Source organism: Ochlerotatus camptorhynchus, unplaced genomic scaffold (assembly GCF_037179485.1).
Source record: "Ochlerotatus camptorhynchus isolate MF236.1 unplaced genomic scaffold, CSIRO-AGI_Acam_v1.1 ptg000270l, whole genome shotgun sequence".
Taxonomy (NCBI): Eukaryota; Metazoa; Arthropoda; class Insecta; order Diptera; family Culicidae; genus Ochlerotatus; species Ochlerotatus camptorhynchus.
This window is the reverse complement of record NW_027040759.1, coordinates 1,092,269-1,153,216: the sequence shown is the minus strand read 5'-3', so window position 1 is coordinate 1,153,216 and position 60,948 is coordinate 1,092,269. Positions and strand designations below refer to the sequence as shown.

At 41.9% G+C, this 60,948-nt stretch overlaps 4 protein-coding genes across 5 annotated transcripts; 3 read left to right on the top strand and 1 right to left on the bottom strand.

Moving 5' to 3' along the window:
- Nucleotides 1–343: 343 nt before the first annotated feature.
- On the bottom strand, nucleotides 344–8,418 carry Dsor1 (mitogen-activated protein kinase kinase 1). Its single transcript, XM_065227368.1, has 4 exons — nucleotides 8,157–8,418; nucleotides 7,311–8,093; nucleotides 1,321–1,653; nucleotides 344–1,251 (listed from the first exon to the last, which is right to left on the bottom strand). The coding sequence occupies exons 2-4, from the start codon at nucleotides 8,076–8,078 to the stop codon at nucleotides 1,138–1,140; spliced, it is 1,215 nt and encodes a 404-aa protein (XP_065083440.1). The 5' UTR covers nucleotides 8,079–8,093; nucleotides 8,157–8,418; the 3' UTR covers nucleotides 344–1,137.
- Nucleotides 1,823–3,158, top strand: LOC135705602 (uncharacterized). Its single transcript, XM_065227373.1, has 2 exons — nucleotides 1,823–1,905; nucleotides 1,964–3,158. The coding sequence occupies exons 1-2, from the start codon at nucleotides 1,880–1,882 to the stop codon at nucleotides 2,937–2,939; spliced, it is 1,002 nt and encodes a 333-aa protein (XP_065083445.1). The 5' UTR covers nucleotides 1,823–1,879; the 3' UTR covers nucleotides 2,940–3,158.
- A 7,757-nt stretch (nucleotides 8,419–16,175) lies between the features above and the next one.
- Caf1-180 (Chromatin assembly factor 1, p180 subunit) lies at nucleotides 16,176–22,222 on the top strand. Of its 2 annotated transcripts, XM_065227367.1 has the most exons (6): nucleotides 16,193–16,210; nucleotides 16,289–16,607; nucleotides 16,684–18,799; nucleotides 20,161–20,327; nucleotides 20,389–21,293; nucleotides 21,354–22,222. In XM_065227367.1, exons 2-6 carry the CDS (start codon nucleotides 16,524–16,526, stop codon nucleotides 21,820–21,822), a joined length of 3,741 nt encoding a protein of 1,246 aa, XP_065083439.1. In that variant the 5' UTR covers nucleotides 16,193–16,210; nucleotides 16,289–16,523; the 3' UTR covers nucleotides 21,823–22,222. The 2 variants fall into 2 exon arrangements, with proteins under 2 accessions (XP_065083438.1, XP_065083439.1); XM_065227366.1 differs by having other exon boundaries at nucleotides 16,176–16,607.
- A 24,765-nt stretch (nucleotides 22,223–46,987) lies between these two features.
- LOC135705599 (uncharacterized) lies at nucleotides 46,988–56,543 on the top strand. The gene is made up of 2 exons (XM_065227372.1): nucleotides 46,988–47,061; nucleotides 55,035–56,543. The coding sequence occupies exon 2, from the start codon at nucleotides 55,049–55,051 to the stop codon at nucleotides 56,405–56,407; it is 1,359 nt and encodes a 452-aa protein (XP_065083444.1). The 5' UTR covers nucleotides 46,988–47,061; nucleotides 55,035–55,048; the 3' UTR covers nucleotides 56,408–56,543.
- Nucleotides 56,544–60,948: the final 4,405 nt, after the last annotated feature.

Here is a 60,948-nt window from a genome sequence, read left to right as displayed (position 1 = left end):
CGCAATAAAAGTTGAGTAAAGATTAAATTTGTATTTCGGTCCGTTTTTAAGTTTTCTTTTGATTCGAATTGCCTGTGTTTCTTGTCGGTCCATTCCAAGGTTAGAGTGATGTTAGTATAGACCCGTTGAGAGGCAGGCAGTTGTTGTTAGTTCATGCGACACTGTTGCTGCAACCTGGTCAGAGGTGTTACCCACCAAGAATCTTAAAAGGACTTCACAATATTTGTACATGAATAACATATTATTCTTCCTGAACCACCGTCAAACCCACTATCCATAGGCAGCGGACATCTTGACAGGACTTTCTTTCATGCAGTAAAACAAAAACGTGTTCTGCTTTCAGTTCGAATTTAAAAGACTTTAATACATTTGCGTTGCACGAACATTTGAATCATGCCTATTTTGTTAGCAGTGTTGCCAGCGACGCCTGCAATCACTTGTATTCAATACAGTGCAGAATAGTAGAAGGATGCATTTGCTTTTCTTTTTTTTCCTTTCTCAATAGGTGTAGGTAATTGTATAATAATCTCCTGTCATGCAATGCATTCATTTAATCTTTCGTACTAAAGGTTCATACCTAGCATAAGAGTAGGGGGAATGCATTTCTTTCCGTGCTGACTTTATCTATCTCTTGCTCTCGATTGCACGTACACGAATATAGGTTTAGTATTTAGAGATGCTTAATAATATACTCTAATGACATTTATCGGTAAGTGTATCGTATGTTTTCGTGTTTTGAATGACACTCTATATTATTTTTTTTCATTTGCATTTCGAAGAAAAAATACATCGCCAGTAAGACACATAAGAGAAAAAAAAACCACACAGGCATTCGATATAGATTTTGAAGCAACATAAAACGGCTACTACACTGTACAAAAGTAATAAAACTTAAAACTATTCGTAAACAAAACTAAACGGGAAACCATTCTCGAACCGATTTGCGTTGCAAACCCACTTTAAAAACGTTTGCTACTGCTGGCGGAAATGGGGCGATGCTGGGTTGTTCCTATGGAACTATTCTCAAACCTAGCCTACGCTATGCGCTCAAATTTACGTCGAGAATAAAGACCTTTACAAAGCATTTATGTTTTTGCTGAGTGCTGAGTTATGTTCAGTTAATCAAATATTTGCACCTTAGTTCGGCGATGCGTTCCGCTTCGGCGTGGAAGGAAGCAGATCCATCGTTTTGCACACCCAGCCGGCAATGTCCACGTCCTCCTGTTCGATATTCTTAATCCAGTCGTGATTCTGTTTGAATTGAAAAGATAATATGAATCAATGTCAACTCTCGTTCGTAAGGATGGGGAGATAGCTTACGATCAACGTTTTCAGATCGGCCCGCTCCTCGGGATTCTTCTTCAAGCACTTGTCGACAAAGTCCTTGAAGCGATCGGTGAAGGAGTTGTGTTCCAGCTTCGGAGGCGGTTCGTTGACGATGTAGTCGAGCAGCTCGAAGATGGCCATCGGTTTCGGTTCGATGATGTTCTGGCCGGGCGAGCTGTCGTCTCCCTTTTCCTGGAAGATGTAGTCCAACATTTTGGCATCCGGTGGCGGGATCGGGTACATTCCGATGGCCATTTCGACCAACGACAGTCCGAGGGACCAGATGTCCGACTGAACCGAGTAGTGAGTTCCTTGCAGGCGTTCCGGCTGGAATGGGAAATAAGGTTATCACGTTATCACTTTCTATGAACTTGATGCTTTCGCAGTAAAGAGATTATACATATTCGTATGATCACAACGTCACCATTGGCATCTGTTTCGCTCCTGACAAACTATACTCTACAGCAGCGTAATCTCACTTGTTCTTATCACCCGAGCGAGCGAACATCATTTTACTCATTCGAACGCAAGCAGCGAGACGGGAAACACCAAAATGCTGATGGTACAGACGCTGATTTGGTAAGTCCTAATTCTCAATTCAATTTTAACCAACGAATCATCCCAATTCTCCAACTAGGTTATCGGTTCTACTAGCGGCCACATCCGCCACGCAGTACGAATGCCTCCCATATCCCGAAAAGAGCACGTGCATAATCGATTTTATATTCTACCTCGGTGGTGAACCGATCGCTTTCCCCACTGGATACGATCACTATCGGATCACGTCCCGTTCCGAGAAACAGATCACTTCCAACGTTACCATCTTCGACGAAGCCCTTTACGAAGCGATGCATCGACCGTCGCGCATCGAAATGGCCAACACCAACATGCAAAGTCTAACTCTGCCGATGGAATTACAGCTGGGAAATTTTGCCGCAAACAAATTATCCTCAGTGACAACTGAAGCCGGACGAAACTATCAAATCAGTTATCTAGATTTGGAAAGTAACAACTTGAAGGACATCGCGTTCATCAACAGGCTGGTGAACTTGGAAGTACTGCATCTGGACCTCAATCAAATTTCGACCATCCCAGGCTCTGCGGTCGCCCCGTTGACTAAACTTAAGTATCTCTATCTTCAATTTAATCCTTTCACATCGATCCCCTGGACTGACCTCCCGCGAACCCTAATCCATCTGGATTGTTACTACTGCCATGTGGAATTCGCCGAGTTCACCAATGTCAGTTTACCGTCGTTGGAATATTTAGGCCTGCAACACAACGCTTTTACTACGATCAACGTAACGGCCTTGCTCCGAGTCGCTCCGCGCCTGAAGGAAGCGCACTTGCAGAACAACGTAATGACTGAGCATGAAAGAGACCGAATAAACGCCAAACTAACGTCGAACAACATTAGCTTCGTCTATTCTTCGCCTTTGTTTACAAACTATTGCTACTACGATGATTATGAATTCAAAGACGGAACGTGCGTCCGACGACAATTGGCTTCGATGGGGACTGGTATGACCATACTGTTGTCGGGGGTGGTCATCGGAATGGCAGCGACGTTTGTTTACATTGTGGTGTTAACATTTAGGCACATGAACCGATAACCGATGCGGGATAATCAGAATAGCCGATTTGTGTCAGTCATAGTGCTTATCAATGGAAGTGGAGTTTTGTTTTTCTATGCGAGGTTTCAATTGTTGGCCGCTCGGTGTTGATTGGTTTTATAGGAAAACATTTACCATGCGATTATCAATAGAATAGTGATTGTTTGTTGAATTAGATGTGATTTTGATTGCATTTCGAACGAAATGTGTGATTGTTTGGGCAATAACACGAATATAGTTCGCATTAAATCGTTTAAAGTTTAACCAATTCGTAACAATTCATTGTGTATCTTCGTTCCCGCATTTAACGGTTGATTTGAATATTATCAGTTCCGCAAACTACTCGCCGCATCGCTGGCATCGGATCAATCTGACGTTTCTGTACATTCTATAGAACTTTTATGCAATATTGTTTGCGAGTTAGCGAGCAAGTTTGTTTCCACGAGAAGCCCAAGAGATGTCGTTACTTAGGTCCTATGTGTTGAGATACTAAGTTTCCAAGAAAAACTTTTTTAAAGAGTTACGTCTGCTTGTCTGTTGTTTAACCACAGAAAACATATTTCGAACTCTCTTTCCTCGAATCAGGTCAACGTCCAGGAGGTAAGTCACTCTGCCACATGGTGCTAACCAAGGTGACTACATATAGGTGTTCTAATGTGTCAAATTCATGATTCAGCCATGTTGGATTTTTGTATGGGACAGCGACCGAGTTTGTTTACAATTTGATCTAAAACCGCACTGCTATCCTAACTGCTGCACTCTTTGGTGTATTCCAAATGATTGTTGTCCTTCGCATGAAGTTGCTCCAAAACGTCGATGTGTTTGTCGGCTATGAAACTGATGAAGGTTCCATTCGACTCCTCTTTGCTTGTTGTGTTTCTGATGAACGTCGCTATCGAGTTTTGATAGTATACGCTTCTAATTACTTCCCTTTTTTGCTAGTCACTCGATTCTGGTTTGCACTGGTATGCTCCCTGTTTCTGACAGCATTACATGGACTGGCGTTGACTTTAGGTAATTCATTGCTACTCGTATATAAGAATTCTGCATTGTTAGTTTCTGCTGCACTACCGTACACTGTGGCTCCGTATTCAAGTCTGCTTCTAATTAGGGCGTTTCCAACCTTGATGATAGTTTCTGGATGAGAATGACTATTTTTCCATCTTGATCAATGGAAGTTTTTTAGCAGCCTGTTCCCGTACGTGTTCTATGTGTTTCCGGTGTCTTAGTTCTCGGTCGAGAAAATAACCAAGATACTTATGCACATTGGTTTGTTCTATGCTGGTGTTTTTAATTTTGATGCGGATATGCTCTGTATCCTTTCGGGTGAAGGGCATAACGGCACATTTACTTGGGTTTATGGTCAGATTCAGGTCCTCCAGTTTATCGGTGAGTCTTCCAAGGGTCCTATTCATTTTTTCCGCAGTCAGTTCCAGAGATTGGCCGAACACTACCACCGCAAAGTCATCCGCGAACTGAACCAGAACACATCCTTCTTCGGCTGAGTCGTGCAGGTTGACGGTGTGTAAGTTAAAGAGGACCGGTGATAAAGGACACTCTTGCGGTAGTCCCTCTCTGACCGTCTTCACTTTCCTCGGTATGGGGTAATAATCTTCTTTCGCTGAGATAGCAATGTAGCCACGATACAATTTTCGCTGGAATCTTCTGTTTCATGGTAATTTGTAGTAGTTTGTTGGTATTGACGCAATCAAATGCTCGCGATACATCCAGAAAAGTTACTTGACCTTGATTTTTGGCATCCGTTATAGAGTTGACCAGGAAATTTATGCACGTACTGTTTTTTTCGGAAACCAAAGGAGTTAGCTGGGATTGTGTTGTTGATTTCCGTTATTGCCATTATCCTATCCTTAATAACCGAGTTTATAAGCTTAATGATAACATCCATCAGAGCGATTGACCTTTTTGAATTCGGTAGTGATGGGTCATATCCTGGTTTTGGAATCGGTTTTATTATTGCAGTTCTCCATCTCTCTGGGATGTTTTCGGTAACGAAAACCCTATTTAGCATTTCGAATATTCTGATTTGTATTCCTATGTCCAATTTGTTTAGGATAGAATATGAAATCTTGTCTTAACCTGGCGCGGAATATGTTCTTTGGGTCTTCAGTGCTTTTGCTAACTCTTGAGGGCCTTTTCGTATCCTTCCAGTTTTTTCGTGGTTTGGCCTAGCGTGGAAGCTACCACATTCAACCTGTTTCCGAAGAACATTTCCATGAAGTCCTCCCCTTCTTGTTGCGTCATAGTCATCTTTTTCCTGCTGGTTCCTGAGAGTGTTGTATAGATCCCTTTAACGATGTTCCAAAGGTGTTTGGTCGGTGTATTCTAGTCTATTTTTTTTAAATTGCCCTTCTTCTTTGTAGTTCGATGAAATTTGTTTTAGTTTTATTTTTGGTGTAGTGCCTTAAAGCTGCTCGTTTTTCGTCGTATAGTTGGGCAATTTGTGGGTTCCACCATTTCTTAAGATAGTTGCTTTTTTATCATTTACTACGTAGCTGGAGCTTTCAACCGCCTCCTCGAAGCTTGCGGGTCGTAGATGAATTGTGGTCTAATGGAGTTTATTAGATCGATGACTTTTTGCTGATTAACCTTCACGAATGTTCCTGTAGCGACTGGAATCTCACTTCCAATATGGATTCGTATTTTTAGGTGGATACTCCCAAATTCCTCTTGGACTATTTCCCACGAATTTTTTTTTCTGCGATTCCTGTCGACGCAGGTGTCAGATCAACCGCCGATTCTTTTTGTTCCGGGATGGGATGATTGTAGGCTGGCCATCATATAGCAGTACTGTCTTTGAATCTTCAATCGTCATCTAGTAGCCTTCCTCTCGTACACTCGGAAAAATTGGGACTCCACTTGCGAGCATGTGCGTTGAAATCTCCAGCTATTAGAACTTCATCGGTTGAAGTGTCTATCCACGAGAACAAAATTTTTAGTTCCTCTAAGACCTCATTGTTGTTTAGGGGTGCGTATATACCCTAATAAACAAATACCATATATGAATGATAACACAAATTGTTGAAATATTCCACGAATGGTTTGGATGATATCCCAAACACGTCGTTAAGCAAAATAACCATACAAATGTTATTAGGGTGTAATCGGGTCGAAGCCTCTTACTATTGTTATGGCTACTGCCTCCAATGCTTTGAATTCCGGAATGTCTACTTCCAGACAGTTCAAGTCTTCACTTATGAGTATGACAACCCCTCCGTACCCCTTTGTTCTCCTCCTAGAAATCATTTTTTAGCCCTTAATTTTGATCTCTTCTTTTTCCTTCAGCCATATTTCCTGCAGTAATGCTATGTGTATGTTGTTTGAAACCAGATAGGTGTATAATTCCTCTCTTGTGTCGCTTGGTCTAATGCTTTGAATATTGTGTTGTATAACATTTTGAACTTTATGATCCATTGTTGTGTGGTGTTTCTATTCTTCCTTCAGTGTTATTGTTAGGTATATCCTCTTTTATGATCTGGTTTATCCTGGAATACGTGTAAAGCAACCAGTGGCGTCGCCCTAACCTCAATCAACCTGTTCAACAACTCTCAAAACGTAAACAAACAAAAGAATATTGGTTTCAATGGATACAAATCAGTGAAACTAGAAGATGCCTATGCCTTTTGAAACTGATTTGAATGTAAACATGACCCTAAATAACGTTTTCAAAGTTGTTGAACAGGTAAAAAGTGAGGTTACGCGACGCCACATTATTTTGAGATTTTTTCTTTTAGAACCACGAGAAAAGTAGCCAACATTTGTGCGTTTCATAACAAAATAGAAATTAGTTGGTCAAGTTTTGTGAAATAGCTGGTAGAAAGTCACGCCAAAACTGCTGGACAAAGTGGTCAATAATAATAATAAATATTTCAAAAGGTCCTATCTGCATTGAACGGTTCCCTTCATCGACTTTCTCTTCCATTAATAACTCAACTTCAAAAGCATTCCCTGCTGTGTTCAACGTTCCAAGCACAATATAGGAACTGCTGCTATCAAACTGTGTGGCAAAATTAGCACCAAATGCATTTGCGTAGGCGTGGTTATCAAAAGAGAAAGTCGATTAAGAGAATCGATCAAAGCAGATAGGACCATTTGAAATGTTCATCGAGAACTGTCTCAAGCGTTGCTGAATTCACTTGACCATTAAATGTTTGCTAGCAACACAAATTTAACCATATTGCGAACTTAATAAAATATGATCGGTCGAGCTGGCTCACGGTAGTCGACATATTTTCCAACCGGCAAAATTCTATGACCCAACCGAGCCTCAAACCCGCCACCTTTTACAAACTAGCCTATCAATGCACCCAACAACCTCAAAACCCCCAACAACATATAACATCCCAAACTCACCGACATATAGCTCCGGGTGCCCACGAACGAGTTCGCCATCGAATCGATCAGCTGTCCCGATACGCCGAAATCACAGATCTTTATCTCCCCGCTGCTGTTCACCAGAATGTTGCTCGGCTTCACGTCCCGGTGCATGATGGCGTGCTTATCCCGCAGGTAGCTCAGTCCCTTCAGCACGGCACACGTGATCTTGGCCAGGATCGGTTCCGGAATGCGACCCGCCCGTTTCAGGATCAAATCCAACGAGCCCCCATCCATGTACTCCATGCAAATGCTAATTTCTCCGTCGCTGTAGAACGCCCCGTAGAAACCGACGATATGTGGAAAGTTGCAATCATGCAGCACCTTCAGCTCCCGGATGATTTGCTTCTTGATGGCCGGCTTCACCTCCAGGTGGATCAACTTTCGGGCCATGATCAACTGCGTCGGAATGTGTCGCACCTTCATCACCACTCCCCCGTTGCCGGAACCCAGCTCGCCCAGCTTTTCCAGGTCCTCATCGCTCAGCTCGCCGATCTTCTCCTTCTGGCTGAGGAATACCTTTATCCGCTTCCGGGCGTTCTCGTCGATTTCCAGCTCCTCCAGCGTTTCCGTCAGCGCATCGATACTGTTCTTGGCCTTTCCCAACAGGTTGTGCTTGCCGATGACATACTCCGTACCGGAGGGGGTCTTGAATGAAGGCGTTGGAGTCGTCTGCTGGCTGGCCGTGACATCCACCGAGCCCGGAGGCAACGTTAGATTAAGTTTGTTTTTCGTCATTTTACTCATTGGAACGCGGTGCAGCTGAAAACACACAAATTATTACTTGTTTTCTATGTCAAATTTGGCTAATAATTAGGTACCTACCTTCGCTTTTATCGGGGCAGGAGAGGGATGGTAAAAATCGATTGAAAACAAACAAACCTAATTTATGATTTCCTTTCGCTTGGCACTATTCGCTGAACTTGTTGATACACCTTTTTAACAAGGATTTCGCGCTCTCGGTAGATTTTCTGCCTAGAATTGCAAACTATTTGCTAGCTGATTCCGGTGTTCCGTCTGGGAATCGTAATCCTTTTTTTTTCGCTAGCTGATGATGCGCTGCTCTGTGTCTCTCCCGTCCCGATTAAATTTTGACTTGTTTTGACGTTTCTCCTTCGGAAAAGTGAACTTGGAAGAGGCAGTGCTGCCAGGTTAATGTATTTTTTTTTAATGTTTGCGAAACGTTTGTAACGCACACGGAGAAATTATTGCACATGTTCATGCTAAAGGAAAATCGTTGCTAAAATTAATAAAACCATTGGTAGCATTAAAAGTTTGCATTGGTTCTTTTTGATAGAAAGCGGTTGGTTTTCAAAACTTTCAAAATAATTGTACCTAAAAGCACGGCAGTCCGGTGTCTTTTCAATTAAAAACAAAGTTTTGGTTTGAAAATGTGATATAGTTAATACGATAAGTAACATTTTGAATAGGAAAAACAAAATTTTGAAATTAAAAACACGCATCTTTGCTGTAATAGGGGAAATGGCTCGAATGTTGGCCTATGGATCCAGGTATGGATCTAAGATTGGTCCCATCGCTAAAAATCTGCTATTTATCCATTTTATCTAGATGAACGCGTCATTGGGATGGTACTAATGGATATTTTTGGTCGCTATTGAAAATTTAGTCGATTGCTGAATTTATGTATGGGCCCAAATTAGGGGCATTTAGCCCAACATTACATCAATTTCCCCTATCATCTTTTTTCATTTTACATTCTAAATGATATATAATTTGAAGTTTACTATTTATCATTATTCATTTACTTTACAACTAATTAAGCGTTATGTTACGAAATTCGCGGAGAGACACAGATAGACATCCCGGTAAATGATTGTTGATACGAGGAACACACAATCCAGACACCGGCAAGGCAAGCTTGGTATTGTTTTCCATTTGTAGAAAGTAGCAACTGGTGACGGATTCTACGGGCAGCTGGTATTTGTCCTTCTCCCGATCAAAGCTGAATTTTCCATTTTCCGAGGCTTTTCGTTATTATGTAGTAGGGTTGATCCTTCTCCGACAGGAATTTTATAAGGTCGATACCGAAAACTGGCGTGATGTCGTCCTGGCAGATTTTATAATCTGATTTAAAAAAGAATCTGAAAATCCAATAACAATAACAATGAAAATAGTGTACTTACCATTTGGAATGCCAATTTCACATGGGTCTCTACGAGGGTCTCTAGCCGAGTCTCTAGCAGTGAATAATTTCGGAATATCTAACGAACAATAGCTCAGTTTCTGGTATCCCACAGAAGAACTATGACTCTTGTTGTAACTTCTGACCTGGATTTGATGTTCACAGCGGCCAGACTAGTGAAAAAGGTGGCATATAACATTCCAGTGCAGCCAGTAAAAACATCACTGAAGGGTATTTTTGACAGCTGAACAACAGCCGAAAGGAATTAAAAAAGACTAAACTTTAAAATACAATGCAACATCCTTTAAACAGCGCATTACTGCTGCCAGTGTGGAGGGATCATCACCCAGCATGTCACGTATGCTATTTGGAAGCTCGTGGAATTTCCGCAGGTTCTGATACTGAGGGCATACGCATAGAATGTGCTCGATTGAGGCTGGAGTTCAACAACCGACGCAAGTCCTGTGGAACGGCGTTCCACCGAAATTGGGTTCTTTAAGGGTATTGAGCTTGGTATTGAGGTAAATGCATATTCGTAATCTGCATTAAAAATTGAACCCAAACCCAAAATTTCATCAATTTTGGCACACTGGAACTATTTTAAATAAGTACGATTACATTGCAAAAATCACCTAATTAGCGCCCCTCGGTGTCACTTTGTATGGGAGCGAGCTGTCAGTTTGTCAGTTTAGTGTCAAACAGTGAAGTTATTATTTTGCTTTAAATCATGATTTAAAAATCGAGATGAAAGTGCGTGGGGTTGAAAAAAATATCGCTGTGCTCAGAAAACGAAGCTCTTTCAGATGATATATAAAAACCGATATATTTTTCAAAATTAAAGAACCCAATCCAGCTTTCCATGCTCGGTAATGGCGGCTTATTTGTATGAATAAATTTATCCTTCACTGTGATTTTCGACACTACCTGGAGGGCGTATGTTATTTCATTTTCTTCTGTTCCTGGGAGAGGGAAAGGGAGGGGTCAAAATCCGAACCTCCAGATAGCACAGTTAAGGATACATTTATTCATACAAGCAAGCCACCATTACCGAGCATGGAAAGCTGGATTTTGCGAGATTTTGGTGTGACCGGTCCTGTCCATTTACTTGTTGTCCCTTTAATCCGTCGGATGAAAAGGGAGCGGTTTTGGGCCCACTTCGCGTCCCAAGCTTCCAGTACTTTGCTCACAATCCAGCGCTTGACATCGTGTAATTGTACTTCGTTGGTATAGCGAGGGGCAGATGGTCCTGTCTCAGCCAGAAAGTCAGCTTCAGTTGCCTGGTATTCCGCAGTGCACCGGAACCCAGCAGAATACCGTGTTTGGTGGCGCGGACTTTATCGTCGCCTGTATCCAGGGATGAGTCAGGGCCTCGGATGTCAGGGCTTGTATGACGCTGTGCGAATCTGTGAGGACCAGGATCGGTCGGTCGGAGAGCGTTGAAGCAGCGATGAAGATGGCACCAGCTTCAGCAGAGAAGACAGAACATTGTGGAGGTAAGCTGCAGCTGGTTGGTCTCCGGCTTTGAATCTGTCCTTAATCAAGCTTTCGATTTTCGGCAATGGTGTTTGCCAGCATTTGTCTCCATGCCAGTAGACCCTAGCCCTCACCCTAGCCACGGGGGGGGGGGGAATCTTCGTTGGCAGCCGTGCAAAGGAGTCTGTTCCCCTCGCCGAGGAGGAAGATCCCTTGATTTCCGGATGTCTTCGAGATGAAAGCAGCGGCTTTGGTTGCGATAGCTGCGGTTATACGGAAGTGGAAACGCAGGATGCCTGCGTCGATGCATGCAGCGTCAGCGGGCGTGAATGGCAGCAGGCCAGAGACAATCAGGCGTAGGTGTTGTAGACTGGTGCTAACGTAGCTAAAAGCTTATCCGTTGCGATGCAGGTCATCTCCAACTCGTATAGAAGGCGACTGTCGATAATTGCACTCGCCACGTGAAAACGGATGTTCGATCTATTCTGTCGGGAAATGGTCCGGATGATGAGTCTCGGCTGCGGCAATTTTTTTTTTACTGCACTGAAATGCTGTTCCAAGTTGAGGAATCGGTTAACGAGAACTCCCAGTACTCGGACGGTCTTCTTCAACGGTATGGACTGGTCGTCGAGAAGGGCAGACATGGCACCTGATGCTTTTAGAGGTTGATAATTTAAAGCCTGGCACCGGTGGAGACTGCCGCTTGGGCTCTTATCCTTATACGTACTGGCGTGGGTCCGGTGGTGATGATGAGGACCCTAATAAAAAATAACCATAAACGAACGATAACCCAAATCATTGAACTATTCCACAAATGGTTTGGATGATACCCAGAACACGTCGTTAAGGAAATTAACCATACAATTTTTATTAGGGGATGTCGTCGGCGTAAACGAACACATATATGTTTTTCGGTAGTTGACGGAAGACTCCGTTTATCGCCACGAGGAATAGGGTATCGGCGATAACCGATCCTTGTGGGACATCTGTTTCCTCGGGGAAAAGGCGGGATTTGGTGTTGCCGACTGCGACTTGGAATGAGCGGTTGGACAAGAAGTTCTGGATGAAGTGAACGATGGGTCCATTTGTACATTTTCACGGCAGTAGAAACAAACAATAGCACAAGATTCCTGCATATAAAATCATACAAATAGTTTCAAATACTTACAGAAGATTTCAATCAAACGTGCATCGAGCTGATCCAAATTTTTTTTCCATTTTCATTGAATTTTTGTACACGTCTGATGAGCACACGCGAGAAAAAATGGCTGACTAGTTTTATACTCAGCTTAGAGAATCGAGTTTTCGGTTATCATTTCCGTCGCGAAGTTGAGCGCAAGTGGAACATTTGACGTTTAAGCGTATGACGTTTAACACGTTTTAGCGAATATTCGATTCAGTTTTCCGAGTTTCTTGGTTTTCACGTACCGAATTCGTAACTGTTGATACTTTACCGTACTTTTCGGCAAGCTCGCAAATGCTCATTACAGCTAGAATGCTATTTTTTGGATTTATGAAGCTATGAGATGTTTTAATGATAATTCTTTTTAACAACATGCAAGAAGAGGTGGCAAGGGGTAAGTCACTCTGCCACATTGTGTTAACACTCACAAAAACACACTTCAACACACGTCACATGATAAGCAAATTTTTAATCAATTCTGGAACCACTGCAAATACTGTTTACATTCGATTGTTCTTTTGTTGCTGAGAAAAAAACGAGCAAAAAACCGCCGTACCATCCTGCCGGGAAAGAAAAACATTCTGGATCTGGATTGAAATCCAAAGAAAGGGAAATCCGAAACCGGTTGGGATCCACGAAAACAGCAGCATCAGGAGGAACAGATGCTAAAAAGGTAAATGTTTCGCATGAAAATCAAGACAAACGCAACAGAACAGTGTCTCATTGTGTATCATAGGTTCTCACTAGCAGCACAGACAAACAGACATAACACATTGAATATTTCTCACTGTAAAACATCGTTGCTAAAACATTACCGCCATCTGTTGAGTACACTGTGGTGGGCACTATGCTGAACAGATGGCGGTAGTGTGTAAAGTCAAACGCAAGGGAATTGACTATGCGCGCCACAGGTGGCGGTACTACCAACTACGATACTTTCAAATTGTCCGTTAAATGCTTGTTCGATGAACAACTTTCGAGTGTTATGTCTGTTTGTCTGTGCTAGCAGCATCTCAATTACGACCCCACCAATTAATTGCAAATTGTACCCATTGCTTGGTCCTTGTTCCCGGGTGGCACGTGCCTATTCGTCTTCCTCCTGCAGCGGCAGGGCCTGTCTTACTCTGAAAGCCGGTGCACCGAGCTGCGGTCGTATTAGCTCCAAATAACCTCAGCCTTCCCGTCGGTTTTGCATTTTCATTAAACAAATAACAGCAAAGGAGTCGCAGAAGGCTGTCATTTTCAGCGTTATGTTATGGTTGAGGATATGGTTGCCAGAAAGTATATTTTTTTGGTTAAAGTTTTGACTGCTCGGTCATCACGATGAAACACCCAGAAACACCTTCCGATAGTCAAAAACACACATGAAACACAGTAAGCACAGACACAAGGTGGCAGAGTGATTTACCCCCTGCGTATCCCATTCTTGTCGAAATTCTAATACTACACAATGTTTGTTTTGATTCGCTATGAAAGTTTGACAGATTAAATTAGGGGTTCGTGGATTTTCCTATGTTCCGAGTTTGGGACCGAAGAGAGTACCAGAGCTGAGCCAAAAAGTTGAGCACGTTTCTTCGGGACCTTCTGGTCTTAGAGTTACCTCTATGATACAACTACTTAAAAGGGACAGCGGACTGGCGTTTACGACTTGGAGGAGAGACGGCTTGCAAGTTGGAAGTGATTTCCGACTCCGACTGGGCCGGTGATCCCAGGACCAGGAAGTCCATGAGCCGACAACAAGACTGTGTTATCCTCAGATATCCTCACGAAGCCACTTGGGGCGGTGAAACACAACCGCTTTGTTGAGATGATCGGACTGGTGACTGACCGAGGGCATTACGTTGAGGAGGAGTGTTAGGCGATACAACAGTGCACCCCTCTATCATACACCGTTTCTAGTGCGAGATCGCGCACTACTAAATGCTACCTTGTTTTCGATACTTTTGTACTTTATTAATGTCAACGATTCGCAACGACGCCGCGTGCTTTTTAATCGTCTCCAATTGTTTCGTGTTTTTATTGTTAATTTAGTCCTCCGAACGACGTGATTCCGCTTCGTTACCTGCCTCTGGTCTCACAAATTTAGCTTTCAGAGGGTCATAATAGCAATTAGCTGTAATGATGAGCAACGCGATGAGCGAGCAATCAGCGATCATAAAATCGCTAGTTGTGACCTTCTGAAAGCAAAATTGACTAATTTTATATGACATATACAAACTTTACCACCTCTTCTTGCTTCTTACAAATAAAAATTATCATTATAGTATCCCATAGTTTCATAATTACGAAAACTACCATTTTAGCTGTAATGAGCAGTTGCAAGCCTGCTTTTTGGTTCAATCTTTATTTCTATCGGTCAAATTTGTACTATTTTACCGAAATTCGGGTGTGATTCGGTAAATACGCTTGAAAATATGTTTTTGAACCATTTATTCGGTTTTTTATTGGTAACCGAGGTTCGGTGTTCGGTAGAAAATTTAACTAAGTTCGGTATTATTTTCTGTGTGTGGAACACTCGCTGATATCCTGGTTCATATAAATAAACCAATCGCTCTAAATATTTTCAAATTTGATGGGTTAGATTGGATTGGTTACTCATTAGAGAGTTTAAGAACAATAAACATCAAATCATACCAGGGGGTAAGTCACTCTGCCACCTTGTGTCTGTGCTTACTGTGTTTCATGTGTGTTTTTGAGTGTCGGAAGGTGTTTCTGGGTGTTTCATCGTGATGACCGAGCAGTCAAAACTTCAACCGAAAAAATATACTTTCTGGCAATCATATCCTCAACCATAACATAACGCTGAAAATGACAGCCTTCTGCGACTCCTTTGCTGTTATTTGTTTAATGAAAAAGCAAAACCGACGGGAAGGTTAAGGTTATTTGGAGCTAATACAACCGCAGCTCGGTGCACCGGCTTTCAAAGTGAGACAGGCCCTGCCGTTGCAGGAGGAAGACGAATAGGCACGTGCCACCCGGGAACAAGGACCAAGCAATGGGTACAATTTGCAATTAATTGGTGGGGTCGTAATTGAGATGCTGCTAGTGAGAACCTATGATACACAATGAGACACTGTTCTGTTGCGTTTGTCTTGATTTTCATGCGAAACATTTACCTTTTTAGCATCTGTTCCTCCTGATGCTGCTGTTTTCGTGGATCCCAACCGGTTTCGGATTTCCCTTTCTTTGGATTTCAATCCAGATCCAGAATGTTTTTCTTTCCCGGCGTTTTTTTGCTCGTTTTTTTTTCTCAACAACAACAAGAACAATCGAATGTAAACAGTATTTGCAGTGGTTCCAGAATTGATTAAAAATTTGCTTATCATGTGACGTGTGTTGAAGTGTGTTTTTGTGAGTGTTAACACAATGTGGCAGAGTGACTTACCCCTTGAATCATACTGTCAATTGACGAGTGCACGGATGGATTTGAGTTCACTCAGGCTCTGAACCATTTGGCGAATTATTTTAACTTTTGGTTAAAATTTGACAGATGGAAAGTTATCGATTAACCCTGCTACCCGAGCGTGGTTACTTCTGACAGACAAGAAGTTAAATTTTGACAATTGTGGCTCGAAAACCGGTCGATCGACAGCACGGGGATTTTCGAACATAGAAAATAACTTTCGAAATGTCACTTTTAACCACGAGTTAAATTTAACTCGGCAAATGGTTCACAGCCTCACTCGACAAAAAGTGACACAACAGCGGGGCCCTGTTTACTAAAAATGAACACATATGTGTTCATTTTTAGTAAACAGGGCCCCGCTGTTGTGTCACTTTTTGTCGAGTGAGTGAACTCAAATCCATCCGTGCACTCGTCAATAATCCCACACGCGCGTTCAAATTTCGTATTTCCTTCCGGATTCAGCGCACAACACCTCACATTCTTTAAATCACCGTGCTCGCAGATACCCGTAACGCACAGTAACGCTTCGCCGTGTTCATTTTGGTATCGCTGGAAAACGTGAGGTTCATCCGAGCGCCCCAGCGGGGTGTTTATTTTGAAATCCGCGCTCTTTTTCAAACGTCAAACGCGGTTTTCTTCAGCCAGTCCAGTGTCCGTGCGGAGAAAAATACACAGTTCGGCTAAATTTACTGGAAATTACCAGAAAATAAGGTGACTCATTGAACTAATTAGTGTTCTCGGTTGTTCGTCAGGGTTTCGTCGGACAATCGGTGGTCGGAACGGACGTTTGTAGTCGAAATCAGCGCGGTGGGTTGGTGGGCGATTGTGATTGACGGGTTGTCCCCATCGGTAGCGCTACATCTTCCGTGTCCAGAGAGTGATTGATGCGAGCCACTTGAAAAGAAGTGCAAAGAGGAAGGAAGGAAAATTCATAACAAGTACGGAAAGCAAGAGTAAGAAGCGGATTTTTCGCTTGCAAAGGTTAGAATGGATACGGTAGTCAAAGGCGATGGTAAGGTTTCGCCTTCCGCCGCCGGGAAGAAGCTGAAACAGACGAGGCTTCCGTTTCAGGTAAGTTTTTTTTTTGTTAATTGATTAATGGTTGGTTTAATATCGTTTATGTTTTGATTGTTTTTTTCACGGGTAGATTTTAACCGGATCACCAGCGACGTCGCCAGTAGCAGCGAAGACGACTCCAACCCGCAAGCGAAAACCCTCGATCGAAGCGGACAGCAACAGGGCTACGAAAATTGGACGCACTTCGGAAGCGAAGGAAAATGTCAAGTATTCTGCTGCTCCCATTGTGGTGTTGGACGAAGAGGCTAGTTCTGATACGACTACAGCAACGGATTCATCGGTGGCTTTAGTTGTTGAGGACGATTTGCCGCAAACTTCAACGAACGAAGACGGGGAAAGTAGTGGCGAATCGGCTAGCAAGGAAAAGGATGATACAATCAAGATAAGGTTTCCGATTGGGAAGAAGAAGGGCAGGAAGAGCAGTGCTGGAGAGGCAGGATCAGCAAAGAAAAATGTTTCGAAAGAGAAAAAGAAGCATAAGAGAGAGGGCAAAAAGAGCAAAGTTGAGCAAACGGCGGCAGCGGAAGAATCAATAGTACTCGACGACAGTGATTTGTCCGATGCGGAAAAGCAAGACGAAAAGGAGGAGGTGAAAGTTGTAGAACTGCCCGTTAATAAGGAGAAAGAAGCGGAAGCCACAGCTGATAAGGACGAAGACGTGCCTTCCGATCAAGCTGCTAAAAAGGACCCAACAGTCGAGAATGTTAACAAAGCGGAAACGACTGACGAAACTTCTTCGAAACCAGTCACTGCCACTGCCGAAGAGACAAATGAACCTGAGTTGGCCATTGAGCTCGATTCAGCTGTGGACCAAGCGAATGACGTCAAGAAGAAAGGAAAGGATGAAACCGTTACTCCTCGTCGAACTCGTCTTCCTAGAGCAGCTTCGCAAAAAACCAGCGAACCTGAGCCGAAAACAGATCAGGTAACTCCTAAACGAGGCCAATCGGCGAAGAAATCGGTTGATGAAAAGAAATTGGATTCTACCACCCCCAAGGCACAGAAGAAAGCTAAAGGGGAATCGGAAGTTGGAGAGAAGAAAGACTCGGCAGAGCTAAAGCAGAAGCCTGCCGGTGGCGCATTGGATAAGCTGTTCGCCAAGATTCAAACAGAAAGTAAGACGAAATCTATCAACGAAACGGAGACGACCGAACTTCAGAAGACTCCGGAGAAAAAGTCGCCCAAAGCGAAAGCAAATTCCACGGAGGCAATGGAGGTCGATCAGCAGGAAGAAGCGGCCACCAGCAAACCCAACATTAGCGCTATCAGTGTCAGCATCTGTCTGGACGATTCTACAGACCGTGCAGGTGATGCGGACGACGAGGAAAATGCCTACATGCTGTGCACTCCGAACTCGAAGGAACGCTCCCTGTTGGTAGATGATAAGCAGGAGAAGAAACTGACACCGAAGCAGATTGCTCGGCGAAAGGAAGCCGAGCAGAGGCAAGCCGCTAAGCAGCAAGAGTTTGAGGAAAGGAAAAAGAAGAAGGAAGAGGAAAAAGAAGCCAAGCAGCGTGAGAAGGAAGAACAGGAGCGCCTGAGGAAGAAGGAGAGGGATGAAAAGGAAGAACAGAGGCGCAAGGAACGGGAGGAGAAGGAAGAGCAAAAACGCAAGGAACGGGATGAAAAGGAAGACCAAAAGCGCAAGGAGAAGGAAGAGAAAGAGGAACAGAAGCGTAAGGAACGAGAGGAAAAGGAACGCAAACGGTTAGCGGAGGTAGAGGCGAGGAACGAAGAAAAGCGCAAGAAGGACGAGCAGAAGGAGGAGGAACGGAAGAAGAAAGAGGAGGAGAAGGAGGCGGAAGAGAAGCGCAAACAGAAGACGGCTCAGGCGTTTCAGAGTTTCTTCGTGAAGAAACCGGCGTCCAAGGACATGAAACAGTCGGACGATGAGAACTCGATGGATCGTCAGTCGGTGGGTGAGGGAGAAGTACCGCCGCGGTTGGCCTTTATGCCGTTCTGTGTGAAGGGCGATATGCGGCTGGCACCGATCTGCCGCGTTCTGCTGGAAGGGGACCGGAAGAAACGGTTGGAGGATGTGCTGGCGGGGAAGGAGGATTCGGGCAGCAAGCGAGGGCGGGATGGCTTGTACTTGCAACAGCTGAAGCACAAAAACTACCTGGTCGGGCGGAGCGACAGGACGGCACAGGATGATGAGGCGGACGAGGACGATGTGATGATTGTCGGTAGGTGTTCAAAGCTTTTGTTTTCTTAGATAATGACTTGGTGATTTCCCTGGAGGTCATTCGATCTTCTTGAATTTCGTACAGCTGATCGTCGAAATTCCCTTTATGTTTCCGATGACTGATTGCACTTGCATCTGAATGCCTCCCTACCATTTTCGCGAAATGTTCCGCCGAGCTTTCCCTTCGATTCACTGCTCTTCGATTGGTGCCACATACATCTTCTTTTGATGTGAATTTCCAACGAACTCTAAAGCTTCTTCTTAGATTTAACGTTTTATAAAGCTCCTCTAATAGATCCGCTGAACGGTGGGTCAAATTCAATTCATCGGCTCCGGAAGGCTAACGCGATTGAGCATTACAAATAATCGAACCAGATAAAAACAATCCTTTCATTTTCATGATCTTTCTGAAGTTTTCGAGTTCTTGAGATGTTGCGAATTTCCTGAGGAATAGCTGCACGGCCAATGAGATTAACTCAAATTTGAGTTTAGTTTAGTCGTAAATCGCAAATAGTGTCAGCGATGAGTAAATTTGCCTCATGTATTCCAGGTTTGTCCAGGAAAAACTTCCCGAATATGAGAAAAGTAAAGATTGGATTCACTTGTTCTATTGGTACTACTTCTAGACTGTGTAAAATTTTCGTCAAATTTCCTCATTTTCCGGCAGATTTTTTTAGGTTCTCCACAGGAAACATGAGGCAAATTTACTAATCGCTAAGTTCCTGCACTTTTTGCAGTTATGAGTAAACAGAACTCAAATTTAGGTTGATCTCATTGACCGTGTGGAGTGTTACCTTCAACATCATCTTCAAAGATCTTGGAGCTCGCGGTTTTCCCGTTCTTCCAATGTTTCCATAAAAATTCCCCAATCTTTTGTAATTTCTGATGCCCTCAACATTCTCTTGAAGTTGCCTCAACTTCTTCTAAGTTCCAGAATTCTCCATTGAAGTTCTGTCAATCGAGTTCTCCGAAGTACTTCACGGATTTCCCTTGATTGCCCAAAAACTTTTCTTCGAAATGCTACCAACTTGTTACCATTAGGATTATTCCAACATCGCCAAGAAATCTTGCGAACCTCTTTGAGTAATCAAGAGGATCTTCTAGATCAAGACCAACAATTGAAATGGCCTTAACTCCATTTTGTAAACAAACCTTGTAAGGCCATTTTCTCGCGAACCGAAACCTTCACCACAATCGGCTAGAGGAGAATTTCCCCTACCTGTTCATTCTGTTGGCGGACTTCGGTTCGCGAGAGGGTTGTTTACAAAATGGAGTTGAGGCCATTTCAATTGTTGGTCTTGAGATGATAAACCCAGTCTTATTAGAGTATCTAATTCGACCCCTCCTCGCCTCCATTTTCAGACGACAACGTTTGCCACCAGATCGAAGTGGATCCATCGGCGGCGCCTTCCCGCCGGTACCGGGCCAAGTTCTTCCTGTTCGAGGAAAATCGCCGTCCACCGTACCGCGGAACGTGGCGGAAGCGCAGCAACCAGATCAAACCTCGCCGGCCATTCGTCCAAGATACGGTAAGTCGAACAATTTCACCCATCAATTCCAGCGTCAACTTTACCGAATCCTGCTTTCCAGAAATTCTTCGACTACGAAGTGGACTCGGACGACGAATGGGAAGAGGAGGAACCGGGAGAATCGCTCCACGGCAGCGACGACGAGAAGGACGTCGATCCGGAAGAGGACTACGAAGTGGACAACGACTTTTTCGTGCCCCATGGACATCTGAGCGACGAAGAAATGCAAGCCGAGGACGACGTCATGGACGACAACAGCCCGGAAACCCAGAAAGCCAAGCTGAAAATTATGCAGCAGGAATTTGCCGCCGAAATGAAGAAGAAGACGGAAAAGATCAAACCCCGCCTGATCGGGTGTCTGTGGGAGAATGGACCCGGAGAGGGACCGGAATGTTCGGCGGTCATTTGGGAGATTCTGAAGGCTCGGGCCATGTTGTTCGATCCGGAGGAACCGATTTCGTTTACGGTGCAGAAGAGCGAACCCGAGTCGAACCATACGTCGCCGTTGAAGGAGAAGGAACCGATCGAGCGGAAGCCCAAGCAGATCAAGCTGGTGGACGAAGGAGTCAAGGAACTGATCACGCTCATCCACGGTTGCGCTCTGAATCGCAAGTTCCTGATCAAAGAGTTTCTGGCGTACTGGGGCAAGCGGAGGGACGAAGGCGAAATCAACGTGCCGCAGTACGCTCCGGACAGCATCAGAACGAAAATACTGGAAGTGGCCAGCTGGAGGCCCTGTCCGGATGAGGGCCCGATGCAGAACAAGATGTGCTGGTACGTCAACAAGGAAGCACTGGTCAAGTACGCGTTGATGGATTTGAAAGTTCCAACCGGGTGGGAGTTTATCCTGAAGCCGATCACCAAGAGCAAAAAGGAGAAGAAGCAAAAGAAGGACGGCGAAGAGGATGGCGACAAGAAAGCAGAACAGAAGAAGGAATCCCCCAAGGAGAAGGAGAAGAATGAAAGGTGAGCATTTAATTCGTTCAAAATAACCATAAATAATAACAAACCGACCCCCATTTCCAGACTGCAATCGACGCCCAGTTCCGCCACAAAGCCAAAACCACCGGGCACCGCTACCTCCCGCATCACCAAGTTTACGAAAAAACTCTCCGAGGACGACAAACGGAAACAGTTTGCGAAAGAGAAGAAAGCCAATGCCAGCCCTGCTCCCTCACCCAGCAGCAGCAGCAAAAGCAGGAAATCGCAAAAGGCTGCCCCTGCTGCCGCTGCATCTCCCAGCAGTGCGGATGCTAAACCGGTGGCGGCAAAGAAGCGCGTACAGCTGCTAATGTCCGTTCCGCGAGGGCAGAACATCAACCAGACTACCAAGAATAATCTTATCAGTCAGTTTTTGGCCAAGACAGGTGGCAGCACCAGTAGTCAAAGTAGCAGCGATAAGTCCAATGACCCAGAAGCGATGGAGGTTGATCCTCCGGCCGTCGTAAATGGGGGGGATGAGGACGATAAGACCGTCATTGTGTTGGACGATTAGGGCTTAGATTTACCGTCATTATGTCGGTGTTTAAAGTGTATCTGTCGTTGCAAATATATTGTTCTTTGTAATTTATTACACGCTATTTTTGATCAATAATATATAGCAGATAATTTTTAAGATTTTTATCATTAACCCTGTCCCCCTCATACGCACATAGTTGATAGGCACAGTTATTTCCCCTAACCGCATCTACTGTTACTCAGTTACTTTAGATTAGTTTTTTTTTACCTACCAAGTTGAAACCCCAACTGTTGCACAGAACAATAACAATAAGTACATTTGGAGTAATCATCTACCGTACAAAATCGGTTTGCTGTTGCTGGGTTGTCACCGTGCGCGTATCAGGTAGAAAGGCAAAATATCAAACCAACGAGAGTTGAATAAACTGAGTGTGCGAGGAAAAAAACACATATTTTTAAACGCATTTGAAACGCTTCTTTTATTTATCGTTCTGAACCGAACTGACACAATTATTGTGATTCGGTGCGGTTGATGCTCCCGCGTTCTCTGTGAATGTAGATCGTGTTGCTTGAGAATCTATTGGCTGATCGATGTTGATGATTTATTTCACTTCCCTATGTCGGCGTCTCTAGTAGGCTTGGTTGTAGACAGGGATGTGGAGTCGGATCTAAATCGACACCGACTGCTTTGATTTGATAAAAAAAATCGACTCCAGCTCCTTTTCAAACAAAATCCAATTAACCACTTTATTCGAGCACTTAAAATGACGTTTACTACAACTCGAACTTTGAAATAAAACATTATTTTGAGATTTATTCTTCTAGAACCTCGAGCAAAGTAGCCAACATTTGTGTGTTTCATAAAAAAATAGAAATTAATTGGTCCAGTTTTGTGAAATCGCTGGTGGTCAAATTATAATTTACATACCTAGGGGAAATGGATGTAACGTCGGCCTAATTAGGGCCCATACATAAATTCAGCAATCGACTAAATTTTCAATAGTGACCAAAAATATCCATTAGCACCGTCCCAATGCCGCGTTCATGTAGATAACATTGAAAAATAGCAGATTTTTAGCGGTGGGCCCAATCTTAGATCCATAGGCCATCCATTTTCCCTAAATGATTTCAGTTTGGTGAGTGAAAAGGCATTGTTCCAATAATTTATAATAATTTATCCAGAGTTTTATGTGCTGCATTTAAGCATGAGTATTGCCCTGGAAGCTTTGCGATATATTGAATGATTTTTAGTATGCCTAGTAAGGTTTAGGAATGCTTCAAAAGCCAGGCCTGTAGTGAAGTTGTCACGGTGTGGTATCTACTAGTTGCCGAGTGCAGCTCCACTAAAACCCTTTCCTTACTCTCTCCTCTGCCTGAATCCCCCCGGGATCACGGTGAAGCGACAACTTCGGGGAGTTGTACTCATGTACTTGTCATACCCTCAGCACTAGCTGCCGTTGCTAGATCGCTACTCCTCTTCTTCTTCTTCTTCTTCTTCTTCTGTGTGAGCTGTGTGAGTTTGACAACTCAAAAAGGAGGGCTGAGTGACGAAGACTATATTGCCCTATGCATCTTTTTATGTCGCATGGACAGCTTTTGGGCAGTCGACTGCTTTACGTTTTGTGCATTTCACATTTATGAATATCAAATTTATAAATCTAATTTACATTCTTTTAAGAACATCACTACCTCTTTGAATGTATCAATGTCCTTTGATTGGAATAGTTCAAGCAAAGTTTTAAATTTACACTCGAATGGATATTTTGATCTGATGTGTCCAAATCTACAACATAACAAAATAACATGCTCTGCCGTTTCGGGTTCTTGGCAAATTTCGCAATCCGGGTCATCCACGAGTTTCATTTTGGCGAGCCAATACTTTGAATAGTCATGGCCTGACAGCAACCTATTCAACAGTCTCACTTCAGTATTACTCAAACTTCTATCATAAAACCAAGGAATTTTCTCAAATTGATTCTGAAATCCGAAAAATTTGAGACCCTTGCCTTGAATTTCTGCATAATCACGATACCACAGGTTTACATTTTCCAATAGTTTGTTCTTTAAAATCAGAAAAGCATCTTTGATAAATAGTACGTTGGACATGACCACCGGTCCGTTAATAGCGTGTTTTGCTAGTGCATCTGCAATTTCATTGCCATTAATATTTACATGGCTAGGAATCCACTGAATGGTAACCGACCAACGTGAAGCCTTACGGATCATCTCATTTAAAAATTTATTGTTTTGAGAACTATTAGATGCCGCATTTAAAATTTGGCATGATGATCTAGAGTCAGTGTAAATAACTGCATTTTCTATTTGATTGTCACAAATATTATTTAAGGCTATATCAATTGCAATGACTTCCGCTGTCGTTATGCACGTTTCATTTTCTAAACGAATTGATTGTCTTGATCTGAGATAATCGTTAAAAATACCTATTCCACATACATTACCACATTTTGATGCGTCCGTAAAAATTCGAGGTCTAAATTTATATTTACCATTCATTAGACACAATACTGCTTGTTTTAGCTGAATTGGATTTGTATTAGATTTTTTGCTTACTAAACATTTTATATCACTTTCAATTTTTAAATTAATTGGTTTCTCAAGCAACTTTTCTAGCGGCGATATATTGTCAATTACAAGCTTATATTTAAAATATATACTTTCTAAGTATGACCACTTGTCCTGAGAAATTGTATTCAAGTCTGTAGATTTAAGTTGTTCAGAAACAATATTATTTGTGAAAAAGTAACGACCAATTTCTTTTGCTGTACAATACTGATGTCTTAATTCAACTGGTTCTTGTCCCGCTATTGCCATAAGTGTATTTAAAGGAGTTGAACGTGTGCAGCCTGTAACTTTCCTCAACGCAATATTATTAACTGTTTGTAAAATTTGTTTGTTCGTTTTTTTAGAATTATTATAAATTGAAGAACCATACTCAACTGCACTTCTAATAAGAGATTGATAAACATTTATTAAAGTTTGAGGATGACTACCAGTTTTTATACCACTAATTACCTTAATCATATTCAATCTATCAGAAATTTTACTTTTTATTTGTTTTATATGAGCTCCAAAACTAAGAAATTTATCTAAAGTTATTCCTAAATACATATGATGATTAACTGTTTCTATTAATTGGTTGTTAAGTTTCACGTTAAGAATATTGTTGCTATTTTGGAAAATGATTGCTTTTGTTTTCTCATGATTTATTGTAAATTTTAACTTTCCCATTTCTATACTCAAATTATTCATAAATGACTGTGCTTTGTGATTCAAATGCTCCAAATTTTTAGCTTTGATAATTACACCAAAGTCGTCAGCAAATTGGACTAAAACTACATCTCCATTTGACAGTTCATGCAATTGTGCAGTATAAATGTTAAACAGAGTTGGCGACATTACATCACCCTGGGGAAGACCGTTCGAAACAAATCTTTCAATCACGCGATTTTCAGTTTTAAATATTATTTTCCTATTTTTAAGAAAATTTGTTATCCAATTAACTATCTCAAAAGGAGTTGAATATTTTAAAAGAATTTGTTCCAGAATATCTGTATTAATTTTGTTGAAAGCGTTCGATAGATCTAAAAAAATTATTGCTGTCAAAAATCCATCTCTTTTATTATGTAATACTGAATTGATTACAAAATTTAAACAAGCTATTGTAGAATTATGTTTACGAAAGCCAAAAGAAGTTGCTGGAATAATGTTGTTATTATCCAAAAATAAATGTAGTTTATCTAAAACTGCACAATTTGTTACTTTTGTTAAAGTGGGAACAAGAGAAATTGGTCTCTTGCCATCGATGTTAGATTGATCTTTCCCATGTTTCGGTATAGCGACAATTTTAATAGTTTTTAGCGATAACGGTAAGAAACAATTCCTCCAATTGTTGTTTATTTCTTTAACAATTGCGATTTTGGAATCATCTGATAACACACTCAACATATCATATGAAATTTTGTCTTCCCCAGGAGATGAAGTTTTATTTTTACTTTCAACTATTTTATTGAACTTTTGAAGATTCAATAAGTTATAATTAACGCTGCCATAATGGCCTTCCAAAGCTGTGAAATCATTTATTCCAAAATGCTTATCTAAAAATTGGTTCGCTAGATTTTCATCTTCCATTAAAATATTGTTACTTATCTGTTTTCTGTGTTTACCTGTCAGCTTATTAATTTTGTTCCAAAGTTGTGATGAATTTGATGATGGATCTATACTATCAACAAACTCACGAAAATTATTGATTTTTTCCTCTCTTTTAATTTTATCAAAAATTGCTTGTGCTCTTTTAAACTTAATTAAATTTTCTAAAGATGATTGTTTATTGAATTCTGCTCTATTTTTCTTTTTATTTTTCCAGGCTTCTTCTACTTTACATGACCACCAAAATTTTGGGGTATATTTATTTTTAATCCTACATTGTTTGAAATTTTTTTCAATTTTCATTTGAAACTCATTAATGTCTGTTAAATTTGATAAATCTAACTTACTAATTTCATCTTTAATTTTCTTATAATTAAAAACATATTTTTCTCTCTTATACTGGTTCTGAATAGTGTAAGATATTTCAATAGCTACATGATTACTTCCAATGTTATAATCTAACGTTTTCCATACAACATCGTTGTAGAGAACAGGTGAGCAAAGTGAAACATCTATAGCAGTAGATTTTTTATTGAGCTCTACCGGAAAATATGTTTTAGAGCCATCATTTAGAATAATCACATTATATTCATCTACCTTTTCCATTAAAATGTTCCCCCTAAAATCATTAAAATCATTTCCCTATGTAAAATGATGCCCATTAAAATCCCCGCCAATAATAACTTTTTTATATTTTTTGACAGATTCGAATATTTTTGTTAAATCTTCCTCCAATTCCTGACGTATTATCGAAGGGGCCACGTAAACGGAAATGATGGCCAAGTCCAAGCGTACTACTTCAACTCCAACAACCTGTGTAGCTCTATTTAACTGAGGAAAAGCAATTTCTAAGTATGCCCAATCTTGTTTTAAGTATATTCCAACTCCTCCATAGTTATCTTCTCTTGAATTAAAAAACCTGTGATACCGTGATATGTTATACTTATTTGTAGATTCTAATTCTGAATTTGTCCACGTCTCAGATAGCAAAGCTGCTGAATAGCCACCGCCGAGCAATGACCTTTGAAGCTCTTCTTTATTTTTAGCTAAACTTTGAATGTTTACTTGTATCAATTTGAACGCATCCATTTTAGAAAAACAATAAATAAAATTAGAAAATAGTATTACTTAGCTTGAAATGTTGTTTTGTTAACTCTTTTATGACTTTTTGCCACTCCTGAGGTAGATCTTTCTTCTGCACTAAGTCCGAATAGAAATTCATTAATGCTCCGTGCATGTTTCGCTCCGCAATCTCGATGGCATTCTTGTTGGCTTGTGCTGTGAAGCTGTCCCATCGCTCTTTGTCGGTTGCTGCTTGTCTATTATTAAGCCCTGTTCCAGTTACTGGCGACATATCAATCCTGTGCTCATTAACGATCCTGTTCCTCTCAGCATCGACCTTCTTTCGTTTTTCTTGTCGATCCGTTTTGTGCTCTGTTGCTATTACCGTTTGACTTATGGTATTCTGTTGGATTCCATCCACCCGACGCTTCGGGATTGCACCTGTGGGTGATGTTGTTTTTTTTTAGTATTTCCCTGCTGTCATCTTCGCGAAACTTTCAGCTGGTGTAGGGTACTCCTTGCCATCAGCCAATGTTTCATAGATGTTGCTAGTTAACCGAGGAACCAGCAATTCACGAGCTTCAATGTAGGTAAGACTTCGTTTTGCCATCATCGTTTTAATCCGTTGTTGCTTCTCCCTTTCCGGGCAATCCTGGTCAGTTGTACGATGTGCAGACTTGCAGTAGAAACACTTCACTTGATTTGTGCAGTTGATGTAGTTTTCATCGTCTTCGTCGTGAATTCCTGAACATTTTGGACACCGCCGTCTACCTTTACAATTGTCGGTCTTATGATTGAACCGATGGCATTTGTCACAGAATAGTAATTTCTGTACAAATGGTTGAACTCGATTCGTGCAGCAGAACAATTTCACTTTCTCAGGTAGCTGGTTAGCTCTGAATGTTACACTAACGCGGTTTGTTGGCTTTGGCCTTCCATCGATGAATCTGTTCAGACGATAAACATCAAGCACTGGATAATCACACTCGATTTCCATTTTGATTTCTTCTTCCGTAATGTCAACCGGTATTCCGGAAAGTACACCTCGTACACTGATTAGATGACGGGGTACATATGTTTTGTATCCCTTTTCCTTGACACGTTCATCTCCTGCGAACAGGTTTGCCTTGATGTAACTGGTGAAAAATGCGATGATCTTGTTACGTCCTAGATACTTCAGCTCCGTAATGAAGTTCCGGTAATTTTCCAACTTCTTGATCATCGAACCCACTGCGAACTTGTTGATCTTATCCTGGCCAATACATTCAACGAACACACGGTATGGTGCTTCATCACGAACCGTGTAGAGGTACGTATCTCTCTTCTGATTTGTTTGTATGCTGCCATTTTGTCTTCCATTTTCTGTCTCCATTTTGGATACTCCTCGTGCTCCTGGATCAGGCGGATCCGTGCCGCCGCCTTCCGCCATCTTATCTGCTCCTTCTCGTTACAACTTCGAAAACGATTTTTTTTTCTTTTTTACACTCCCGGTGAAATTCGAAGAAAATATTATAGTTCGTAAAAAAAAATAAAAACTAAGTTCAATCACAAACTTTTCACCTTTCAACACAATTGGAAAAGAACTTCAGAGAACTGCTTGAAATCAACCGTTCATCAAGGCGTAAATTTTCCGAATCGGTCGGTTCGTTTCCCAACAACCGTTTTAGTTTTAGTTTTTTTTTTTTTTTTTTTTTTTTGATCGCTACTCCTCTCTCTATTTACGCTACAGCTCCGACATAATTTGTGTGACTGCTCTGTTGACGGCATTCCAATTCCAAGTGTCATTCTCCACGTTAAGGATGGGCATTAGACTGATGCAAAATTTGACTTTTTCGCTCCACAGTGCTTAAATGTTTTCAAATTGGGTACTGGTCAGCCTCCCAAAGTTACAACTCATTTGGATAGAAACAGACTTCGCACAAGCCATTTGAAGTTTACATGTAAATTACTATGGGAAATCTCAACTTTTTGTCCATTGCCTTCTAGTCTTTTTCCATATTGAACTGCGAAACAGTTTGATGGCCAATCTTATAGAATATTTTCTCAGCTACAACTTTGCTGAAGATCGTTTCCATGTAAAACGAGACAGGAAAAAGTTATTAATTATTTAAGAGATTGGTAAACTTATGACATGATCAAGCAGCTGCTCTGTAGGCAACACTGTATTTTGCAGTGTGACAGTATATAGCCATAACTTTTGTGTCCTATTCAACGCCACAGAAACACCAATGTTGCCTGCTGAGCAGTTGATTGAGCATGATCATAAGACATCAGTACATTGAACCATTAATAATTTTCGATCCTTGCATTTAATCAAAAAGTGGTCTTCAGCAAAGTTGTAGCTGGGAAAATTTTCTACAAGTAAAATTGAAAGCTTTTGAAGCAGACCGATATGGTGAATTATTAGATAGACATGAACAAAAATCTTGGTTTTACCATAGTAATTCCCATACAAACTTCAAATGGTTTGTGCCATCTCAAATTCTCACCAAATGGGTTCAAATTTTGAGAGGTTAGTCAGGATCCGATTTGGAATCGTTTAAGTATTGTGGAGCGAAAATTTCAAATTTTGCATCACTATAATGGGCATCTCCCTTCGCACTGCCTCGAACCTTAAACAGTCGAAGACCTTCTGATCCTCCCTTAGCTCAGTCGGTAAAGGCACAGCTACAAAGCAAGACCATGCTGTAGGTGGCTGGGTTCGATTCCCGGTCCGGTCTAGGAATTTTTCGGGTTGGAAAATTTCTCGACTTCCCTGGGCATAGAGTATGATTGTACTTGCCTTGCCACATAATTATACTAATGCAAAAATTGTACAGGCATCGAAAGCTCTCAATTAATAACTGTGTAAGTGCATCTAGAACACTAAGTTGAGAGCACGCAATAAGCTTGAAATGCGAGGAAGAAAAAGAAGACCTCATGATCCGGCGTTTCATCCACGTTGCCACACTCCGGACAGAGGGGTGACGCTGCGTTTCCGAACCGATACAGGTATTTCCTGAAGCAGCCAAGGCCAGACAGGAACTGCGTTAGGTGAAAGTTGATTTCTCCGTGTTTTCTGTTCTCAAAGGTCGAAAGAGTCGGTATTAGTTTACGTGTCCATCTACCGTTCTCTGCCGTGTTCCACTCCTGTTGCCACTTAGCCAACGACTCAGCTCTCACAACGTTCCATACTCACGACTCGCATGGCCATGAACCGGAACGTACTGCTCCGTTTCCTTTGGTTCTGTTTCGTTTCCAGCGCTGTTACCCAGGCTGGACCTCCATACCTCAGTATCGACGACGACACACTAGCCAGAAGACGCCTCTTGCTACTGCTGTGACCAGCGTTGTTCGGCATGATTCTAGCCATGGACCCGAAAGGTAAGGACCTCCTTCACGCGATTTATGGTTCACCTAGCTGTTTTTTTAGTGTACCTGGTGCACCCGGTACTAGAGCAAAAGACAGCAATTTGTACCAGAACAGGTGTCAAAAGTGACACAGACAGCACAACTGCCAGCAAAAGCGCCGTGGCAGTCAGATTGAGGTGTGTCATATCCTTTAGCAGGTTTCTTTTTGTTTCGCCATTTTGAGATTTGAACTCGTGACTTTGGCGTGAGAGGCATGAATGCTAACAAAAAAAAAAAAAAAGCGGAACTAGTTAAAATAGTTAATTATCTAATCTAATAGTTCATTAGCTCCAGGGCCCTTGAACATCATATATTTGGATTGTCCCCAGGAGGATTGTTCGAAGAACGATTGTACCCAGGAAGATTGTTCGAATAAGGATTGTCCGCAGGAAGATTGTTCAAAGGAGGATTGTCCACAGGAAGTTTGCTCGGGAGAAGATTGTACGAAGGAGAATTGTCCGCAGGAAGATTATTCGGAGGATTGTTCGAAGGAGGATTATCAGCAGGATTGTCCGCAAGAATATTGTCCGCTACCAACGAGTCGAGGAGAAAGATTATCCGGAGGAAGAGGATTGTCCGCAGGAGAATTGTCCGCAGGAAGATTGTCGACAGGAAGATTGTTTGGAGGAGGATTGTCCGCAGGAGGATTGTTCGAAGGAGGATTGTCCGCAGGAAGATTGTTCAGAAGAAGATTGTCCGCAGAAGGATTGTTCGAAAGAGGATTGTCCGCACGAAGATTATTTGGAGGAAGAGAATTCCCAACAAACAATTCAAAGTCATACACATTGAATAAATGCTGTAGAACAGTGTACAATGCTGAATAAAACAGGATGTCGAATTATGTGCTGAAAAAAGCTCATTGAGATCGATAGATGCGCCTTTATTCCGCCGTTTGCTCTGATATGATTAATTTTCTTATTAAAAGCTTTATAAACGTTGACTGTCTTCCTTATTCAGAACCAGAAGTTTGATCTAATAACAAACTGAATAAGTGTAATTTGCACATACATTGTCGCTTTTATTCGACTGTTTTCAAATGATTAAATAAAATGCTTTATTAAACGTCTTTTAAATGTTTTCTAGCTCCATTATTAGATTTCATTGCATTGCTTTACAATATTGCTGTATAAAGGTGAATACACTCAGCAAAATAGCTCTTATACCACCCAACAAACAATTCAAAGTCACAAATAAGCATATATATATATTGAATAAATGCTGTATAACAGTGTACAATGCTGAATAAAAAGAGTTGTCGAATTTTGTGCTGAAAAAGCTCATTGTTTCACTGTTTGCTCTGATCTGATTAATTTACTTATTAAAAGCTGTAAAGTGTTAAATGTCTTCCCAATTCAACGCCAGAAGTTCGATCTAATAACAAACTGAATAGATATAATTTGTACATACATTGACACTTTAATTCGACTGTTTTCAATTGATTTAATAACATGCTTAGACGTCTAATAAATGTTCTCCAGCTCCTTTATTAGATTTCATTGCATTACTTTACAATATTGCTGAATAAAGGTGAATACAGTCAGCATAATAGCTCTTATACCACTATGCTTCCATGTTGTAATCACATGATTTGTAAATGCTTTATAAACGACGTATTTGATTCATTATTCGATAACACTGATTCAGTCTTACAACAAGGTGAAATCAGTAGAGTAGTGGTTACCGTTTTTGCTTTCCAATTAGAAGGTCGTGAGTTCAATCCGAAGCTCAACCCTTTATTTATTTGTGTAGAACATAATTAATTTTAATAGTAATCATCGATCACATGACTCACGATAATGAATGCATTGATCTAGTTTAAAATATAACCGAGCATCCTTTCTTTCGACTTGGAGATGTGAAGAGGCAACATCGGTCTCATTTATAACAACGATGAATGAATAATTATTAATCATTCGCACAGGGCCTTGAAGGAGCTAGAGTTGCGATCGGGAGTGCTGATAGGTATTTACTTTCATGCAAGCTTTTATAGATTATTGAGTTGCCCATATGATGAATTCTAGGATAACTCAGATGACAAGGCAAGCGGCTGGTGATCGGAAGGTACATGGTTCGATTCCCATACAACGGCATGTATAAGTATTTAATAAATTTTCTAATATCTGTGTGGTGCGAGCCACGTCAGAAATATTGAAATACAATACACTTAAGAAACACACACACCCTTCCCTTGTCCCTGTTCCCCTGTCCTCTTATTTTCGGGTTAATTTTCCCACAGTTGAATAATCGTTTAATAAATGTATAATAATGTCTAATTAAACGTTACTTCACATGAGAATCAAGCGTATACAGAGCATTACTGTTTTAAGGAAGCAGTGATGTCTAATAAACGCTGAATAATCAAAAATTTTAGTTTTAGCATGCAGTTGAATAAAATGGCCAAGAAGTCGTTTCTTCAATAGACGATTGTTTGTTGGGTTGTCCGCAGCAGTGATGGAAAAGTTCATCAAAGTTCCCTATGACTCGCGAACTTTTCCCTTGGTGAACTTCGTGAAATATCGCGAACTTTTCCAACACTGGTCCGCAGGAAGATTGATCAGAGGAAGATTGTCTACTGGACGATTGTCCGCAGGAAGATAGTTCCAGGAAAGATCTTCAGAGACAATCAATGACGTTCAAGGAAAACGTTGGGGAACGACACTCATCCTGATGCATGTTGCTTCAAAAAAGATATGGCAACACTGTGACGGCATGCGAGCAGAATTGAAAGAATTTTCGGAAAAGACAGAGGATCAACAGGGATATTCAGGATATACTGAAAAATAGACAAAAAATCGAATAAGAATGTCTGGAGAAAAAAAGTTCTGACTGATGTTCTGGATATATAAGCAGAATTTTATGGATAAATTTGATGGGGATACAGGATGCATCCGAATGTATCGTTCCCCCTGGAACATATAAAGAGCTTCAGAGTTCCGGATAATCTTCTTCCTCCACGTACTCCTTGACTCGTCGGTAGCAGACAATTCTCCTTCAAACAATCCTCATGCGGACAATCCTCCTTTAAACAACCTTCCCGCGGACAATCATCTGACTGGCGGGATCTGGTCCATTCGGTCCTCGCTACACAAGGATCGCACCTGGGTCCGCCTTGCATGATTTCTAGTTGGACCCCAACAATTAAGTGATAAAACTGATTCCATTTTGATCAACATCAACAATGACATTAATCCTAGCTCTGAAGTTCAGGTTAGGAAAAAAGTTAGGTTAAAACAAAACGTCAGCTATTGTTGGTAAACAAACCGACAGCATTGTTGACAGCATTCCCCCATGCACTCAAAAATATAACTACCCACAAATCTAAAAAACCTACTACCATAGAGGTAACTCTAAGACCACTAGGTCCCGAAGAAAATCATTATTATTTTTGGCTCACTCAGTACCAGAACAACGGTCCCAAGCAGTCCCAAGCTATTTCACTCACCCCTGCATGTTCTGCATGAATCCACACACCCCTGATGTTATCTGTCAAACTTTCATAGCGAATCAAAACAAACATAGTGTAGTAATAGAATTTCAACTAGAATAGGGTACGTTAATCGTTTGCTTGGGACCAATAGGCTACTAAAGTGGTGAGCCAATTTAAAATCGTTAGTTTCGTATTGATTGTTGCTACTACTGCGTGCACTTCCATTCTATTGCCGAGAACCATGATTTTTCGATAAATTCCTTCCACGCTATTGGTCCTGACCTTTGGGTCCATGATTCTAGCTATCGCGTTGATGGCCTTCGAAGCCTTCTCACAAGCACATTCGACGTGGCTGTTGAAGTTTAGCCGGTCATCGATCATCACTCCCAGGTATTTCAACACGCGCTTCGATGCTATGGCGTGCTCCCCGACGGTGATTTCTGCACGCTGCACCGCTTTACAGTTACTGACCAATAACACTTCCGTTTTGTGGTGGGCTATCTGCAGCTTCGCTCCTTGCATCCAGTTACCAATCATGTCGATCGCCTCGGTTGCCAACGCTCTCAACTCTGTTACTGTCAAGACGACGTCGTCCGCAAAGCCAACGATCTCAACTCCTTTGGGCAACTTCAGCGAATGGAGCCTTGTGGAACTTCCGCTGTGATCCTAATCGATCTCTGTCTCGTAGACCAGAACCCGGTTTTGGAAGTAACTCCTCAGGATCCTGTACAGGTAGTCAGGGACCCTCATTATATGCAACGCTTCGGCGATGGCCTCCCAATTGGCGCTGTTGAACGCATTCTTGACGTCGATCGTTATCATCTCCGCTTTTGTTTGGACGCCTTCTCGGCTCTTTCGACCACTCTCCGGATTGCATTCACCGTTGATCTCCCTTTCCGGAATCCGAACTGCCTCTCCGACAATCCGTGCTCACTCCGACATGACACTTAATACTGATTTATGCCCGAAAATCGCAAACGGCCGATTTAAATGTGCAGTGATCCGAACTGTCAAAACCATAGGATTTTTTGATAATAGTTTGAAAATAATTTGTCCAGAATAGATCAGACACGAACCAATTCATAAGTTTTGCATGCGGGTTCATGGTGTAGCTAAATATTTCCCGCGAACTCGGAGCCAGATGGCAGTAGTGTGCTTTGGTCAGAAATTGTATTGTTTTTGCTATGGTCATTCATGTCGGTTTGTCGGTGCTCACTCTCCGTGCATTTCTTTTTTTTTATAATTACTTTATTTGTACAGGCTCAATCGAATAAACTTTACAGAGCCGAGTTATCCTTTGCGTTATACATTATTACTGTCTTAAATTTAAAGTTAAAGGAACTGGACCGAGTACTCGCGGTTGTCTCGAGGTTAGTGGAGATTTACAATTTTTTTTGGATGGGAAAAGGGAAGAAGGAGGTTTGAAATGTGGTTTACGATACAACTATTTAATTAATCCTAAAGCATGAAATTATTTCTATTCATCTTGAAAACAAACATTGAAAAAAAAAACCCACACGTACAAAATACAAACTAAGCACAAGGTTAATCAAACTTACAATCTAAGGTTAATATCCTTAAAGTAAACATATATGAGTTTCATAAACTCCAGATCGCGTCTAGCCAAAATATCCCGAACTGGAACATTAGGTTGTCTACCTCGAGCCCGAAGGGAATCATAAAAATGTGATCTGACTCCACGATACTCCGCACAAGACCAAAGGATGTGATCAGCGTCCTGGTAACCTTGTCCACATTCACAGAGATTGCTGTCTCCCAACCCCACACGGAACAAGTGAGCGTTTAGACAATAGTGATTGGACATGAGACGAGACATCACGCGTATGAAGTCTCGACTCAAGTCCAACCCTTTGAACCATGCAAACTTCGACACCTTAGGGATAATTGAATGTAGCCATCGTCCCAAGCTCCCTTCACTCCATTGATGTTGCCAGCTAACGAGCGACTGCTGACGATAAATAGAGAAAAATTCACTATAGGCGATCTGTCGATCATAAATGTCGCCTTCCATAGCGCCCACCTTCGCAAGTGAATCCGCCTTCTCATTGCCCAAAATTGAGCAATGCGAAGGGACCCACGCGAAGGTGATGATGAAAGAGCGCACGGATAAAGTACTAAGCAGTTCTCGTATTTTCAAGAGAAAATACGAGAAGTGCTTTACCGGCCTAATGGAACGGATAGCCTCGACAGAACTGAGACTATCCGTCCGTGCATTTCGTCAGCCTGTTTAGGATGATCCTCTCCAAGAGTTTTCCGAGTGTATCCAGCAGGCATATAGGCCTATATGATGCTGGATCCCCCGACGGTTTTCCTGGTTTCGGCAGCAACACAAGCTTCTGTACTTCTACCTGTCGTGGAAGTGACCCTCGTCCAGGCATTTCTGTAGCACCATCGTGAGCATATCCGGGGACGCCTGGATCACTGCTTTCAATGCCACGTCAGGGATTCCATCCAGACTGGGAGCTTTCTTCACCTTCAATCCTCATTGGTGACTTCGACGTTATCTTCCTCTCCCACGCCGTACGGTATACGAGACCAGGTCGTTGTGTTGTGCTTCGGGAAAAGTCCTTCCACGATGTCTATCAGCTTCTCTGGGCACATTTCAGTGCGCATCGTTTGACCTCTAATGACATCAGCGTCTCCTTGAAACAGTTTGACTGGCTCTGGTTTATCCCTCGTTTATGTGCGCCACTGGCTGCTCGGAACATTCCTCTATGTGCCTCTCTGTGTGCTTCTGTTCTTGCTCTCTGAACTTCTAAGTGCCTCGTTCCACCAGTAAACTGGACGCCGTCTGTTATTTGGCTCCAGTTTCCTCGGCATGGTCGTGCCACATACTCTCACTAACGTTTCGGTCAACTCGTCTGCGTTCAGATCCACGGGGCCCCTGTCCACACGGAGTGCTTCAAAGAAAAGATCCTTGTCGGACTGCAAAAAGTGCTGTTGGTGCCTTCAGTGGACAGCCTAACTTCCAGCTTTGCCAGAGCTTCCAAGAAAATGCATTGGTACATCTGCTTCCCAAGCATTGGAATCTCCTCCGATGACTACCGGTCTTCGTCCGATCAGCTCTTCGGTAAGTCCATTCAGTATCTCGTGGAACTGCTCAATCGTCCATCTAGGGGGTGCGTAGCAACTGCATATGAAGATTCCGTTAATTTTAGCGATCACGAAACCTTTTTGTTGAATAGGGTATCTGCCCATAGCTTGTATTGCAGCCATTACTCTATCTGCCACCTAGTAATCGTTATCGAGAGGGGCTCGATACAGTTTCGCAATGATTACAACGCCACACTTTGTTTCCGTTGATGACTGCCACAACAGCTGTGCAGTGTCGCAATGATTGAGGTTTATTTGGGTTACCTCGGTTATTGTTGTGACAAAACAATTAAGTGTCATTTGGAGCTAAATGCTTCAGAATTCATGCTTTAGAACCAAAAAAGGTCAGCAAAATCTGCAGGCTGACAAAATCGGGAAAAAAAGCTGACAAAATCGGGAAAAAAAGCTGACAAAATCGGGAAAAAAAGCTGACAAAATCGGGTGTAGAAAAAATCGGGAAAGCACTTTCACTGCAGTGCCTTTCCAAGCAGCACCCATCAAAATTTGAGAAAATATGTATAATGTACAAGGAGTTAGTCACTCAGCACAATGTGCCGTAGCTAGATTCGGCAAGCTAAGGCACATTTATCGGCACACTCTCGGCACATTTTCGTAGCTATCAGATTATAATTCAAATAAAATGGAAGCACTTATACCAACAATCAATACGAAACTAACGATTTTAAATTGGCTCACCACTTTAGTAGCCTATTGGTCCCAAGCAAACGATTAACGTACCCTATTCTAGTTGAAATTCTATTACTACACTATGTTTGTTTTGATTCGCTATGAAAGTTTGACAGATAACATCAGGGGTGTGTGGACTCATGCAGAACATGCAGGGGTGAGTGAAATAGCTTGGGACTGCTTGGGACCGTTGTTCTGGTACTGAGTGAGCCAAAAATAATAATGATTTTCTTCGGGACCCAGTGGTCTTAGAGTTACCTCTATGCTTATACATTTTTGCCAAAACATCAGCCTTATACATTCCATAAGACAAACCACATAGGTCCTATAAGAATGCATAAAACGTATTTGTGACCGCTTATACATTTCATTTAACACATGATCTTCATTAACTTTTTGCAAGGCGTCTGCTTGCCCCGTAACGTGGGTAGATCACCTTTTCGTGGTACGTTACGGGATGTAAGATCTACCACCGAATCGTAGTCTTGACTACTTCAAACTAGGGGTACAGGATTTTTCAGTAATCAAAGGAACACATCTTAGTCCTTGTTACTTTTTATGCCTTGTTGATAGTGATAAGTCCTCGGGTTGCCTGTACCGAGGATGATCTTGAAACAAGGAAAAAATGAGTTAGTTAGTCTTCATCTATGTGATTCCTAATCTTCTATTCATTGTTCTCTAGTTTGAAGTGGTTAAGACTAGGGTTCTGATGCATGGTCATTATCGGTGTCATTGCTTATTTTTATTGCTAAGGAATCCCATTTCGACTGACAAAGGGGCGCGCCTTTGGAGGGTATTCCAACACTCCGAAGGGTATAAATAGCGGGACCTTTCATTTAGAATCGATTCCTTGCGATGAAGGCAAGAATGACAACTGTATCAACACCGAATACTTCATCATTTCTCAATAGTGATGGAGTAATACGACATGCACTAAACTAAGGACACGGGCTATACTACAATAGATCAAATGACTGGTCGCAGTAGTGTTATGTCCCGAACAAAGAAAAAAAAAAAAGGCGTCTGCTTATTAGTTGACTTATACATTTTATGGATAAAGTCCGATTCAAAGTAAATAACTCAAGAATTAAACAACATACACGGTTGATCAAACAAAAGGGTATTTATTCAGCTTTCAAACGATATATAACAAGTTATTACATTTTACCGTTTCGAACGAACTGTCGCACTTTACTTGTGATCGATGCCATCATGATCTGCACAGTCGCTGGTGACACTGTACCAGCGAACTTATTCCACTTTAAACGCATTTGTTGTGCATTTGTCACTTCTTTACCGCATTCTCGAAGTTTTCGCTTGACAATTGCCCAATATTTTTCGATCGGTCTGAACTCAGGGCAATTTGGAGGATTAATCTCTTTGGCGATGAAATTAACATTGTTTGCTGCATACCATTCTAGTACCTCCTTAGAGTAGTGGCAACAATCAATACGAAACTAACGATTTAAAATTGGCTCACCACTTTAGTAGCCTATTGGTCCCAAGCAAACGATTAACGTACCCTATTCTAGTTGAAATTCTATTACTACACTATGTTTGTTTTGATTCGCTATGAAAGTTTGACAGATAACATCAGGGGTGTGTTGATTCATGCAGAACATGCAGGGGTGAGTGAAATAGCTTGGGACTGCTTGGGACCGTTGTTCTGGTACTGAGTGAGCCAAAAATAATAATGATTTTCTTCGGGACCCAGTGGTCTTAGAGTTACCTCTATGGTAGTGGCAGCTGGCTAGATCCGGCCAAAACATAACGTTGGTCTTGTGTTGCCGAATGAAGGGTAAAATCCGCCTTTTCAGACACTCTTTAATGTAAACCTTCGACGTCATTGTATGAGATGTGATGAAAACCTTGGTTTTAAGGCCACAGCTGCATATTCCTTGGCAAATCATTAGTTTCCGTGCAAACTTATCAGCAAAAACAAATTTATACCTGGAAGGGACAATCCCACGACCAGCTGTCAGGTAAAGTTTTCGTCCGGGGATTTGTTTATAATCCATTTTGACATATGTTTCGTCATCCATTAAAATACAGCCATGAAATTTCGTCAAAACTCGTTCGTATAGTAATCGTTCTCGCTTTTTGGCCACTAAATTTTGTTTCAGGGAGCGATTCGGATGTTTACTGGCACAAAAAGACTTATATCACAAACGAAGTGACAGACGGAGCGGCTCGAAAACTTTGGTGACTAACCTGCTATTGCAATTTTTCAGTGTACCACATGGCAACACCACTACTACCAACAATCAATACGAAACTAACGATTTTAAATTGGCTCACCACTTGAGTAGCCTATTGGTCCCAAGCAAACGATTAACGTACCCTATTCTAGTTGAAATTCTATTACTACACTATGTTTGTTTTGATTCGCTATGAAAGTTTGACAGATAAAATGAGGGGTTATTGGTTTTTCCTATGTTTCGAGGGGTGATTCGACAAGCTTGGGACCGAAGATAGTACCAGAGCTGAGCCAACAAGTTGAGCTCGTTTGCCAACAAGTTGAGCTCGTCGGCTACAAATGGTGAGTCGACAAACTGGAAGGAGTGTTGTCCCAACAGCTCTGGTCCTCACAAGTTCCTACCTCACGCTTCCACGGGTCAGCCGATGACAAAGACCGCCAGCAAAAGATGCTGGTAGCGTAGCCTGGGCAATGCCACCACGATAAAAACATGGATCCGGATCGTGGTGATAGCAAAGTGAGGAGGTGCGACCCTCGAGCGTCTGTTCACCATGGAGGTGCGGCTCAAACAGCGTCTGTCTCGGAGCGAGCGGCTGAATAAGAAATGCTGTATCACGTCAGCTACACCTAAGATGGCAGCCCCACCAACATGATGTAGGTATCGCGACCCCGGTAAGGTAGCATACTGAAACCCCCAACATTACTCAGAAAAACGAAGAAAGAGAAAACAACGAACGGAATTTTCGGCAACCGACCCGGCAACGAAATAAGGACAATGAATGGAAACTCGGTACTTGGAATGTCAGAACCTTAAATGAACCTGAACGAGCGGGCCTTTTGGCTCGTGAACTGCAAAAAGTGAATGTGAGCGTAGCTGCTATTCAGGAAGTACGGTGGCCTAGATCCGGAGAACGTGAATTCCGGGCGGTGGATCCCATCGCCAACACTTCCTTCAAGTATCATATCTCTCACAGCGGTGGCGATAGGGCAGAACATGGAGTAGGGTTCATAGTGATCGGGAAGCAGATGAAGCGTGTTATGCTGTGGAGACCGGTAAGCGACCGCATCTGTGTATTAAGGATTCGGGGCAAATTGTTCAACTACAGCCTGATCAACATCTATGCGCCAACCAACGATAAATCCGATGACGTGAAGGACGCGTTTTATGACAGTCTCGATAAAACTTATGATGAGTGCCCAAAACACGACGTGAAGATTGTAATCGGAGATGCAAATGCGCAGGTCGGGAGGGAAGATTTCTTTCGTCCAATCATTGGTACAGAGAGCCTACATACAGTAACCAATGATAACGGCCTGAAACTGATAAACTTCGCCGCTGCTAGAGGTATGGCCATCAGTAGCACCTACTTTGCACGCAAGAATATCCGAAAGCACACCTGGAGACACCCAAATGGCGAAACTTGCACATCGATCACATGTTGGTGGATGGCCGGCACTTCTCAGATGTCATTGATGTAAGGACTTTTAGGGGGCCTAACATTGACTCAGATCATTATCTTGTTGTCTGCAAAATTCGGGCGCGTCTATCGACCGTTACGAATTCAACGAACCGGAGATCGATGCGTTTCAATATCCATCGCTTGTCAGTAGAAGGTGTTGCTGCAGAGTACCGCCAGAAGCTTGATGAGCGGATTAGCGAAATCAACGTGAACGAGGACCTCAACAGTCTGTGGAACACAATCCACGGAGCGGTGAACACAACAGCACAAGAAGTGATAGGTACAGCTCAAAGACGACCACGTAATGGCTGGTTTGATGAGGAGTGCCAGAGGTTGACGGATGAGAAGAACGTTGCCAGAAGCCGGATGTTAGTGTCTGGTACCCGGCTGAACAGAGAGCGGTACAAGGTAGCAAGGGCAGCTGAGAAACGAACCCACCGCAGAAAGAAAAGGCAATACGAAGAACGCGTGATTGCTGAGGCGCAAGAAAGTATGGAACAGAACGATATGCGAAGGTTCTACGCGACTGTCAATGGTGTGCGGAGTAAAACAGCGCCATCTCCCGCCATGTGCAATGACCTTGAGGGGAATTTGCTGACAGATAAAACAATGGTGGCTGCCAGGTGGAAAGAACATTTTGAGACATTGTTGAATGGAGAGAGTGAGGGAGTATCGAGGAACAGAGTAAACATCGCAGACGACGATCAAGCTGTGGAGCCTCCAACGCTAGACGAGGTTAAAAAGGCAATACGTGAGCTGAAAAACAATAAGGCTGCTGGGAAGGACGAGCTCCCGGCCGAACTTTTCACTGCATCCCGGCAGTGAGCAGCTGCATCAAGCAATCCACCGTATTCTAACGAAGATATGGGAGGACGAAGAACTGCCTGCTAGCTGGTTGGATGGCCTCATTTGCCCATTATTCAAAAAAGGGCACAGACTCGAGTGCGCCAATTATCGAGGAATAACTCTTCTGAATTCGGCGTACAAAATACTGTCACGCGTTCTGTTTAACAGATTGAGACCGCTTGAGGAGTCCTTCGACGGTGAATACCAGGCTGGGCCGATCAACGACGGATCAAATGTTTACCCTGCGTCAAATCCTTGATAAATTCCGGGAGTACAACTTGCAGACTCACCATCTGTTTATTGATTTCAAAGCAGCATACGATTCAGTGAAGAGAAATGAGCTTTGGCAGATTATGCTAGAACATGGTTTTCCGGCGAAACTAATTAGACTGATTCGCGCAACGCTAGATGGATCGAAATCAAGTGTAAGGGTTGCAGATGAGATTTCGACCTCGTTCGTGACCTTAGATGGATTGAAGCAGGGTGATGCACTTTCAAACTTACTGTTCAACATTGCTCTTGAAGGAGCGATTAGGAGAGCTGGTGTGCAGAGGAACGGTACCATCATCACACGATCGTACATGCTCCTTGCCTTTGCGGACGACATCGATATCATCGGAATTGACCGTAGAGCAGTGGAAGAGGCGTTTGTGCCTTTTAAGAGGGAGACGGCGAGGATTGGGCTCACCAAAACGAAGTACATGGTAGCCGGTAGACAGCGTGGGAGCAATAGTGGTGTTGGTAGTGTAGTGTTGTTAGATGGTGAACAATTTGAGGTAGTGGAAGAATTTGTATATCTTGGAACACTAGTGACATGCGATAATGATGTTACCCGCGAGGTGAAGAGACGTATTGCAACTGCAAACAGGGCCTTTTACGGATTACGTAGCCAGCTGAAGTCCCGTAGCCTGCAAACGAAAACGAAATTCGCTCTGTATAAGACGCTGATACTTCCGGTAGCCCTCTACGGCCACGAATCGTGGACGTTAAAAGAGTCTGACCGGAGAGCATTTGGTGTCTTCGAGCGTAAGGTGCTGCGAACAATACTCGGCGGTAAACAGGAGAATGGCATCTGGCGGCGTCGCATGAATCACGAGTTGTACCAAGTGTATAACGGTACGGATATAGTGAAGCTTATAAAACACGGCAGACTACGGTGGGCTGGGCATGTAGTACGGATGCCGGAAGAACGACAAGCAAATATTATATTCAGCAGAGAACCCGGTAGAGTTCGTCGACTCCGGGGTAGACCTCGGACACACATTGGCTATTTGCAGTTGAGGAGGACATCAGGTCGCTAAACGTTCATGGCGACTGGAAGCGATTGGCTCAGGACCGAGTCCAATGGAGAAGAGTACTTCGTTCGGCGTTGAATCAACCTGGCGGTTCGTAGCCCATCAAGTATCAAGTATCAATCGTTTGCTTGGGACCAATAGGCTACTAAAGTGGTGAGCCAATTTAAAATCATTAGTTTCGTATTGATTGTTGCTACTACTATATTGAACTAGCATTTTCACCGAATGTACTAGAATGTTTTGGTTCTATCTCTTTCACTCTACTCAAAACTGAAATGCATAAAAAAAAAATGACAAAATGCTACGCACTCTTTGCATACTGTCAAAGAATCATTGTACACAAAATCAACTTTGTTCAAATCAAAACAAAAAAACTAGCCCATCTGGTGGATGATGGCACAAGCTTCCAAGAAAATTCTATTACAGTGAACCACATTATTTAAATGGATTTCTTCGCCAGTTAGTCGTCTGTCATAATACAATCAATACGAAACTAACGATTTTAAATTGGCTCACTACTTGACTAGCCTATTGGTCCCAAGCAAATCGACTAACGTACCCCATTCTAGTTATAACTATGTTTGTTATGATTCGCTATTAAAGTTTGACAGATAAAATGAGGGGTTAGTGAATTTTCCTATGTTTCGAGAGGTGAATCGATTAGCTTGGGACCGAAGATAGTACCAGAGCTGAGCCAAAAAGTTGAGCTCGTTTCTTCGGGATCTTCTGGTCTTAGAGTTACCTCTATGCTGGTACGGCTGCTAGAATTACACGAAGATGAGCGACGCCTGCTAAAATCAACTATACGGGTGATCCATGCACTTCAAAAACGCGCAGGAAAATCCTATGACAGTTCAAAGCGTATCCAGCTTTCCATGCTCGGTAATGGCGGCCTGTTTGTATGAATAAATGTATTCTTCACTGTGCTTTCTGGATGTTCGGATTTAGACTTCTCCCTTTCCCTCTCCCAGGAACAGAAGAAAATGGAACAACATACCCCCTCCAGTTAGTGTCAAAAAGCACAGTGAAGGATACATTTATTCATACAAACAGGCCGCCATTACCGCTCATTCAAAGCTGGATACGTTTGATAGTAGGCAACATCACGGGCCTTATTTAAATACGGCCCGCCTGACGTATACATGGTGGAAAGGGACGGACCCTTCACACAGGCTCTTTGGAACTACACACAGCAAAATAGTTGTTGAATATTACATCGAAACTGCTGCAACCAGGTCAATCCATCGGTTGGGTAATATCACATTGTACGATGTACATCGATTTTGCGAACAAAATTACATCCATTGATGTAATATTGTATCTGCTTTTTGCTATTACATCATTATTTCATACGTCTGCTTGAATTACGTTGATCGATATTACATTTTTTTTTGCTGTGCATGTGGTGTAATATTAAACGCTCCTTTTAAAGTGAATTGTACATAACAATGACTTACTTACACATGAAATCTGCCTCGACCAACCTGTCAAAACGCACCTGAACCACAAACGAAGTGACAGACGACTAACTGGCGAAGAAATCCACTTAAATAATGTGGTTCACTGTAATAGAATTTTCTTGGAAGCTTGTGCCATCATCCACCAGATGGGCTAGTTTTTTTGTTTTGATTTGAACAAAGTTGATTTTGTGTACAATGATTCTTTGACAGTATGCAAAGAGTGTATCATTTTGTCATTTTTTTATGCATTTCAGTTTTGAGTAGAGTGAAAGAGATAGAACCAAAACATTCTAGTACATTTGGTGAAAATGCTAGTTCAATCTAGTAGTATCAACAATCAATACGAAACTAACGATTTTAAATTGGCTCACCACTTGAGTAGCCTATTGGTCCCAAGCAAACGATTAACGTACCCTATTCTAGTTGAAATTCTATTACTACACTATGTTTGTTTTGATTCGCTATGAAAGTTTGACAGATAACATCAGGGGTGTGTGGATTCATGCAGAACATGCAGGGGTGAGTGAAATAGCTTGGGACTGCTTGGGACCGTTGTTCTGGTACTGAGTGAGCCAAAAATAATAATGATTTTCTTCGGGACCCAGTGGTCTTAGAGTTACCTCTATGGTAGTGGTGTTGCCATGTGGTACACTGAAAAATTGCAATAGCAGGTTAGTCACCAAAGTTTTCGAGCCGCTCCGTCTGGCACTTCGTTTGTGCCTGAACCATCACTGAAGCAAAGGGCAGGGTGAAAGATTTGCGAATTTTTGCCCTGAAATCGAGCATAATGAGTATACTAAACAGTGATTTAGAATTTGATGTCTCGTGGCTGAGATAGTGATGATTTGGGATGAGATCAGTCTTCGCTAAAAATGTCTTGCCAAATGAATTCTCTACGATCCCATACCGTTTCATCGGAATGTACTTTTACTTTTCATCCAATCGAGAACAAAACTGCCAGCAAATATGCTTTCGCTCTCACTAGCGTAGAAACAGCACGCAATCCACGCAAACGAATTGTTGTAACAACACCTAGTTTCCGAAACAATGGTCAGTTTGGAGCAAAACACTGAAAACTCTGTCGAAGCGTTCTGGTTTCGCCCCATTAATTTTATGCAAAACATTCCCAACGCGGCGTCGTCGTCAGTCACACCGATGCGGACTAGGTACGGCGATATGACGGTCGTCATCAGCATGGGCACGTTGTCGATCTGCCGATGCATCTGCATCAGCTTGCAACTGATTAGCATTTTTACAAACGCATTCGGAAGAATCGAATTTATGTCCATTCGTTGGTGATCAATCGTAGCTACCTACCATAATAATAAAAAGAACCGGAATGACGAGCACTTTGCGACAAAACGAGGAAAAAGCCGGTGATATTGTATTCAAAATAGGAGCATGGAGCAAAAAATTAGTCACCGTAGTGTGCTTTATGCGACGAGATTAAAATTACACGCGTGTTGCACCATTTAATCGGTTTAAATACATTCCTTTTACCTATTCTAGTTTAGTTCTACCACACGATTGCGCGTTTGTTGGGAGAGATGTTTGCGGATTCACGCTTCAGGTGACGGAGAGAGGCGACGCTACTTCGATGGATGGGTTGCCCGCGGGTTACTGACCACCACGCGATGAAGTGTCGCGGCAATCGCAGTAGGCCCATGTTGGATTAATCAAACCATGTGACGGAACAGACCTATACATTCGCTACAGGGATGCGGTTTCTGCCTCAGCATGGAGTTCCTCGTACGAGCATTGTCACGGCCTGCTATGCAGTGGAGGTACCCACACACCCGTATCAAAGTTTGTGAAACTCATTTTCCACGATAATCTGGGAGAAACATTTTCAGCCTACTCTGTCGGTTCCAGAATAGTTCTGGTGCGTTCTCCGGTACGGCATGCGGCGGTAATTGCAGGTGGGTGGTGTGGGCTCTGTCGGACTCTATTCAAATTGTATCACATCGAGGAAAGAAAAACTCTTTTGTGTGTTGGGAAAATAGTTCACCCGTGCCATCCGTGGGGGCACTTTTCAGGTTTTTAGTTTTGCAGATTCTGCGTCTCGGTTCTGTGGCGATGGTGATCATCGACGGTACGGCCGCGTTTGGCGGTTTAGTTAGACTTAGAGTGCGGTTCGGGTTGGATGTTTTGCGGTTTGCTGTGGTATTTCGGTACGTTTTAGAAGCGCTCAACTGGGCATTGAAGTGACATACAGGGAAAGCTTGAAGAACAGATCTCGAGTGCAAGTGCTGTGGATAAAATTGTGAATTGTGGTTTTTATGAATTGCATAACAATTAATATCATGACATTTGTGGCTTTCGAAAAGTAATAGATAAGGATTTATGGATGATGGACATTTTGTATAAACTGTTTGATTTTGAATGTTTAGATAATTTATTAAGACAAAATTGCATTTTTTATGCTTATTAGGGATATTCTGTCGCTTGGGCCTCCATTAGTTCAACCAATAAAGGCTATGAGTTTATATTATTTTATCCCTATATTAAGGATTGTTTTCCGGTTATCTTCGATGTTGCTTGCTACTCCTTTTTCTTATTACACTTCACCGTTTCACAAGTCAAAATATTGAGCTTTTTGTGAAAGTATGTGACTGATACTTTCATCAATTGTTTGCTGCGGAGTAGCATGTAATGTCTAAAATTTGCAGATACCTATATAAACATCGTGAATCTTGGGATCCGTGCTTGTGGAATTACAAAGTGTCATAAGACACATAACTATGTGACGAAAACAAAAACCTTCATTATGAAGAAGAATGTTGTGAAATTGAAAGTTTACAATGATCTAGAAGAGTCAGAAGCCTCAAGGCCCAAACGCAAGGTGGGCGGAAGTGGAACGGAAACGGCAAATTTGACAGTTGTCACAAATTAAGGTCCGTTTAGACTATCTGATTTCTTGGTCTGATTTTGACCGCCGCCATAATGAAAACTCTACTCGAATTTACTTTCGACACACTGTTTGCTGGTGTTCACACTGCTTGCACATGTCGAAAGAGCTATCAATTTAGATTTTAAAACAAAACTATATCAGAAATCAAAAGTAAATACTTCCATCATGAATTACCGGAAAATTGCTCTAGCTTAGGCAGGCTTTTATTATTTAAAATAAAATGAGAAGGAGAAGGTGAACTTTGTGGAGTAGGAAATGGTTGCTCAGGAGGAACACTGGCAGGGATCTGGCTCATATTGTCCTTCAAGAGCTGCGATATGAAGGGAAGCCAGGATGCCGATACCAACTTTTGACAAGCTAGTGGGAAAAGTTCTCTATAGATCTACAGGGGTTACTCAGAATAACTAGGATAGGCAAATTTTTGGTCAACTTTTGAGTGTTGTAACTTCGTCAAATATGATCCGACTTTAAATCTTCTAAGAGCATTTGACTGGAAAACTAGTATTGTTCTACGGTGTGGACACGAAAATAATCCTGGTCACCGGATAACGGAGATATTCCGGGTTTCCGGAGGGCAATTTTTGGTGAAATTTTATATATAATGCTGGTTAAATATGTATACTTTTAGTAAATACAACGAAAGAAGAACCATTTCTAGAGCAAATCATATGCCAAGAACTGAAATCGGCCTATAATCAACCGAGATATGGCCATTTTTCTGAAATCGGTTCTGGTGGAGGGTTCTGAATGCGGGCAGATCATTTAATCACTCAAAACATGCCATGCAACAGCTCTTTCTTCATGTTTCTCGTCAATAGACTTTCGATAAACTTTAAATGCATCATTGACCAATTTGGCCACTCTCGGAACATCCAGTATGCCCCCGGGGGAACCTGGAGCAGGGGACAATTGCATTTTTACACCAAAACATACCGTGCGACAGCTCATTCTTCCTGGTTTTTCATGAATAGGCATTCATTAAACTTCCAATGCATCATTGACCACATTGGTCACTCTCGGAATCACGGGATACCCCGGGGGAACCTGTAGTAGGGGGCAATTGCGTTTTTACTCAAAAACATACCGTGCGACAGCTCTTTCTTCATGGATTTTCATGAATATGCTTGCTATAGAATGGAAGTGGATCATTGACCACATTGACCTTTCTGGAGTCACTGGAATGCCCTGGGGTCAATGATCCACTTCAATTCTATAGAAAGCATATTCATGAAAATCCATGCAGAAAGAGCTGTCGCACGGCTTGTTTTGAGTGATAAAATGTTCTGCCCGAATTCAGAACCCTCCACCAGAACCGATTCCAGGGAAATAACCATATCTCGGTTGATTATAGGCCGATTTCAGTTCTTGGCATATGATTCGCTTTAAAAATGGTTCTTCTTTCGTTGTATTTACTAAAAATATATATATTTAACCAGCATCATATATAAAATTTCACCAAAAATTTAGCAAGTTTGACAAGCCCTCCGGAAACCCGGAATATGTCCAGTATCCGGCGACCAGGATTATTTTCGTAGGCTACACCGTAGAACAATACTAGTTTTCCAGTCAAATGCTTTTGGAAGATTTAAAATCGGATCATATTTGGCGAAGTTACAACACTCCAAAGTTGACCAAAAAATTGCCTATCCTAGTTATTTTGAGTAACTCCTGAACATGATTCCTAGATTTCTGAAAATTTCTGTTAAGAACAAACTTTCCTGAATATCTGCAAATTTCTCGGTTGTTTTAAAGATTTCTTTGAAGTTCTATGTGTTCTGCAGAAGTTGTGCAAATTTTCTTAAAAATCTTCAAAGTTCCTGAATCCCTGCAGATTTATGATCCTTAAAGATCAGCAATTATCTGTGATTTTCACAAAATTTCTAATAATCTACGAACTTCTTGAAAGTTCTATAATTTTCTCTGTAGATTTTCATGATTCAATGAATATCTGTAAATATCTCTGAACATCTACACAATTTCCTTGATTTGTTTTTCGTCGATTTTGTTTTCTATGCTGAGCACCAATGCTACCGACGCCAGGGAGGCAGTTCCCACATCGCTGCGTGCGCTTGGCCGGGAGGTCGGTGCTCACTTCCTTCGTGGAGGAAGTAAAATACGTCGTCCATCACTACCGCCACGTCGCGATTCGCCGGGAAAAACGAGTTGACCATCTTATTCAGCCGCTGCCGCTGCGTCATTGCCTGCAGCTCCGAAAATGGGATTTCCGCTTCCTGACATGTATGTTCATGTTCGCCAGGTACTTTTTCACGGTTTGGCCGGTTGCACCGACCTCCCGGCCAAGCGCACGCAGCGATGTAGCCACTTTTCCCTCGGTCTTCATCTTCAACATCCTTTGTAGCTTCTTGTTGCTCAGGGTCGTCGGCCGTCCGGAACCGAGCTTTCTTTCGATGCTCTGATTGTTGTCTAATAGTGCCAAGATGTTGTAGATGCCAGAACGGGCGTATCCGACGTCCGCAAAGTGCCGCACGATGTCCGTTTTCGACGCGGCGGGGTGCCGTTCTTTGAACGTGCACACTTCTGAACGGAGTTGCTTCACTGTTTTTGCCATCACGGTTAGAGTTCGACTGATAGAGCTGTCAAATTTTGTCTGCTGACTCATGGGTTACTTTGATTGATGCTGCATGGGTAGTTTCGTCAGTGCGGGTGAAGGTGAAGGTGCCTCCCTTAGCTCAGTCGGTAAAGGCGCAGCTACAAAGCAAGACCATGCTGGAGGTGGCTGGGTTCGATTCCCGGTTCGGTCTAGGAATTTTTCTGGTTGGAAAATTTCTCGACTTCCCTGGGCATAGAAGTATGATTGAACTTGCCACACAATCATATCAATGCAAAAATGGTACAGGCATCGAAAGCTCTCAATTAAAAACTGTGGAAGTGCATCTAGAACACTAAGTTGAGGGCACGCAATAAGCTAATATGCGATATGCAATAAGCTTAAAATGCAAAGAAGAAGAAGAAAGAAGGGTGAAGGTAAACTCATGAAAAATCGACATTTTTTGTCCATTTTTTTTTAAAATGCCTAACGTTCGCATTGTGGAATCGTAGATTAGAATGAAGATTCGCCCTTGGCCTAACTCACACTGTATGGCAGTATCATTTGTTATGAATGCAAAGAAGCTTGAACCCGGGAGTTAGAAGATGACAGCTCTACCGCAGCCACAATAGCACATTACAAGAACGCAAGCATTCCGAAGCTATTTTCACACATGATAAGCCCCGCTCCAATGCATTATTGATGTAAATATACACCATTGATAATGTACTTTCAATCAAGCAGTAGTGCAACACTTGATTGACGCGTATTTAGTAAGTTTTGAAATGATCGTCTTGAATTAGATGGATATTTCCTCTCGAGGACTGAAAAGGTGAATAAACTTAGCTGAGCGTAACTACGGGTAGGTTAGAACAGTCGGCACCACATGCAACGGATAAGAGTTTGAAAATTTTCACTTAATGCACTTGTCAACATCACTTCTGTACTTTCAAATTAACACTTTTTAAACGACACAGCAAAACAAAAACACGTCATTTTTGTAGCACGGCCTACTTCGATCCGATCAGATCGACGGAAAACCAATCAAGGAAAAAAAACTACTAGGGACAGCCCTATGGGGTTGTACGCAATGGTGACGTAGGACTACGTGGTCTTATATAATAAATCTTAATTGTGCAGCAGGAGCTTGTATTTTGTGTAGGAAAAGGAATTTGAGCGGTGTTCTCTCTATTTATACTCTTTAGTATGACGAGATTGACATAGATGGCCCACATCAACTCACGAAGAGCTACTGATTTCGATCAATAGCGGTGCGCCTTCTGCCTCCTTCTATGGATACTCATGTGGGCTGTAGCTCGCTGTTTGCAAGCAGCCTTTCATTGTGTACTGGAAAACACTACCACTTACGCGGTGATTTAATAAACACCGTTTGGTAAGACGGGTTGGAATTCAACTTTGAAATCTGTGTTAGGGAAATCGATTTCCCCAGGCCATCGGTGATAATTTTAATTATATAGCAACAGTGACACATTCATGCAATTTTCAATAGTGACATTTTGAAAAATGATAAAGTCTCAAATTTAACAGATTCGTAGGAAAAATTCCCGCAAACCAACATTACCGTCGGGTAGAGGAAGCCTTACCATACCTGATGGTGATGTTGATTTGCGTGGGCGAGCCTTGAATTTAAAGACATCATCGAAAGAAGTCATTGTTTACAAAAGATGCTACGCCCTAATTCCAGCTCTATCCTGACATCCGATTGATGACCTTGACAAATGTCCAAAAAATACTCTTTTACAAATTTATGGTGGTCCTGAAAAGGACCGTTTAGCTTTAGCTAGGTTGAGTAATGCTGAGCAATTAGGGTGTTAAAAACAGATGAGGCTGGTGGGCTGTATGTTGTTTGGAACGAGGGTGACGCGCTTGGCATAGATGGCCCACAGCGACTCACGAAGAGCTTCTGATTCCAATCAATAGCGGTGCAGCTTCTTCCTCCTTCTATGGATGCTCATGTGGGCTGCAGCTCACTGCTTGCAGGCAGCCTTTCGTTGTGTACTGTAGAACTATGTTCAACGCCACGCGCCGAAAGTACTGCTGATGCCGATGACCGGACACCACCACACACGGTGAGTGGAACTGAATCCGATCAGCGGTTGAGACCAGCCTTGGTAGCTAGCTGCTTGCGGGGAGCCTTTCGTTGTGTACTGGAGAACACCACCACTCTCCACGCGGTGATTGAATAAACACCGTTTGGTGAGTCCGGATGGAATTCAACTTTGAAATCTGTGTTAGGGAAATTGGCATCCGGATTACATGCATATTATTTTATATTAAACGAAAATTTAATTAACGAGGCCATTCTGGAGTCCAAGATGGCGGCCATCGGGTGTCAGAAAAAGTGTTAAATACCCTGAGATATACGTATTTTCGGAACGGGAACAACGCGTAGATGTCGAAAATTTACATCAGATATCATTTTGGGATCCAATATGGTGCTCATGTGGTTTCAGGAAATGAGTCAAATACTCTACCATATGAGTATTTTCGGAACGGAGACGACACGTAAATTTACAACGTCATCTCTTTATTTTCAAGATGGTGTCTGTCATCGATTTCTGGCCTCTAGATGTCACCCGATTTCAAAAAGCCACCATTTTAAATTTTAAAATGGCGTCAAACATCGGTTTCAGACCTCTAAACGTAACTGGGATTTAGAAAATACCCACATTGATGATTATTTGACAGTATTTCCAACTTTTCCTGAAATCAGAAGTCCAATTTGGATTTCAAGATGGCGTCTGACAACGATTTTCGGCATCTACGGGTTATTCTGTTCGGAAAATACCCCAATTTTAGGGTATTTCAAACTTTTCCTCAAATTGGAAGCTGCCGTCTTGAATTTCAAACTGGCGTCGGATATCGATTTTCATTTTCTAGGCGTCATACCTATTCCAAAAATAATCATATTAATGGGTATTTGACAGTATTTCCCAGATTTTCTAGAACCGGAAACCACCATCTTGGATACTAAAAAAAATCATATTTTAGGGTATTTGACACTTTTAATCAAATCGGAAGCCGCCATATTGGAATTCAAAATGGCGGTGAATATCGATTTTAAGTCTCTAGACGTCATCCCGATTTAGAAAAATACCTTATTAATGGGTATTTGACAGTATTCCCCACTTTTTCTTAAACTGAAAGCCACTATCTTGGATTTTAAAATGGCGTCGCATATCGGTTTCGATCTTTAGACGTCACTCCGATTCCAAAAATACCCATTATTAATGGGTCGGCGTCAGTATTTCCATGGCGTCAATCATAAATTTCTGCCCTCTAGACGTCACCCTGACTCCAAAAATACCCATGTTGATGGGTAAACAAACCACCCGACAGTGATAAATTTGACATCCCCGTGCACAGATCTATGCGCATGAACCGAGTGAACAATCAACAAAAGTTAGAAAAACTGCGTGAATTCGGATCGTACTATACTTCGCATCAATGCGAAAGTAAGTTCATTTGACAATGAAAGACGAAATGGACGCGAGTCAAGCCAAAACAAACAGCATGAACACTGATCGAAAGTGGTTCTGTTGATGTTGAAGGGGATCTGCTCGAAGAGAAGACAGAATGACTTTCAATTGAAAGTGACGGTTGACAGCTTCGTCGTCGCTTGACGATTTTCGATTGAAAGTGACTTTGTTGGGCCCTGATTCGTAATCTGCATTACCAATACAATCGAAATCCAAAATTTCATCAATTTTGGAGCACTGGAACTATTTTAAATAAGTGTGACTACATTAGCTAAAATCACCATCTTAGCGCCCCTCGATGCTACTTCGTATGGGAACGAGCTGTCAGTTTGTTAGTTTTGTGTCAAACAGTGAAGTGATTATTTTGCTCTAAATCTTAATTTATAAATTGAGATGGAAGTTAATGGGATCGAAAAAAATATCGTTGTGCTCAGAACACGATGCCCTTTGAGATGATGTTTGAAAACCGACATATTTTTCAAAATTAAAGAATCCAATTAACATCAATTGAAGCGCTTGGAGATTAGCAACTTGAAGGCAGGCATACAATTCCAGCTGAGATTGAGATGTAACAACCAAGAATGAAAATCTCCATTATCGGATTCAGTTAGCCAATCACAAATTATGAAATCCGTCATGCAAGGTTAAATTATCAAACATTCGACCTATGCTGGTAATAGTTAACTCATCCGAAATGATTCAAATGTTCTAAAACAATGACCACCATCCGCGTTTCAACCCATTTGACCGTGATAGGCCGTAGTATGACGTAAGCTCTAATAATGAAACGCAGCTTAACAATACCTTTTTTTTGGATTGACCTTGACTCCAACACCAGCAGCCACCGAGGGGTGGCGAAAAACTCATCTATATGCGGGCACACAAAGACTGCGAGTGTCATAGGTGACACCGGGTATCTAATCAAAATGGGAATGGTCGGTCCCATCCATCAGTGACGCTTTGTTTTCCGTTTCCCATTTAGCTCAATCCGGTTGAATTCAATTTAGAACGATTCAGTGATTCAGCATCGGATCAAAATTGATAGACCAACCTAATCTGAAATGCTGCTTCATTGTTCAAATTGTTCCCAACATCACTCCATGATCTGCTTAGCAAACCGATCAGAACAGAATTGATTAGATGTTTAATGCTTTCATCTGTCTTTCCCTCTCTCCACCTATCCAGATTCGTGAACGGAAATGGCGCACCTCTGGAATGCGCCGTGGTTGATGTTGCTGTTGGCAGTTATCACGGTAAACTCGATGCACATTCCCGAAGATATGGAGATACTGGAAGGCTACGATCTGGACTCGGCTGGAACGGAAATCAATCCTGAGGATGATTTCTACGAGCAGCGAAGTTTGCTGGAACCGTTTTACTACCGAGCGATCCGCGACAAGCGGGAAATTCCTTATAGGGTTTTGGAGTCACCGGGGTTGCGAAGCCACTTCCGACAGTCAGTTGACGCTCAAGAGTTCCGCAACGATCAGGATCGTTCGGTGCACAAAAGGCAAAGACGAAGCACTGAGAACGAAGACGATGCTGCAACGGAGGAGCCAAAACCAACCGAAGAGCTGCCAACACCGGCCAGGCAGATGATGAACGAACGCACCATGGAAGTGTGGGCGAAAACTCCCTATCAGGCGAAGAAACCGATGAAGGAAGAGGAAATGGATTCCGAAGCGGAAGCTTCCATGATGAGCGAAGGCATCAAAGCGAGAGCTCCTCGAGTAAACTTCATCACGCAGAAGAAGTTCAATTCCGGTCAATCGGAAGCTCGCGATGAGAAGGATAAGGTCATCCCGGAGTTGTATCGCAAACCACTGGCAAGACTCTACTACGAATATCCAGCTGCACCAAGAGCTTACGATTCGTACTCTTCCCACTCCCAGTCCCCAATGTACCCAAAGATCTACAACAAATACGACGAATACCATCGGGACATGATGGATCGGATGCATCCACCGGCTCCACACCGTTTCGATATGTACTACCAGCGGCGGTACGACAACGACTACGACACCTACTTCCCGCGATACTCATTCCCCAGCTATTACTACTACCCTGACAAACGGTTCGACGTTCCATCGTACTACCGTGATCGGAACTATCTCCTAACGAATGACGTCATGGATCCGCCAGTGATCCCGTCCAGAAACCGCCGCATCATCTACTACGCAACGCTACCGGAAGTAGTGCGAACCCCTCCGAATGTTGACCTACGGTATCGGAATTACAACAAGTACCCTAACCGGTACGATCCGTTCTACCCGACGAAGGCACCGTACAAAGCGTCCACTGATCGGAACCCGAGTGCTGGTGGTGGTGGTGGTGGTGGTGGTGGTAGTGGTGGTGACAGAAAGGACGACAAGTACGTCAGCTCGACACCGATCAAGATCGTCCGGGACCTGGAAGCGCAGCAGGAGACACCCGGGTCAAGCAATTCGGCCGGTAGACGGCAGTATTCGGTGAACATTGGCGGAGGAAGGAGCAACAACAACTACCAGGAAGGGGCGCGACACGAGCAGGATCGGTCGTACTTTGGAAGGCATCATTGAGTGGGACGAGAAGTAGATTAGATTTGATAAGCTGTAGATTGTAGATTTCTGTAGATTAGCGGTAGTGTAGACGGTTGTGAGTTTGTATGATGATCGATAGTAATAAAGATGACTTCGTTTTCTACCTAAACATAAAGAGGAGAAATGGGAAAAGCTTCAGTAGAGAGAAGTTTCAATACTACTTTCGAGTAACTGATTTTTATAATTTATAGAGTTGGACACACGTGGCACTCAACAACAACTGCACTGAAACAAAGAGAATAGTTAGGAATACTATTTTGCAGAAAACACTTATTTTCAGTATAACTACGCTTAATACCGTTAAATCTACCATGATTTCAGTATAGATTACTATAAATATATTCAAATTTACTATAATTCTGTCAAAACTACTATGGTTACTCGAACGGTATAGTAGTTTTGATAGAAAAATTAGTAAAATTAAATGAATTTCGTTTCTGCACAAATCTATTGGTTGGAGTATTTAATTTAAACCATCAATATAGTATTTTTGCCAATAGATTTTGTTTCTGTGTGGCATTTTAAATGGACGCACGGTTTCTTTGACAGCTGTAACAATTCCATCATTACACAGATTCACCTGGAATGCAATCTAGCTGGACATAATTAATAACTTCAAAGCGAAGCATTTCCGAGGTTTGGTGTCTTATTATAACGAGGACCATCTATCAACACAAACAGAAATTCATTGGCATAGATAAAGGGCGAACACGAAATTATTGCGACACCGAAAATGTCATGCCAATTTTCTTATAATGTTTAGAATCAAACCAAAATTTTAGGGTAGTTTTATACATATATTTACTTCAAAAATCAAAAGAAAAGTTAATCGATGGAGCCTTGAGTGTAAAATTGAACGCATTTTCGCTTGATGCCCTCCATCAAAGTCTTTACAGTGTCATCCGGTACCAGTTTCTCAGTTTTTTTTTCCATTTTCTTAACATGTCCTTCTCGTCTTTGACTGTCTTCTTGCTCTTCCGAAGTTCCCGCTTCATTATTGCCCAGTACTGCTCCACCGGGCGCAGCTCCGGACAGTTTGGCGGATTCATGTCCTTTGGAACAAAATGGACAGAATTGGCCTCATACCACTCCAGGACACTTTAAGAATAGTGGCATGATGCCAAATCTGGCCAAAATAGCGGAGCTTCGTCGTGCTGCTGCAAGAACGGCAAAAGGCGCTTCTAGAGGCACTCAGATTTGTAAATCTCGCCATTTACTGTGCCCTTTGTCACGAAAGGCTCACTCCTCAGTCCGCAAGAGCAGATGGCCTGCCAAATGAGATATTTGGAGGCGAACTTCGACATTTTTTTCTTCTTAAATTTGTCGTACACATCGAACTTGCTCTTGCCGGTGAAAAACTCAAACCCCGGAATTTGCTTAAAATCGGCTTTTATATACGTTTCGTCGTCCATCACACAGCAGCCATATTTTGTCAGCATCTTTTCGTAGAGCTTCCGTGCCCGAGTTTTAGTCGTCGATTGTTGCCGCTCATCGCGGTTTGGGTAGTTCTGTACTTTGTATGTATGTAGTCCAGCTCTCTTCTTTGCATTCTGGACGTAGCTCTGCGACATGCCGATCTTTTTAGCCAAATCACGGCTTGAGACGTTGGGATTTGCTTTAATCATCCGCTTCACCTTTCCCTCCGTCTTTTTGTTCTCCGGTCCCGGTTTTCTTCCAGCTCCTTTGCCGTGGTCCAACTTCAACCGCTCCTGGAACCGCTTCAACACTCTGGAGACGGTTGAATGGTGAATGTTCAACATTTTTCCCAACTGCCGGTGCGACAGGTCAGGAAATTCCAGGTGTTTGGAAAGAATTTGTTCTCTCAACTCGCGTTGGTTCACCTCCATTTTCGTTGAATCGAAAAACACGACTTCGAGTTTGACAGCATGTACACAATACACATCAATGAGAAAGTGTGCAAAATTTGGTTGATTTTTACCCAATGGTAAAAAAGTTATGCCCTGTTGAATGTGTCGCAATAATTTCGTGTTCGCCCTTTATCACCAAAATTGAGCTTTTCAGTCTGACATTTTAGCGACTTGCCGTCTTCAGCAAATACAATAAACAACTCTTCTCAAGATGTAAAAAATCCATTGCCAACTGTTTTCGAATTATCATGTAAATATTAAAAATTAGTGAAAACATTGTTTTTTTTTTATTCTTTTTAGACATTACTAACTATAAAAGGTAATTACCTTTTTTCTGATGTTAATTTACACAGAACAGTGGATCAGGAATGCAATCTAGCGGAACAAAATTAATTATTACGAAACGAAGCATTTCCATGACTTGGTGCTTTCAGCAAAGTTTTTCATTATAATAGGCACCATTTATTGCTATAAACATATAGGTCAAGACTTATCCACTTAGATGGCGCTAAAATTAAACTTTACTTCCTGTCATTCTGGAGACTTGACGTCTTTGACAAATTTGTTTATCTTTTAAATATAAATAACTCTTCTGGAGATGCTTTGACTATTTGTTTTGTATTACTTCTGCGTGAAGTCATCGATTTACATAGTTGAAGATGCTAATTTCAAATAACAGCCTAAAGTGGTAATTCTTATAAGATAGATGAGGAGATGAAAGTATAGAGTTGATAGTTCCGTGATAGTACGGCAGTGTGAACATTGTATGTAGAGAGTAGAAACCCGAGCAAAGTCTTGAAATCTAAATTTGATGTTGTGATTTCGCTGATAATGATTACTCAGGTTATTTTGGTCGTTTTAACGGTTACAATATCAAAATTGAAAGCAAACAAATCTTCCTGTGACATCACATTGAAAACTATCTCTGCTATCAGTGAGAGCAAACCGAAAACTAAATTTGATATCCATTTTTCCTGTTGATAACAAAACAAGTATTCAATTTGATGTTATGCTAACGCAATGAAAACAAACCCGCAACAACATATTTTTGAAGAGCAAATTTACAGCAAAATGAAAACAAAATTTATCAATTGCATAATTTCATTGCTGGACTTTGCTCGGGAAGCGAGCAAGGACAACTTTAGGAAGGTACAAATCGGATTGATCATCTCTCTTTACCAAACTCCCCCGTTGGAGAGGGATGATGAGGGATATTCCCCCCGCCACCACTGGCAAAAAGAGATGATCGCCGACTCGCTCATGTACCGACGATGTGTTTGAAACAGTTCTATCGATTTTTACCGCACTCAAGTTGTTATCTGGAGGAAGGCATCCAGACGTAGGTTTGGAAATTGCAGCTATTGTATTGCAAAGAGAGATGATCAAACCGATTTGTACCTTCCTCAAGTTCTTGTACTTGCTCGCTTTCTACTATCTACATACAATTTTCACACTGCCGTACTCTAACGGAACTATCAACTCTATACTTTCATCTCCTCATCTATCGTGTAAAAATTACCACTTTACTCTGTTATTTGAAATTAGCGTCTTCTGAAGATGTCGAAATTACGCAGCCTACTGTTTTCGAGTTCATCAGAAAACAAAAATGAATGGACCACTTTGGCAAGCAGTTTTACTATGAAATGCACAGGGCTGATAGCGAGTCGCTTTTTAGTGACTTGGTCACTTTTTTCAAGTCACTAAAGTCACTTTTTCTTGAAAGCAGTCACTATTTTCAACTTTTTTAGTGTGCATTTCTTTTGAGATTGATCATTCTTTGCTTTGTGACGTATAATCGTCTTTCTCTATCTATGTACTACTCATTTTTCTAAATAAATTTTTTTGAGTTTTTCAGGTTTTTCCAGAACTCAAATGGATAAATTACAGGCTTATAATAAGAAAGTTATTTTTAAAATGGGTTTAAAATATGCTTATTTGGAAGATCAAAAACAACAGCAATTAACTCAAACGTTTTTAAGGCATGGCAATCAGTTTTAAAGAAACAGATTGTTGAAGACAAGCACTTGCTTAATTTCTCACTTTAAAATAGTTTAAAAAACGCACATAATTTGAGTAAGTCCAAGATCTACAAATATTTAATGTCTTGAAGTTTCGTATGCCAAGTACAATTTCAAGATATTGAAAATTTTCAAAGTGCCTGAATTAAAGAAAACAAATAAATGATTTATTTCAAGTTCGTAATTAACTTTATCAAAGATTATAGATCTTCATTGCAGTCCCATTAACTTCACAGCAATTGTAGGATCTTTGAAGGAATTCTCAGGAATGAAAGGAAATGCTGAGAATTTCGGTGAAGCTCCATAAACAAACTGCGAAGCTTTAAGATCCTCAAATCGGTTCTTTTAAAATCAGAAAAACTTTTATGAAGTCCCTAAAATTTCAGAGCTCATCATAGGTGTTAAGTGAACTTGATAAATAAAGAAAACTTGAGGGGCATTGTGCATTTTTTTTACAAGTTCTAAGCACCTCAGAAAAGCTAGATCTGGAGATCTTTGGAGAATTTCAGATCTTAAAAGCAGGTCCCGTAACTTTAGTCCAGACTTTTGGGGCAGTTTAATGATCTATAATTGTAAATTTAGAAAAATTGAGAACCCTGATGCTCCGAAAATTTCAGGGAAGTACAGAAACCAT

Bases quoted from the DNA above. Each gene is read 5' to 3' on its own strand.
- LOC135705599 (XM_065227372.1), top strand. From the start codon at position 55,049: ATGGCGCACCTCTGGAATGCGCCGTGGTTGATGTTGCTGTTGGCAGTT.
- Dsor1 (XM_065227368.1), bottom strand. From the start codon at position 8,078: ATGAGTAAAATGACGAAAAACAAACTTAATCTAACGTTGCCTCCGGGC. The intron at 1,654-7,310 runs GTGAGTTTGGGA...TTCCCATTCCAG, and splicing joins GCACCCGGAGCTATATGTCG to CCGGAACGCCTGCAAGGAAC. The intron at 1,252-1,320 runs GTAAGCTATCTC...CAATTCAAACAG, and splicing joins CCGATCTGAAAACGTTGATC to AATCACGACTGGATTAAGAA.
- Caf1-180 (XM_065227366.1), top strand. From the start codon at position 16,524: ATGGATACGGTAGTCAAAGGCGATGGTAAGGTTTCGCCTTCCGCCGCC. The intron at 16,608-16,683 runs GTAAGTTTTTTT...TTTCACGGGTAG, and splicing joins AGACGAGGCTTCCGTTTCAG to ATTTTAACCGGATCACCAGC. The intron at 18,800-20,160 runs GTAGGTGTTCAA...CTCCATTTTCAG, and splicing joins GGACGATGTGATGATTGTCG to ACGACAACGTTTGCCACCAG.
- LOC135705602 (XM_065227373.1), top strand. From the start codon at position 1,880: ATGCTGATGGTACAGACGCTGATTTG. The intron at 1,906-1,963 runs GTAAGTCCTAAT...TTCTCCAACTAG, and splicing joins ATGGTACAGACGCTGATTTG to GTTATCGGTTCTACTAGCGG.